Source organism: Lonchura striata, chromosome 1 (assembly GCF_050655825.1).
Source record: "Lonchura striata isolate lonStrDom1 chromosome 1, ASM5065582v1, whole genome shotgun sequence".
NCBI classification, from domain to species: domain Eukaryota; kingdom Metazoa; phylum Chordata; class Aves; order Passeriformes; family Estrildidae; genus Lonchura; species Lonchura striata.
The window spans coordinates 59,858,041-59,930,129 of record NC_140703.1 but is presented as its reverse complement, the minus strand read 5'-3'; the positions used below and the strand labels follow the sequence as shown (position 1 = coordinate 59,930,129).

The 72,089-nt window shown below is 36.0% G+C and overlaps 1 long non-coding RNA gene across 1 annotated transcript; it reads left to right on the top strand.

Annotated features, from left to right (window-relative positions):
- The first annotated feature begins 31,661 nt into the window (after positions 1-31,661).
- On the top strand, positions 31,662-43,815 carry LOC146768688 (uncharacterized). Its single transcript, XR_014954415.1, has 2 exons — positions 31,662-42,779; positions 42,881-43,815. It is a non-coding gene; the product is annotated as an uncharacterized LOC146768688 (long non-coding RNA).
- The last annotated feature ends 28,274 nt before the right edge of the window (positions 43,816-72,089 follow it).

The following is a 72,089-nucleotide window of genomic DNA, read 5'->3' as shown; positions in this document are numbered from 1 at the left end:
AGTTAAACCATGACAATATTTTGCACGTGATTCAGTTTGATGCATAATTTAGGACTTTTAGATCAGATTAATCTCACCTAACAGGCTACAGATGCAGACATTTAAAGGTAAAAGTATATATTTGTGGTAGTCTGTTGTTTTACAGTTTGTTCTTCTGTAGTATGCTTTAATATTCCTTGTTGTAAGTTTGTAGTGGTTCAGTCTCTGTACCCCATTTGGTTTCTCTGATGGTTCAGTCGTGAGGTGTTCACCAGTTTTCCCCCACCAAAATGCCTGTCAATGCACATGTCAATCAGCCTGTACAGCTCCCTTGTTCCTTGTCTCAGGCCTGTCTGTCAAAGCTAGCACACTCCTTTGGTTCTGGAGAGTTCCCTGTCTCCCATCCCTTCCTGGAAGCAGAATTGGGTGTGAGGTTCGCTCCTCCCCGCGTTGGCTTCTCTTGGGGAGCCCTTACCCTGCCCCGCTCCCCTGATGCCTCCTGTCGGTCCCCGGCTGTGTCCTCCCCGTGTTCCCTCTGCCCTTGGAAAGCAGCCCCTTGGGGCTCAGATGTGTCACTCGCTGTGCCCGCTGCGGGATGAGCTCTCCGCAGACTCAGCCGAGTGTCCTTCCCTCGCTGCCGTGGCTCGGTTTCCCCGTGTCTGTCCGTGCTGCGCTCCCCGCCCGCAGCGCTCCCGGCCCGGCCCGGCTGGGCAGAGCCTCGGGGCGGCCGCTGCGTGTGGCCCCGCGGTGAGCGGGACAGCCGGGGAGCCCGCCCGGCACGGACACGGCCGGGCGCATATTCACACTGCACAGAGCAGGAAGATAGGCATCATTTTGTGCCTAAAGTGCCTTTCTTGAGTCATAGAAGGTTTAGGTTGGAAGGCACTTCTAAGATCGAGTCCAGCCATTAACCTAACAATGCCAGGTCCACCATCACAAAACCATGTATTACCTACCACATGTAAATATATGTTGCTTCTTACAGTCAAGGACAGTCTGAAACTTGTTTCAATTGCTAAATATTGACATCTAAAGTCAACTGACTTTTCTTAAGTTTCCCTGCTGGGCTATCAGCTTCCTCTTGTGAAAATCAGGAGTCTTCTGGACATTCTGTGTCTTATGGGCTATATTTGGGTATATTCAATGGTACTGTGTCCTTATGTGTGGGCAACAGAATAAGCAATCAGTTGAAAAAAGAAGTCTGCAGAGGGTAACTACGATCTCCTCTTTTAATTCCCCTTTAAAAATCTTTCTTGCTCTGGATCTATGACAACATGGACATGTAACTTAGATGGGAAAGCTTAAGTGACCTAAATCTTTCACTTAGACAGTAAAACAGAACAAATCAATTGTCTTTGTGCCAGCATTTTTTTCCTCTCACTAGGAATGACTTTTGTTTTAAGAGTCTGAATTACTATAGCAATTCATGAATAACCATTAGTGCCATCTGGCAAGTTTTCAAGATGACTTGTTTTACTACACAATGCTTGCACTGGCTTTGATACAGTGACCTGCATAGTGTTGTTTTTGACCCAGCTTAACTGAGCAGAAACAGAACCAGAAATTGCATTACTCATTTACCTGAGAAAGCATTTTTATAAGGTGAGACAAGTTAATATCATTATGTCATGATCTGAGGCTTGGAACATTTGAAATAATAATAAGAAATCTTTTCTGAGTCTAATTTAAACTCTTATATGGTATTCATTCCTTCATTTTCTTGCAAAGGTAACTTATAAAATTTAAAAAATATTAGATAAGAGACTTTCTGTATAGATCAGGACAATAAATTTCAAATAAGCATTTTTTTTCCATGAAAAATCATATTGTAAAAAGAAGGAACTGAATTCTGATATAATGAACTTAGGTAAAAATTATTATTTATTTATTTAAATAACAAAACCAATTAACTTATTTTAGGATACAGGATATATTAATGAGTATGTGGTACATGCAATATTAAGCTCCCAGGTACATCTATCTGAATATGTTGGGCAAGATCCAGGAGTTTAAGAGAGAAATCATATTTATCACTGCCTTGAGGAAGGTCTCATGCATGGCTGCTTTAGTTCCTCTGAACAGAAGAATGATCTCTGGAGTCTTTAGATCCATCCTCTAGACTCTTTTAGGATGACTGAACTGTGATTCATCATATTTACTACAGCATTAATGTGCCTGTTCCACCTCAGGGATGAGATACAGCAAGTTCTACTGTGTTCAGTGAAAGGTTTTGGTGCAGCTACATGCAAATACTGCAGGAGATTAAACCTTAATGTATACCCTTTGCAGTTGTTATAACAAATCAAAGTTAATTCTTCTCATTTATTTTTAAATAAAATGCATGGACCATGAGTATTCAGTCAATGTTGTAGAAAGCCACCACAGTAAGGATACAGAAACTTTCTGCAGAGTACATTAGTAGCAAAATGACCAGTCTGGATCAAATAAAGCCCTCAGCTATGCTTCACGCTTAATTACACTCAAAGTGATTCAAAGCTATTTGCTAGCTGTGTCTACTCTAATTTCTAAACTGATCTTCACAGGGCTGACAGAATGCTAAAAAAACAGCTCACACTGCTGAGTGGGATGACCAGCAGCAGCACCAGAAACTAAAGGAGTTTTTTTCTGTATTTTGCTTTCACTGACGGCGATTAGCTGGTGTATGGCTTAGCTGTCAAACAGCATAAGTCCTTTTGGTGCACTTGCAGCAGAATGAGCTCGATGTGACTTGGAAGAAACCAGCTGACATAAGGTGGAATTGTCTGTGAAAGGGAAGAGGTTGTTATTGGCTAGTTTTGTTAGATGTCGCAGGAGGAGAAAGAAAAGCGTCAGTCCCTGCATGGATCCGTACGGCTCTCTGGGATGGTGAGCCACTGACAATGACAAGATGCCATCTGTTAAGAGGCTGTTCTGAAAAAAAACTGGAGCTGCTGGAGGATTTCACTGCACTGCAGTAGGCAAGTAGCACATTTGGCATATAAGGGGCCCAAGCATGTCTGCTGGCAAATGTGGCTTATACACACCAGCTTTCTGACTCAATAGATAACAAGAGTGGTGAATCTATGATAATTATTTTAGGAATTCTATCAGTTATTTTATCTAGAAAGAAGTGTGTTAAATTAGTGATCTCCTCTTCTAATATCTTCCAGAAGAAACACATTCTTTTCAGCTGGAAATACTACAAAGATCACTGGCTTCTCTGTTAGAAGTCATTAATTTAATACTTATTGCATGCACGTGAAAAAAAAGATAAAATTGTCACACTGTCCATGTAATAAATATCTTATGTATTCATAGAGTCATAAAATCAAATAATGTTAAGGGGTTGAAATGGACCTTAAAGATAATCTAATCCCAATCTTCACCCCAGTGTATGGGGCCACTTTTCAACTTCCACCTTCCGCTTCCTAAACCAAGAAACCACATTATCCAACACCTTACCCAACCTGGCTTTGAACACTCCCAGGGTTAGGGCAACCATAATTCTTCCTTATAGGTACTATTCTGTCAAATTTTATAATAAACATGGCAAACTTTCAATACTAAATCCCAAGTAAATATATTTTTTACATATGAAACTTGGAAAATGTCAGATAAATGAAATATAGCATTGCCCAAATGAAATTTTGGTTTGCAGATTTATCTGCATATCACTTCTTTATCTCAGAAAAATTCCAGTTATAAAATAAAATAAAATAAAATAAAATAATAAAATAAAATTTAATAAAATCTTAATTCTTCCACTCCTTTTATTATAAACATGTATTAAAGAAATCTGTATTTTCTATAGTAAAAAACCACAAAGAATCCATATGTACAGTAGACTAAAGAGCTTTTTATTAGGGCAGGTTTTAATTTAAAGCATTGTGTAGACAGCAAGAATAATGGTACTATTATAATTTAGACCATGATGCAATGAATTTGACTGTGATCAGATGATCTCTATAAGTGATGTTTTAAAGTCCTCTCAAGTTTGAATTGCACAGTACTAATACATAATAGTATCACAAATAATTTAAAATTATGTCTTAATCCAGACAAGACTAGAATTGTTCTGAGTTGGAATTATCTTCAACAGATCTTTGGATTCCTTCCACTGCTTTCTGTGATGATACCCTTTGTATGTATGAGTTTGCTAGTTTAGAGTTCCCAGCTTCAAGAAATCCTGTGACTACATTATCAAATCTCAGACCTGTCAGCATCAGCAAAGGTTGTTAAGAGTGATTTTAGCAGACTGCAGTAAATCAGGATCTATATTGTATTTCTCTATGTATTCAGTTAAGATCCTCAGTTAGGGCTAAGACTTGCTCCATATTGAACTCCAATGAAACATTATCCATAGATATGGTGTGACAGGAATTCCCAGAGATCAGCTGTGCAAATGATTCATTGTATACAGAGATAATTGGACTGAGTTCTGAACTGAATTCAATCAGTACAGCTCCAGTCTCCTATGGAGCTATACTGTTTTTCAAAAACTTATGTTATGGCCACAGACATCTGTTGACTAAAGGGTTATGGAATTTATCAATTGTACTGTACCCTCATGTCACTTGATGTTTTCTTTCATTTTATGCTTTTCATAAACCTGGAAGGCTCACTCTGCTGGCTAGTGGTCTCTTGCTTTCCTATTGGTTCTGTTGAATTGTCTGGGCACGCTTAGTGGCATCTTGTTCCAGGGGCTGATGAGTTTTATCTTTAAGCACAATTTTCACAAAGCTAAAAAATGTGGCTGATGAGATGCCATTTTGTTGACTTTCTGTAAATGACTTAATTTGTTGCAGGAAAAAAAAAACAGACACATCATTATTTTGCTTGCTTCTTTAGTCCTTTTTTCATAATAGTAATAGTGGTAGTAGTAATAACAGTAATAATAATAATAGCAACAACAACATCATCAACAAAATATACAGACAAAATCCTAATTTTCTATTATCCCTTGAGCATATAATACTCTATATAATTCTCTTCTGGAAACAGGCAGATGGAGACAACTGACAAGGGAAAAAAAAGAGGAGGAGGAGGAAGGAAAGGGAGATGAGAGAATAGAATGTGAAGAGGGAGGGAAAGTGAAAAAGAAGATAATAGGTAAAATTCTATACAAAGAAGAAAACAATAAAGCTACACCATGTTGTATGACAGCTGGGATGGGATCTTCTGTACATGAGCTGAGGATTTTTAGAATGAAACAGAAATGTCAAAAAAGCCTGACAAAGAAATCCATTGATTGTTACTCAGCACACATTTGAAAGCACTTGCCTGATGCATTCCACAGGTTGCAGATCAGTCTTCACAAAGTTTTGGAGAAGAGTAATGCCTTTTGAATATAATTTACCATAGCTTCAGCTCAGTGAAATTCAGGTATTTATGGTACTGATGTCTGTCTTCAAGCCAGGTAGTTCAATTTTGCCCACATAAACATGTCTAACACCGTGTCCGTGTGTCCAGCCTGGCCTTCAGCTGCCATTGCAGCACAGTACATGTTTCCAAGAGATCTCATACAATATGTGACTGTCATCTCCATGTGCATGCCCTGGGTACTGAGTGGCATCTCAGATGGCACCAGGCACTGAAGTAGGGACAGGTGAATAGACCTTTAGGTCATCCTTGAAGAAAAGTGGTGTAAGGAATACATCTAGTGTATAGATAAATATGTAAGTCTAATCTAAGCGAGGTGAGATTTTAACATTGAAAAAGATGCTTTGGTTCCATCATAGTTCAGTCCCACCATTATTTCACCTTTGTGTTTAAAGCCTATGAGGCCTTACAGATAAATTTAGACTAAATAAAGAAAATGAGGAAACAGAAGATAAAGAGGAAAAAGGGACAAATAATATCTTAAAGGCATGTGTTAGAAAGAAACAAAATAAAAGACACTATCAAAGAAAAATACAAAATTTAGCTAAGATAAAATATCTAATAATTAAAAAGGCCCAATATTCAATGCTAAAAATAAGCAAGTTAAGCTCTGATTAAACAAAATATATGAAAATATCACTGTTTCACTGAGACTTTTGCTGAATCTTACACAGTAACACCTTTCCTACTTTGTCTGAGAAGGTTTATATGCTATTGACTGATAGTTTTAAACTGCAAATTGAGGCACAATAGCTAGATCAAAGCTGTACTTTTTATGGTAAAACTACTACTAAGATTGTATTTATCAGTGTATGAAAGGTCTTTCAATTTCTTTAGTGCATCAGTTTTCAAGGATCTCTAAAGAAAACATTTTAATCCCAAAAGTTACTGAACATGAATATTATACCTCAGGCACTGTGTTTTCACCAGCATTTTAGGTGCAACAAGAAGAAAGTGTAGAAGTTTTTAGACTCTGCTAGTGATGTCTCAAGCATGGGAATTGTCTTACTGAGCTCCTACTTAATTGCTTTTACCTTATTATTCATATTTTCATTAAGCTAGCAAGCTGTCTTTTTTGTAGTGTGTTCCATATATTTTCTCTCTGGAACTGGGATTGTATTAAATTACTGTACTTTACCACATCCAGGATGTTTTACAGTTGCATTTTAATCACTTTAAGACATTTCACTTTTGCATATCCTGTTAATGGTACTGACACGTTTTGTATCATATTGCACACATATATTAAGCACCTACTTTTGGGATAAGCTATTTGGAGTCAGGTTTGGCTGCACACACTCCATCAGCGGGACTAATCTTACAACAGAATGATCTTCCAGGGAATAACATGAGGTCTTTATGTTGACACCTTGGATTTCACAGAGTGGGTAAACAATTGATTGGGTTTTGCTCTTTATGGAACAAACTGAGGCATATCACTATAGCAGGATTCTAAAAAGATATTCTTAGCATAGGGATTGGTGAGTCTAGATGCACATATGTTTGGGTTTCTGATGACATCAGAGCTTGTTAGTTTCTCAAGGCATAGTTATATAGATACCATGCTAGTACCTCCAAGTTATTTACAGGGAAACAGATAATGTCCCTATACTAATTCAGAAATTAAATGTTCTTCTTCCTTATTGGCCCTACACTTGGGAACAGAGCAGTTTTACTGGGGGCATTATTTAGTTGAATTTTGCACTGGGGATGGGTCACTCCAGACAGATTTTTTTCAGGTTTCAAGCACTGCTTTTCAATAAGTAACACTGATGAAATGGGTAGTGTAAAATTGTCAGGGGCATATAAGGGCTCTTAATTTTATCACTTGTTTCAGTTGCTCAATGAACATTCACTAAGCATTGACAAAATCTCAGAAGGCAGAGAGGCTGAGGTTGAAAGGAACTTCTGGAAGTCTCCTCATCTGAACTCTCAGCCCAAGCAGGACCACCAAGAAGAGTTGACCAGGACCATGTCTAGGTGGTATCTGAATGTCTCCAAGGATGGAAGCTCCACACCTCCCTGGGAAACTGGTACCAGTTCTTGGCCAACCTCACAACAGAGCTGTCTCCTGATATTCAGAAAGAAACTTCAGTATTTCATTGTGTGCCCATTTCTTCTTGTCCTCTTGTTATTAACACAAAGGAGAATCTGGCTCTCTCTTCTTTAAACCCTCTCTCTCTTCAGGAGATAACCACAAGCCCTCTGTCCACAAGGCATTCTCTACTCTAGTTTAAACTGGACCAGGTGTTTCAGCCATTCCTTGTTGGAGAGATGTTCCAGTCCCTTTATGATTTTTTTTTTAGGATTTTTGTTTGTTTGTTTTTGTTTTATTTTTCTTTTTTGACTGTCTACAGGATGTCCATGTCTCAGGTGTGACCTCACCAAGGCTGAGAAAAAGGATCACCTCCCTCCATCTGCTGGCACCAGTCCTCCTAATGCATCCAAGGATATAATTGGCATTCCTTCTGTCAAAGGCGCATCATTGGCTCATGCAAAATTTGTTGTCCATCAGGACAGCCAGAACCTTTTCTGACAAGCTGCTTTCCAACTGAGTGATCCAACCATGTACTGGTGAGTGAGGTTGTTACTACACAGGTGCAGCACTTTGCACTTCCCCTTATGCAACTCCGCAGGCTTCATGTCAGAATATTTCTTCAGGGTGCCAAGGTCCCTCTGGGTGGCAGTTTGATCCTCTGGCATATTAAACACTCCTATAAGTTTTATTAAACACTCCTATAAGTTTTGTGTCACTGGGAAAGTTTTTGAGGGTCCACTTTGCCATGTGACTCTGATGAACAGGACTGGACCCAGTACTGATCCCCAGGGTATAGACCAAGTAGCTTTCTTCTGGGTAGACTCCATGACAGTAATGACAACACCTTAGGCCCCATTCCTCCAAAGAGACGTTCATCCCTTTGTGCACTCGTCTACAGAGATGCACTGTGTATTTGGCTTTTATTCAGAAAGATTTTGACAACTGATATACTTTCCCCTACTCCCTTTACATTTCTTTTATAAGCCAAAATAGCACCAATAAATATATTCCCATGCTTACACATATTCAACATTATTTTAGGACATGAACTGAAGAAGCTTTTTTCTCTCTCTCTTTCTCTCTCTCTCTCTCTCTATATATATAGACATATAATATTGCTATAAATATAATTTGTAATGCAGTACTACATATGCAACATTTTTTTCAAATATATAGATGCTAAAATTCTCATGAAGATGAATAGAAGCATGGCATTTAAATCACCAATAAAAGATTTTTTATTAGATCCATGTAGCAATTACATCCAGTATAGCAAATACAGCACCAAATTCAGATAATGCAAAAGCATACTAATATAGAAAACTGAATTTGCATGTTTTGTGTTTTGTTTGGTTTTTTTTTTAGATTAAGGGTATAAAAGACCTTATCATATATTCTGTACTGGAGCGTATAATGCGTATTGCTAAAAGAGTTTGAAATAAAAACAAATAAACAAGGAAGAAGTCAATTATTTACAAGACTAGATCAACAAATTAGTAATGCAGGGTCTCTCCTATACGCCATAAATTCATATAGAGCTTCTAGGATTTATTTTAAGACTTACATAGACTTTCTGGTTTCTTTATCTTTCAGAAGGCCTTTTTGAATTGGGAATTATCTCTTGAAAAACAAGATTCTCACACTTTTAAAACCTTGAAATTATGAAGTCCAGAAATTATGTTTACACTACATGGAAACTGGAAATTGATTTCCAAGTGTATCTTAAATATTGCCTCAGTTGCCTCCACTTATTGCAGCCAGTTTATTTGAGCAGTTTCTGGGTTTAGTTTCTAAATACTTCACTTTCTGTTTTTATGTTTTTCTTTTAAATATTCTTAAAAAAATCAGAGCTCAGAAATCAAAGTTATATGTTTTTAAAATATATCCTGCCTTTAGTTTTGGGAACATTCTAAAGTGCCTGCAGTTGTAAAGATCTACATTTGAATCAATCAGTTAAAAACAGTATTAGAGCCACTGGACAATGGCGAGCACTGACAGCTGCTCTACCTGACCTATTTCCTATGAGCACTTTAGGGTGAAATGAAATATCTGAATTTATTCTGAATTAATTTATTACTGCACATTAACTATAGACATACTTTGGGCAGCTGTCTGGGGCTATATATATATATATATATATATATATATATATACATGTAACTGATAAAAAAACTGAGACCAGCGCATTTCAGATACATTAATTATTTTCATGTTTGCTCATAGGAATTCTTTCTTTTTAATAGGGGTGCTAGTTTTCCCCTATGCTGTTTTCTTGGAGACAGTCAGTCTATTCTAGAGTGTGGATGTATAAAACACAGAAATTAATTAATTTTGATTATTATTTTTGAGAGTGAAAATATCTTGTTGACCCTGTGAAAATACATTGAGAAATGTTGCTGGGACATGGCTGATTTTCATTCAGTAAGAAGAGCTGCCTTGGAGATTTTCTGATTTTTCAACTACATAAGTTACTTTAACAATAGATATCACAGACGTGACTTCAGCATGTCTCTGGCTTATATGACTACAGCAGTAGTCCTACTGTTATAAGGCTAAAGGTACATTTGTTCAGCGATTGCCTGTATGGGATGTGTGGAAAGAAGAAACATCAGGTCCTTTAAGGTGTCTGGCCAAGCACTTTTCAATGTAAAAGGAAATAACAATAAAAGGAGGAAGACATAAAGAAGGACATACAGAGATACAAACCTGAATGGCAAATGAAAAGGGAGGAAGTCAGACCTGGTCTGTCAAACTAATTGATGAGGCTCTCTGGGAGTGTGAGAATGCTTCTTACAGCACAGATATCTGATCAGAGATCTTGTCAAATGGGAAAATAAGGAAAAAAGGAAACAGAAAAAAAAATACACAAACCTGACAGGTGAGCATAATGCTGACAAAGATAAAAACCAAATTTAGTCACCCATGGTAACGGATGGGCTATTGAGAAGCTTCAGGCAAACTGGTGTTTTGCAGTTGACAACAATGCAACCCTGAGGGTCCTGGGTATTGGAAGGGGTCACTGGGACTATACCAGGTCGAGGAGAACTGTGCAGGGAAAGCAGATGAGGGAAGAACAAAGAAGAGGTAAACAGAAAAGGGTATACAATGGGCCATTCACATGTAAAAGGGCCACCCCAGTTTGACCAGCCAAGTGAGCAGGGTGTCCCTTGTCCAGGCAAAGGTGTCAGGGAGAAGGGTGTGTGCTAGTATTCAGGGGAACCTGTGAGCATGGGGTGCCTGTACGATGAATGTGTGAGTGCTGTGTGTGTGAAGCAAGTACCCAGCAGTGAGTCAGGGACCCACGAGGCAGGTGAGGAGTGCTAGAATCCTCATAGCAGTGCTGGGCAAGCACAGGGAGTGTGCCCATGCTGGGAGAACTCATGAATGTGTGTGTATTTTGAACCTGGGCAGTGTGGGCTGTGTGTTGCACTGTAACTTTCTGCCTCTGCCAGCCCAAGAGGAAGAGGGAATGTGTCCCTGTGTGCCTGTGTGTGGTGTGAGTCTTGAACATGGGGGCAGCTGGGGCAACACCTTCCCTGTGGCCATACTGTATCTGTGGCCCTCTGTGTGATTGGCTGTGTCTGTGTCCTATGAGTTTCTGCCATACGTGTCCATGACTGTGCACAGGTGTTTGTGACTGTATCTGGGGTATGCACTCAGTACTGCTGCTGGTTGTGGGCATCACAAAGGGAAAAGGGGAAAGTGGCAGCCACATCCACCAGCCAGAGACCCTGGGACTTGAGGAAGTGACTGCTCCTCATATCAGTTGACATTGCCACTATAAAAGTATATATAATTCACTCATATAGAAAGTGTCCTAAGTTAAAAAAAAATCAAAGTAAAAACGGAAGGTGGGAGGCTTTCATAGTGCCTGATTTTTTCCTCCTATTGATAGCCTTATAGAATTACATTGAAAATTACAAACTTATAAAAAGTCAATCTATAGGATTCCTATTCAGGACTACATGTCCCTATTATATTGATTGTATGGACTACAAATGAAGGAATTTATACCTTTGGTCAATTGATAAGCTTGAGCAATTTTTGTATAAATATCTTGGTTCCATCTGTCTTATTATATTAATTATTACAGACCAGTTTAGTTAAGGGAACTTTTCTGAACTCACTTCACTGTTCTTGTAAATTAGTTGTGGAAGGATGAGGTACAAAAGATTTTCAGGATGAATGTGTGAATAATGAAAAACTGAAGTGCCCAATTTATCAGGACTCAATTGACTAAAACAATCTCATCCCTGCTGAAAGTTTTCATGAATCAGCAATGAAGAAAGGTCTTACTTTCATTCAAATTTTAAGGGTAAAAATAGCTTGCAGTAACTCTGATGAAAATGAACAGAAAGTGAATGAAGTTCGTTTGACATATTTTGAAAGTGAAGCTTTGGATGGAGGGGATTCAGTAAAATTCAGGCAAAAGAGATGATGACAGTAATGGTGGATCTGCATGATGAATAAGAATAACGTGCATATCTAATACTCTAATGTAATAACCCTAAAATACTAATGCCCTAAAAATACTAATATACATCAAATTTATACCATAAGAGTAATCAGTCAATTTTCAGATGTTATATGAATGCACATGCTATGAAGAAAAAAAAGCTGCATTGCAATCTTTGTGGACTTGTGTGTATGCAGCAGCTGTGTGACTTAATCAACCTAGGCACCCTAGTTAGCTGAACACTCCTGTTAGCTATTGATAAATCCCATTGTACTTGCCCTATGATTAATTAGAGCTTTAGCCTTCCAGCACACTGCAGATGAGTACATTCATTCTTCTTTTCTTTGAACAAATGCAAACACTGACGAAAAGTAATATCTGACACAAAATCAAAGGCTGCTTCCACTTACTAGTGGACTAGGAAACGAGGAAGAAAAGAATAACATTGCATATTTAGGAAAGAATAGGGTGGCATAAACATTGAGAAACTGTCAGTCCAGGACTCGCCACTGCAGTGACAACCAGCAGCAACTTCCCTGCCAAATCTAACACACATTCTGCGTACAAACAAGCATATGGATGTTTTGTCAGCAGTACAGTGAGTCAGTGTGAGCCATGCAAACTCCTGTTGTGTACTAGCAGGAACAGTTTTCTATGGCTTGAAGGTACTTTAGTGTGTTGTATGAGGATAAAAAGATAGGTCATGTGCTTAAAATTACTCTTCCTTTTGAGTTTCCTTTCTTAGAATATTTTTTTTTCTCAAAAGCCATCTCCTCTGTGTGTTCTGACATTAGATTTTACACTTTCTTTAAGAGGAAGATATTGTTTAATTGTCTGCTAAACAGTAAGCACAACATGTCCCCATTGTTAAGTGACTTATGTGAGATGTTTTTACTGGAGACATTGCTTACTTTGTCTCCTATCTAAACACTTCTCAAGTCCGTAGATTGCTTTGAATACAGAGTTTCCTGGACTAAGATTTTTTCCCTTGAATTGCTAAAGTTTATTTGCCTGACATATGCACATTTTGATCTCCCCTCTTCCATTTTTTACATTTATTGTCTCTAGGGTTTCTAGTGCTGCTTTGTTCACTGACATTTTCTGGTTCTTTTTACATAGTAAATGCAACTAGTTCCTGTAGCCTGGTACAATAGTACAGATTACAGCTACTACTGTACTCTGGTGAGAAAATGGGATAGGGACTGAAGCTGCCATCTGTTGGCTTGTAGCTCTGCCCTCCAGCCACTTCCAGGAAGACTCACATTTTAATTCTGGTTGCCAGTAAATTAAAATTTGAATAATTGCTTCAGGTTATTCCTAACAGCAGAAATATCCTTTGGAAAGGTGCATGTGCCTGAAGCAGCATGGGGAAAAGATGTTTTCTTTAACTTATACTTAATACTTACAGTGAGTGCTACTTCCATGGCTTGCAACTTTAATAAAAAACCCTAGGCATATTTCATCATACTTTATTGTTAATGTCTATGTCATTTAATCCTGTTAGCTCTTTCATTAATGAATAGATATAAATAAGCAACTCTGAGCTATATTTTGAAGTAGTAAATGAAACAGGCAGCATTGAGATCTAGATTTTTAAAATTTAGTTTAGATGAGATGAATTGCTCTCTAGGAGTACTCCCTTCAAGGTCTATAAAAAAGGTGGGGACACCAAATGATATGCTCAAAGGTAGACGCTCTAATCTTTAGGCACCGAAACACTAAGTGTCCAATCTAACATGAGTGGCTGGTGTCTTACAAGATTTAGTAGAAATATAGTCAATAATGCCACAGGATACTACAGAGGTGCACTGCAGACTTGTGTTTAAGATGTTGTCCTCTGGAATTCTCCAGTACCCTTCTGCTTTCTATCCAGTCAGTTCCTAACTTTGCAGTACTATGGAGTTATTTCAGTTCAGCTGTGGGATTTGCATTTGTCTTGCTTGATCTTCATAAATGTTTTCAGTCTCTTCCTCCAGTTTGTTAAAGTTACAGTGAATGGCATCCATCTTTCTATCATATTACATCCTTCCCCGGTTTGATGTCATCTGTGAGGTATTTGAGGTTTCATCATCGAGAGCAATAATGAGGCCTTTCATCAACTCCCAAGAAAAATTCCTTTTAGCTGATTGCCAGGTTGACCACTGACCATTATCCTCTGAGTTTTCAAATTCATACAGTTTTTCACCCACTATATCCCATTAGGCCCAAAACTGGGTCAATGACATCTGAAGGACCTGAGTACTCTAATGCACCTTCTCAGTAAGGAAAGAATAGACTTGCCTAAGGGTTCCCTTACACCTAGAAAACAAACTCCAGTGAATTATTTACAAACTAGGAGGAAGAGGTTGTGGCATTGAAGATATTGAGAACAAGGTAGTTCTAAATCTTATTCTGATCAGCAGCCAAGAATAGTAATGAAAGACTTCTTACAATGCTAAGCAATGCCAGAGTCACTTAGCAGTATGTTAAATAGAAAATGGCTTAAAGCCCAAAAGAAAACATGACTGAAATTAAATGCAAACAATTGAACCTTTATTTTGAAAAGTATTAGTTTGCTGGAACAGAGTGACAAATTCTAATGAATGCCCTTAATGATTTTACAGTGGGACAAATCATCTGTGAAAGTAAGGTGGTTATAAAAGACAGTTACTGTGCAATATGAATGCTAAATGAAATCAGACATCCCTGTAATCAACATCAATAAAAGTACCATAACTAATTTTACTGCTTCAAAGAGCAGCATAATAAAATGTACAAAAAGAAAGAACTCGTGGCCTAAAAATATTGCTCACACATACAAGGATGTGCGCGTACATATTCATATATACATTTTCAATGTTGAGTAAAATGCTTACAAAGGTAAAAAGAAGCTATTTACAAACACAGTCTTATCCTATTCATAGTTAGTTCTTTTGACCTTGCAGGGGAAAATAAAAAACATATATATATATATATATATATATATATATATATATATATATATAGATAGATAGATAGAGATATAGATATGGAATAATTTTAATAATTTTCAGTGAATTTGGGTTGATATCCAGAAGTTAGGAAAATTTAATTCTTCATTCAAAAATAATCCAAAAATAATCTCTTTGGATTGCATAGTCCGATATTCCATGAAAGATTTTACAGATTTATAAGGGATCTACATAGAAGTACTATAGTTAATAATGAAATAAAAAAGGAAATGGAGCAAGAATTGACTTTTTTTTGCTCTGACTTTGAGCAAAGGATTTGAGGAAGTCATCCAGTGGGATTTATAGGACTTAACCATGATACAAATTGGGGAAACAATATATGTTACGTCACTGCTGGCAGTGTGGGGAAGGAAATCTCTTTGTGGAGAGCGGTTTCCTTCTGGTCAAGTAAGCATGGAGCTTTAGCAGAAGGGAGAGCTTGGGTGGCACTGGGAACCACAGGGAAAATTTCAGAAAATTGTTCTTATTTTAACCCATGATCTTTAACCTTTGGGCCTTCAATTCTCCTCTCCATCCCACTGCAGGAAGAAGGGGGAGAGGAAGAGGAGTGAACAAGTGGCAATAAGGTTTGGAGAGTGTCAGTAGGAACTTTAAATTATTGATTCCCATTCCTAGACCACAATAAGTACCTCAGGTAAAGTCAGTATAGAAATTTCTGAATTTTTTGAATATGTCTCAACATTTTGGCACTGTTTTGGGTAAAACACAGTACTTGAGGGCAATTGTGCTTTGATTTTATCCAAAAGATTAAGATGTTCTAGCTTCTGTTAGAGTGCAAAAAATAGTTTGTGATTTTTCAAAAGTACTACTTTTTCTCTTATACAATCCCAAGTCTGAATGAAAAGGTTCCTTTACTTTATTCTTTCCTCACAAAATGGTGAAAAGCAGTTTTTGCATTTTCTCATTACAGTAATAAATGTATTCTTATAAATTTAATATTGAGACAATTTAAAATTCTGGATGTTATCTTGACTCCCCAGATTTTTGAATTCAAAAAGCACAGATTACTTTCTGATTTAACAAGGTAGCATTTTATGAAGTCATTTCATGAAACAGTTAAGTGCTCATTTCTCTAGAAAATTCCAGAATTACTTCACATCACTGTAGTGACAAGACTTGAGAATCACAAAGTTGGCTGATGTTTGTCTTGGTGCGTACATAACCTACACTGGATGCTTCTGCACAAGCATGAGAGCTGATCAGAATTGTTACTGCAAACAGTTTGCTTTGAGGAAAACGAAAGAGTGAGCTTTGAGAAGGAAAAAAGGATAAATAATGTTTTGGCTTGACTTCCGATGGGCTAAAGGTAAAAATTTGCTATAATTTACTACAGATAAGTTAGCACAAGTTAAGCTGTTTGCATCAACTAGGAAAAAGGATAAGTAGCTCCATCTTGAGCTATAGTAGCTATTAGATACATTCCTGAAGAGAAGTGTGATAGCCACATATTTTAATCCACTCTGTCTAGGCCTCAATATAGTTGTAGCATTAAAATGCTGCCTTTAACATTAAAATGAAACCTCTGTTGAGAAAGAGGTGAATTTTTTCATCTTGTTTCTTCAGCTACCTTTTTTTTTCTCTCCATAATCCCTTAATAGCATTTGTTGCTAGTTGAACAAATATAGAAAATACAAGTCAAACAGTGAGTCCTTGGTGTTTTCATATTTTTTGCTCTAGGAAACTTGTAACTTCTGAACCATTTCAGCATCCATCAGATTCACAGAATAGTGCAGAACAGGCTTTCTGAGGGAGGCATCCTGCCGTTGGCAACTCTCCAGGCCTCTTCAATGAAATACTAATTTCAAATAAATTTAATTACCCCTTTCAGAGTTTTGGCTTTTGCTTAATTTGTAGAAATAATTTGGGCATCTAATTAGCTCTCACTTTGTATCACATAAAATAATTGGGACTACTTTGTCAGGCAAAATCTTCCTTTCAAAATGAATTACTCAAATGCAAGTCCTTGCTCTTAGTTCAGGAATTACATCACTTCCAGCTTCATAATATCTTTTTCTAAAGCTGTCTGATGTTGATCAGTATGGATGCCTCCTCCTTTGCTGCTGGATACAGACACCATTGATTTACTAATATCTCAACAATATTGCAATCCAGCTTCAGCTTCCCTAGGTCTTTGCTTTACCACTGCAGCTTCTCAGTACCTCTCAATCTATAATGACCTTTTTCTGGAAGCTGTATGTTCTACAAAGCAGAAAAAGGAAAAAGTGTGAGGAAGCATATATGATAGGTTCCTTTGAAATTTGAATATGATATTAATTGAAGAAGAGTAGATCCAAATGAATGCAGGGTTGTTTCTTCCCATGAAACTCAGCTTCTTCAGTGAAAGATACTTGCAGAAGTACAGGTAAAGAGCATGCAAACTCATTCTAGGAAGATTTAGGAATTCAGAGCTCATGCAGAGGCTGAGAAACTTGAAATGAGCAGTGGCCTTGGGAAGCCCTAGCAGAGGCTGGGCATACAGGACTCAAGCTGTTGCAAAGAGCCTTCCTGGGGACTTGTCAGGGCAATGAAAAACTTGTTATGTCTAGGAAAATCACTGAGATGGCAGACACTTGTACTGCAACAAAGGCTTATTTGAAAAGAATGTGTTTGTGGGGAGAAAATGCTACTTGTTTTTTTATTCAGTTTAGGCATAATTCAGCGGGCATCAGTGTTTGACATTCCATATCTAAGAACTCACAAGACCTCCAGGACACTCAGCCTCCTAGAACAACAGGAGGGGGCCTAGGTAGAATGCCCCAGAACATCTGAAATCAGCCAACAAACCTTGGGTATGCTCAAGTTGCTTAGCTGCCTTTAGGCAACTGAAACAAGACCTGGAGATTTCTCTGCTTAAAATAAGTTAGTGATCTTAGTTTATTGTCCAGTGAGACTCCACTTGCACACTTTCTGGACCTTGAAACCATTTTTTTTCTCCTCTGGGAATCTTATAAGGAGAAACTGTAGGCAGACCTACCTCCAGGCTCTGATCAGCCCTGAGTCTTTCTACAGTAAAAGCCAAAAATGTTTTCTCTATCCTGGCTTCAAGTTTCTTTTGCACAAGGGCATTTTTTTGAGAAAAAGTATTGTTTCCAAAATGCTAGTAGATATTTATTTCTATAATGAGAAACTAAAAGAGTGGGATTCTTGCAAATAAATGGAAGGGATCCAGACATCATTTCTTGCTGGTATTCTTTAGAACTGGTGTTCAAGTACTTTATATTATGCAGTCATTAAGCTAAAACACAGAAATAAAATAGCATCCCAAATGTAGAATTATTAAGAGGAAAGCTTTCCTATTGCCACTTTCTCATTGGATGAGTTTCTTATATCTGTTGTACACCTGATGGTTTATTTATTACTGTAAAGAAATAAAAATTTTTTGTGACTTATTCTTTCAGAACCCACAGCTTCACTGTCAAACTGCCTCCATGTTGAAGGCCTTGCCTTAATGGAATGATTCTTTATAGCAGTAAACAAATGGCAAAATTAACATGGTAGCAATGAAAAATATTAACATACTGGAAGCAGGTACAAACTACATTTCTCATATAACCATGAAGGAGTCATCACTTAGAAATATGAAGATGATGGTTAATATTGCCAGACCTTTTAGTATCATTTGTTGGCAGAAGACAGGCATAAAGAGCAATAAAAATATAGTAGGGCTGTATGTGACTGTCTAGTAACTTATGACCTGGTATCATCCTGTGGAAAAATAAATTTAAGTAAGAATATATGAACACAGCACAGGGAGTACACTAGAATCGAATGTATTTCTGACAGTGGTGACAACCTAATATTGCACTGCGGGTTATAAAATGCCTTTGATTGGCAATTAAGCAATAAAATACTCATGGTAAAAATCTTGATAATCCTAGACCATTATCAGCCATCTTATATATCAGAACCAAATATAGTAGCTCCTAGATATTTTTATCCTAGCCAATGGAAACATAGATACTCTCAGAGTAAGATAATTTAGATTAATGCCAGCATTCATTCAGTTCCTACAGTCCTCTAAAGAGGTTCACGATCTGCTGTGTGAGATACTGAAATACTTTCACGTATTATATTCTATACATCTTCACCCAATCTCACCCCACTGAATACTGTCCTTACTAGAATTTTCACATCTTCTCAATATTGAGAATATTATAGATCATCACAGGGCTTTGTACAGATCAGCTTCCCCTATATATTTTCCAGAGTATACTCCCAGAACTAATAAACTTTCTGATTCTTTTCCTATGTAATATTCTAAAGGAGGCTTTGAAGTTACTACAGATCACCTGGTCCTGTGATACATAAGGCTATCCAGTTTGCAGTCATTCCTAGAGATTATTATTTCATATACTTTGCATGTCACAAAAGGACCATCTCTTCATGTGCAATGTTGTGGGTCTTCCTTACTCCTGAAATACCTACTCTTCTTATCTGACTTTGTTCTGGCAGGTTGTTTTTTTCTTTCCCATATGTATTCTTCCTTCCAAGTTTTACTGTAGTGGTCTTGGAGAATTCCTGTTCCAAAATATATAAGATAACAAACTCCACAAGTGATGAGATGTTGATTTTTTTTAAAACTGAACTCAATATTGTGAATGCACAACAATAAATACCCTGTAATTTTAACTTCACGTGAAATAACAAGTGGAACAGTAAAATGTATAGGTACTCAATGGGAGGATTCAGACCAAAAAAGCTGAGCTTAATACAGAATTAAATTTTTGGAGAGCTTTATGAGCCATGCTAGCTTTTAAAAAAAGCTGGTCTTTCTTTCATCTACAAGGTCTCTTTTGGTTGTGTAATTATATGGATTTGGCGAAATTTTTCTAAGCTATGTAGAAAAAATTTCAATTCTTTTAAAAGAATAAGATTATATTTAAGTTTTCATCTTTCCAGATCTTGATCAAAACATAAAAAGAAATACATTACAAAATAAAGAGCATGGACTCGTTCGGTGTCTGTAATCCTAGTATTTTTATGGCAACCTTCAAAATGTATGCATAGGACAAATATGGAACGCATAGATGACATTCAAAATGTTTCAAAGTAAATGTGTCAGTGTAATGAAGGAAAGATTTCCACTGCCTTTAATGTTTTAATATTAAATGTTCAATGCAAAATCCTCAGTATATGGTCTCTCAAGCTACATAAATGTCAGAATTCACAGGTGTCTCAGAAAAATAAAAAAAAAATCCACATCCTCTCAAGTGTCACTTACTTACAAAATAATATTGACACCTTAGGGATGGTCTTTTGTTTGCATCTGGAGTAAAATGTGTTGATTATGTTAGAAGAAGATGCCACAGAAGCAAAATGTATTATTCTCATTAAAAACCCAATACTTTCCTTTTAAGAATGGTATAAAGGCAACATAACTGATAGGGCACTGCTAAGACATTGCAAAGTGTCATGAATATTTTGGGAACCATTGTCTGCTTTACAAGGTATTATATATTTCCCACTTACTTTCAAGATTTCTTCTTTAATTAAATTGTAAACTCACCAGTATTTCACTGCTAAGAGCTAACCCAATCTAAGTTAAATGTCTTTATAAAGCTGAATTCTCTGTAAAGAATAAAAAGCTACAGCATTTTTTTCCTGTTTGGTTTGATTATGACTTGATAATTAAATTGAGATATTGCACATAGGACACATTATTTATTTCTTGCAGAAAAATTTAATTTCATGCATGAGGAGTTGCTTCTTCCCTTTTTTGTCCACTTCTACGTCTCAATAAAGCAGTATTTTTTTTTGTGGGGAGATTTTTGGATGACAGCTATTACTAAGGTCCCATACAGGTGGTTATTTTTGTAGGTAAAATATGCATCACAGATTATCTGTTGAAGTTAACCTGCGTGTCTGGCAACACTTAATCCAAAACAACCCTCTGTTTATGGAGGAAACAAAACACTGGAACAAAGTTCTCCAGAGTATTAAATGCTGTTTATAGAAGGCTATCTCAGATTTGTGTCCACTTAAGTTGGAAGTTTTCATTTCAGTCCATGATCTTATGCCAAATTGATTGAATTACAATATACAATGAAAAATAACATGCAAGAACCTACACCTATTGCTCCTGTGAGACAGTCAGTAGACTCCAAAAAGGACATGATGCCCATCATCTTCTTATTTGCAATACCTTAGCTGATTGAAACTAACAGTAATTTGAAGTCTGTAAAGATTGGAGGGATAGGATTACAATGAGAAGATTGTTACTTTTGTTTTGTTGGATTTAAGCAAGTATAAAGTAGAGCTTTGCAAGAAACAGGTGGGATGAAAAATGGATTACATTTCTCTTTTACACATGTTTATTTTAGATCTATCTATCTAATCTGTCTATCTCATATGTTTTTTTTCTCTCAAGGAGTAGTATGCATTGGAATTTGCTAAGGAATGACCTAGACTCAGTGTAAAACACAGGAAATGATGAATGGCAATATTGTGTCTGGAGATAATAAACAAAAAATTTATCTCATTTAGTTTTGGCTATGTAGTAGTTCAACAACATAATCAAGCTAGCCCAGGTTTTTAATGAAGAGTAGGGAAACTGTTGCAGTGATTGTTATCTTATCTCAATACCTCAGGATATATGAATTTTTTTCATGAATTACAGAGGGGTACAGGATAGTTTGCTCAGATTCTGTGCACAGTATTTGGGAAATAAAGTTAAATGCAATAAGTCCTTTGAGGCAACTAACAATATTTTTGTGTGAGAGATAAACCAATATTTTGTGTGGAAGCACAGAAAAACTGTAATTTGCTTTGTAAATTTTGTAATTTTTGCATGTGGATCTGCCCTTGTGCACAAACAACTGTAAAGGAGCCCATTTCAACAATTAAATTTAATTAGTACCTTAAGTTCAAACTACTAATTGGAATCAGATGAAATTTATCCCACACAATCTGAATTTCTTTTACAATGAGGAAAGAAAGGATTGACTGAAGGGGAATAGGGTAGATAAAAGAAAGGTCATTGTGGAACAAAAAGCAAAGAGTGAAAATCTCTCTAAGGTCAAAAAAACATGCCCAAAGTACATTGGTGCATACACAAAAAAACAAAAGCTATTCTTCTCCTTCTCCACACATCCCCCTGCCCCCATATTCCCCTGCAACTGAAAAAGAAACAATCAGCTAAACTACAACTGTTTTTCTTGAATAAGACTTGGAAGAGAAACAGAACATTTAGAAACTTTCAAGGAGCAGAGAACTGCTACATTACTTGAACTTCTACACTTGTGAAGCATTATGCATAGTTTCTGCATAGTTCTCCTGGGGGAGCTGAAGAGTTCAAACCCTCTGCACTGTATATTAAATGGAAGAGTTAGTTTGAATCATTTGATGTATCTGTAAGAAATAGAATTCCTTGCTCTGCTTTTACGTTTGATGTGCAATGAAAGTGGCGAGAACACAATCAATTGAAGAGCTATGATATGAGCAAGGAAATTTTGCATTAATTTTTCATTAAAATATGCACAAAGCAGAAAAAAACTTAGGGAAAAATATCAAGGAGATGTGATAATAGACCATGAATGGAATAAATAGAAAACCCAGTTTGAAGGAATTAAATCTTAAGGTATAGGACATAGCAGTGACAGAGGAATGACAGCAAGAGACATTATTCTGACATGTATGTATCCGCACAGCTTAGGAAATATTGTGAAGCAAATCCTTTCTGTAAAAGGCTTTCAAAATGCCCATCATGACAATGACAACTGAAAGACAGAGGACTGTTCAACAAAGAGAGTGATAAAGTACATTGAAGAATGAGGACACAGAGAAAAAAGTAAGCTTGGGAAAGAGTAGGAAAGTAAATGAACAGACATGTATTGCAGTTTTAAGAAAACAGGAATGTAATTAGTCGAATGATCTTTACACTATACAGTTGTTTTTTATCTCACTCAGAAGTTTTGTGATTATAAATTAACATCAGTTTTGTTTCAAAGTATCACCCAAGAACTAAAACTAGCATAAGTGACCTTCAGTGCCTTTGAGTTAGATTATTCAAATTTACATGCTGTGGATTAGGACATAGTGAATATTGTGTTGGATGCAAGTGATTAAACTCTGGTACAGGTTGCCCAGACATCTGGTTTAAGTGCTCATCCTTGGAGATGTTGAAACCCTGACTGAGCAAAGCTTTCAGAAACTGCTCGAGTTGACCCTGCTTGAGCAGGGAAGTTGAACTATACAATTTCCAGAGGTCCAAGAAAACCGTAACCATTCTGTGATCCTCTCAAATTTCCACCACATCAATGTGTGAAAGAAGCAGAGACTGCTAAAATTTTCCTTAGGATCTTCATTCTTTTCCCCTGTGATTTATTATGGAGCTTGGTATTATAATTAAGAACAGGTAGGCAGCAAATCATAGATGTGCTTTGTTCTGTAGATTTTTTTTTCAAAATAAATAAAAAATGTAGCTTGTATTGCAGCTGTCACAAATTATACTACTTTTATGCAAGATGATGGTTGTCTGTTGAAAACATGGTAAGACATTGTTTTCAGTCATTTTTCTCAGTTCATAAATATAAGGATATTGTTCTTATCACATGAATATATAGCTATTGTTTCCTTCTGAGATGATATGTCAGATCATGGTTTTTACTGCTCACAAGGTATTCATTTTTCTTCTCTGTTTTAATAGGTTTTGATTTGGACTTTAATTTTGAAAGAAAACCCACTGACATATATGTGGATATGAAGGAAATATTTCTAATTTATCATTTTGGGCTGCTATTTAATTTCATATTGATTTTATTCATCTGATTCTTAGCTTTATTCTTTTCTCCTTTTCTTTCTTTGAAATAAAATGTTGTATATTGTATATAGCTCATTTATTTTCCTAAATATATGTCCTTTGTTGTTCATGTCATAATTTTTTTTAAGATGTAGGCAAATACAATTCATGGGAGGGTGCTCTCATCAACAAAGATTACTTTATTTCATATGAACTTGAAACTATGTTTGATTAAGCAGCAGATGGTGGCACATTTGTCAAAATGGACCATTTGTTATATTAATAAGGTAAACAGAGGTATCTATTCATTATGTGCAAGGTAATGCCAGCTCACAGACACTGTTCAAATCCTGTCAGTCTGTAGTTTGGAATGAAACCTGCATATGCAGTATGGCTCAAAATATAAAGAGACAAAAATGATGTTAGTTGGACCATTTTGCTTTCGCTAAGCAAACACTGGGGGAATAATTTTTATTCTTTGCCTTTTCCAATAATTATTCTATTTATCTTTGATGTGTTTCTTGCACAGACATGAATGGAAAATCCTCACCTCCTCCAAAGAACTGGAAAATGTAGTAAAAGAGCAGTGTGAATTAGGCCAGTGCAATATTATAGAGCAGAGATGGAGCTGTGCTGAATGTAACAGGCTCTGCTAAGATGCAGTGTTTCCTTGAGCACACTGTTCAATAAGTTTCCTGAAACAGGGCTGACATGGTTCTAGTTAACTTGAAGACATCCAAAGAGTTTGAATCTGTCTTCACCCTCCTGTGTGCACTTGTTTATAAAATGTGGTTTTACCTAGGATAGCAAGGCAGATATTCAGTATAGTTATGCAGATACCAGCTCCCTGCTGTGCTGAAGGGTGTGAGCAGCCAAACAGAGCACGAGGCTTACACAAGAGAGTTAGGAACAGAACTGCAGTTCTGTTTTTGTAACCGTGATGTCCTGAATCTTCTCTCTTACTATTTTTTGTCTTAAATTATGTTACTTTGGATTGCACAGGCTACTCCCACTTGGTAAAGATTGCTGGTAAAATGTGAATTTCAATCTCCTTCTTACACACTAAGTAGTTCTTTGTAGACCTTGACAAAAATGCTCAGGAAAAAAAAAAAAAAAGGTTAGTCTTCACAAAGTAATTTAGTTCTCATCAGATCCTGGCAACTTGTCTTTGGAAAAGTTGTGGGTTGGTCACAACAGAGTACAGACATATACAGATAGGAACTAACATGATTTATGATATTCTTACCTCTACATCTTCTCTAAATGCACATTTTTTAAGGTTTCTATAGAAGCCCACGGAATCATATTAAGAGACACAGTTTATTTGTGGATCAAAATAGATAGGAATGCCATGTTCTTTGTTGCCTAGGACTCCACTGTGTTTGCCAGTACACCTTCCCAGAATATTCTTTGACCATAACTAACTTTTTTCTAGCCTCCGCAATTTTTTAAAACATACATTTTAGTACTGTGCTATATCATAGGTAACAGAGAGTAAAAGAAAGAAAAGTAAGTTCAAGAAATGTCTTAAATTATGAGGGAGCTTAAGATAATTTTTAGGCAATTATTTAATTTTTTCACATGTTAAGGCCCAGAAGAACAAAATACCCACATCCCACTAACCAGTCTTGTAATTTTGAGCCTGTGTAATGCAGATAGATTACATATTTTGTGAAGTTAATGCAAACTTTTGAAAAATATTCTAATGGTTGTATGTTGAATTAATACAAAAATGGTACTTATTTCAAGTAATTAATTAGAGAAAAGAAATTCACCAAGAGAAAATAAAAAACAAACCAAGGGAAAATATCACTGTTCCTAATCAACAAAAACAAATCTGTAATTAAACCAAATGATTCAATCAGCTAAAGAAGTTTCCTGAAGAAACTTTATTCTTCTTCCTTCCTCTATACTGTGAATATTTTTGATTTTTTTTTTTAGTTTTAAAGACAATTAAAATTAAAATCATTGCTGCTCTATGATATGTTCTTAGGGAAGTTTTATTTATGGAACCTAAAATTGATGAAATCCAATCCTCTCAGAATTATGACCTTCAATCAAACTTATTTACTCAGCATCTGCATATTATCAACAAATTTTGATGCAATTTGTGCACAGATGAGATCCATTATTTTCAAATTTTTACATATGCTAGTGAGTATTCTGGTAGCTTTGATAAATATTTAAGCTATTTTTAAAAACCAGTAACAATTCTTCTGCTCCTCTTCCCTCCTTGAGTATCCCTTCCTTGTGTTTAGAATGGGCATAGAATATGTGATTGCAGAAAGAATGAAAATCATAAGGTCATAATAATGACCTTTTATCATAGCAGGTGGAGGACGAGACATATTATTTCAAAGCAAAAAATGGAGCAGAGAAATTAGCAGAAAACTAGGCTCCTTTTCCCCCACTCCAAAGCTGAAAAGTCTGAGAAAACAAGTGACTCTGGGCTGAGAGATGGCCACAGCATCTCCCACACCCTTGATGACCATCTGTATATGAATATGGAAATTATGAAGTTATCCTCCAACTCTCTACTAAATATATATATATATATATATATACACACACACACATCTTTATACTCTTTTCAAAAAGCCAAAATTAATCATTACGTGCAAACTAAATAATGTATTTCCAGGGTCTTACATAACTCAAGGTATGTCTAGGCTGCTTCCTAAACTAGGAAGGGAGCCAGGGAGTAACTGTAAGCACTTGATTCCCAATCATCCATCATGCTTAACTATCACTTCACTTCCTCAAACTGCTCAAATAGTGTGATGATTCTTTTTAGAATAGCTGTGGGGTTTAGTTTTCATAGTCCAGCCAGAGAATTTGCAAATATTTGGCAAATACAAACTTTCACAATTGGATTTTTCTAGAGATCGAGTTGTTACTTTATATCAAAGTTCTCTATAATGTGAAGACCTTATTGTGGGCTCACTGCAAGTGTATGGGAAGTATTTTGCAAAGTCCTTAGAAAGCTTATGATACAAGGGAACAGTTATAGTATAGGTGGCATGAAGGCACCCAACTCTTGCTCAAGTTGAAGGGATACACAACAGCATGATATTCATTCTATTCATTGCAATGGAAATTAAAGTGGACAAGGGATTTCTTCAACTTGCCAGCATAATTCAAACACAGATTTGCATGAAAGTAAAAATGCTGTTTCCTTCTTCCAGCTGTACAGAGCAAAGTAAGTCACCAGATGTGGTGTCACTGATACACACAAATCTTATTTTTAAGGAATGATTTCTTCCTGAAGGACGATCTCAAAGCACAGGAGTGTTTGACTGAAATTGTTTCTATTTTGACCCATGCAGTCAGTCAAGATTAAACATGTATAGTTCCACCCTGCTGTTTTTGTAATTATTTAAATTGTATTATTGTGATTTTTTTCAAAGATGACAATAATTAAATGAGTCATTTCAGACTTTTGCCAATGGCTTCTCTATGTCAAACATTCTTTTGTTTTAGGACTTACAATTTTTAACACTGCTAGAGACATGGTTATTTCAACAAATCAAGATTTTTTTATTATTTTCCATTTACCTTTACTTTTTTACTGTTAGAGACTGTGAAATAGTGCTTATTAACATGCCAATTATTAGTCCACACTAAGAGCTCATTTAACCTATGAAGGTCAAAAAGCTTAGTTTAAAAAATCAATAGTGAATATATGATGATGATAAAAACTATTAAATAACAATGATAAAAGGAATCATATCAGACAAGCACACTTTTTACACTTAAAACCCTAATCTTTTGTAGGTTTTGCTGTTCTGAATGTTTGTAGATCTTCTGCTACAAATATCTGGCTTGGCAAGTTTGCAAAACTTTTCAGTTTTTCCTTATGTAAAGTACTCAAAAGTCCAAAATTTGTACAGTACCAAGAATGGACAGAAGTGAAAGATGATTTATTTAGGTGTAATTCAGCTGCAGAAGTTGGACTCCCTCTAAATAGCTGCATGGACATGATAATTTTTTAGAATATTTAGAGCAAGTTTGTTTAGCCTAGTATTAAAGTGTTTTTCTGAGTCTGTGATTTTGAAAGCAGTGGGATAGTCAGTGAAGTTCAACAAAAAGAAATTGTGTTTTCATTAATTAACAGCATCTGTCAAGAATAAGATGATAGTGCTTTTGATATTTGATATTTCTGCTTGATTTTTGCTTGATTGAATCCTACTTTTCATTGAAAGCATTCTATTGGCTGACTTTAATATTTACCAGAAAAGTGAATTACACTTAGATAATTGGTAATTGAGTAGTTGGTGTAAAATAATACTCTTAAAGAATTCTTCCTCTTTTTTTCACCTGTTTTAAAATTATGAAAAGGACAATCCTGTCAATAGGGGATCAGACCCCATGAATTCTGTTCCTAGGAGACAAACTCTTTTATGAGAGAAGAAAATCTGCCACTGGACATAATTTTAAATGTTTTAAGTGAATTAATTTTATGATGGAAGAAATTAAAAATAAAATAATAAAATCATGGCAAACATGGATATCATAGAAAGATTAGAATTTATTTTTTGTTATTTATGCTTGTGGATGCTGTGAGATTTTCAGAGAAGAGGGAGTTACTGCTTACTAAAATAAGATAGAATAGATAAGAAAAGGAAAGCAGAGATTTTTTTATATTATTGCTTGTATAGCTAAGGTTGTGTTTAACCCAGATAGACGAATACCTTGGGATAAAACCAAGAATGTGTTTTTATTCATGTGCCAATAGATATCAATTATTCAGCATTTAGAAATTCTCAAACGATGTTGTCTGGAGCCCAAATAAAGAAAGCTTTAGAGATGTAAGACTGAATTCAAATGAGTAGCTTGATGTTTAGCTGTAAAACTTCAGAACTGCAAGCACCAGGATCTTGTTTATGCTGTAGGTTAATATATTACACTTTAATTCATACTCAATTCAGATCATGAACTAATCACAAGAGAAAATGACACTCATAATTTTAAGCTAGTCAAGCCTAATATTTTTCCTGTTTTTTCATACCAGCCATTGTGAAAGGATTAGCAATCTTCTTCATAAGAAATTCAGGACTGGAGAGACACCTGCCAAGGCAGGTAAGAAGTGAATTGCCAGCAGTTCTCTGGAAACAAGTACACATCTGGTCCTGTTAGCTCTGGTTCAAAGCAGGATTATTAGCATCTTGGTTTCCTGAGCACTATAATCACTCATACATTATTGAGAAAAGAAGAAAAGATGCAAATATGTAGAGGGGTTTGAATCTCTTCCATGCTACTTAGCAATACCAAAGAGCTGCCTGGAAACATAGAGAGCAATTTAGAATAAAAAAATAAGGAGACATAAATTTTCAAAAAGCTGTCAAGATGCAGAGAAGAAAATACATTTATAAGACCTCAGAAGCAGAGAATCAGAGCATATACCAAGCTTGCAGCAGTGACAAGTTATATTTGGTCAAGTCTGAGGTTTGCTGAAATACTTCTGAAGAAAAGCAATTCCAGATCATAATAATTTGTTGCTGATTTCTGATGTTCTTTAGCTTTCTTCCTTTTTTATCCTCCTTTTATTATTTCTCTCCAGTGTTGAACATAGTTGTAGAAATATCTGGAATTTCATTAAAGTTTAGGAAGGAAATATAAATTCAATGAACTGTTTGAAATCTATATAGTAAAAAGTATTTTATCTTATAATCTTAAAGTTTAAACATGTCAGGGACAGTATGCCATTCACTTTGTCTAGTAAAACACATAAAAAGTATTAATGATTCTACATAAATTGGATGGTGCCATTTTTTCACTGAGTACTCCCTATCACAAAGAAAAAAAAAAGATTGTATTTCTGTCTTAGGGGAAAAAAAAAGATGATGAAAAAGTTTTCACCATGATAATCCTCTATTTTTTTTTTCTTTAGACTGAACTAATAGTGCTGCTAATAGAAAAAGCTCTTCTTTTTAGATATTTAAATGTATGAGCTCATTTTACAGAAGCATCTTAAGTGCTAAGCAAAAACAAAAATAAAAAATAGCCCAAGCACAATCAAGATCAATAGACTGATTCAAGGACAGAAGGATAAGGACAGAAAGAGCACTGTACAGGTCAAGCAGAAACCAAAGTGTTTAACATTTTGTGAATAAGGTTAATATCTTAAAATCATATAAGTCCCTAGTTATCAGAATAGAACAAGATAGAGATGGCATAATCCACATAAGCTCTTCAAACCACACTCAATTGTTCTTTCTGTTGAGGTAGTGATTTTGGTCCATGATTTCTCAGAAAACTTTCCCCGTCATGTTTTACTATTGAACTTATTCACCATAAAATTGTGAGAGGATAATACAGTTAAATTTTAGGATACTTCTCTCTTAATAATCCTAAAATGTAGAGGATTTGTACCTCTAGTAAGAAGTTTGATTTGTCAGATTTGTGATATAATCCAAACAGAACAATAGAATGAAAGAAAAAATAGTCCTTTGGAAGGTACTGTTGCAGCTACCTGGTTAGAGGAAGAATAGGAATTTTGGAAATGTGGCTTAGCTATACTATAACAGAATCTGACTGTTCCTGTTGATAGCACTTAATCACTAGCAGGCAGAGAGGAAAAAAAAAATAAGTAGAAGTCAGATTGTCCTGGAATTCCTATACTAAATTTCTTGTTTGTTACTAACAAAAGGAAACTTTTATTTTCATTATATATATTGGTAGATCTTGTGGCTGAGAGTTGTGAAGAACTTTGCAAACAGAAGCAAGCAAACAAACTGCCAGGGGAAAAAACCCCAAAATACCAACAAGCAACCCCAAAACTGTAGAGTAATAAGTAAATATGTGATTTTAAAGTTTATGGCATTTTTCACTTCTCCTTACTTTAAGTACACATTTCAACCTAAATAACCACAAATGATAAATGACCAGGGGAAAAAAAAAAAAAAAACAACTATATATTTTGAGATAAGTATCTTTTTCCAGAACCATAGGGATCTGAAGAACTCATTTATTCTTCTTCCTAGTGCTATCAAAAGCAGAATAATAAATAGGAAATAATTTATGAACAAAATAATAATATTTATATTGAAAAAGAACCTTAAAATATTAAATGCTTTTAGTAACATAAAATCTTTCTTAATCTCAAATGGCCTGTGAAATCTTTCAAATTTAACTTCTCATTTTGCCCAAAAGTTAAGCATTGTTTTTCTCAGATAAATCAATTGTAATCACTCAGTCTGGACTTTTAAATTTATTTTATTTCTGTTACTTTTCTTTCTATTTCTTTCCCAGGGAGAGTTCTTTGCACAGAGCTTCTAAGATAAAAAAAAAAAAAAAAAAAAAAAAAAAAAAAAAAGGAAAAAAAAATTTAATCCAAAATGAAATGCCATTTCTGAAAAATAGCATTTCAGATTTGAGGACATTCAAAGTAGTGTCTACACTCTCCTGTTTCAGGAAAAGTGCATTAATTGAACTTCCACAATTTATGCAAACTCTTGAGGGTCAGAAGTTCAACTATTTGAAAGAAGCACAATTTTCTTCAGGAGGCTCACAGTAAAATATAAAATGAGGCAATTTACCTGCAGTGTTTGCATAAAAACTTTTTTACAGATTTTCATTTTTTGAAATCCTAAAGGGGTAACTTCTAGCTGGAAAAAGCTGTCCTGTGCACAACTACACAGGAAATGAGGGCTGAGAAAAGAAAAACCTTTTAAGAGAGACTGAAGGAGATACCGAAGGAGACTGAGAACTAAGAGTGTAGGCTCACAAACCCCAAAGTTTGCATTTAGAGAAATGTGTGAATCAAGGAAGCAAAAAAAAACCCCATACCCAAGCAACTTTTAGAACAAAAATTCATATAACTGCACTAAAGTTTTCTTATAAAAGAAGTTCATCAGAGACTGATAAGCAAGGGATGTAGGATGTAGGATGGATGTGCCTCTGGGCACATCGCCGTGGTTCTGCTGAGATCCTGAGGGAGCTATTGCTACTTCATGCTAATATGTGTGGAGAAGCAGACTTAGTACCACATCCTTCTGCTGCTATTTTAGTAGTGTCTCTAATGCTAGTCATTCCAAATATATAGGAGGAGAAGACACTAATGAGAAACTGTAAAAATTAATTAAAAAGTCCATAAAGTTCTATCTGTGCACATAAGAATATGGATTTTTAAATGAAGTACCATGAAGTAACAGAACTAGTGAGAAGTTTTATGTTCTACCTTAAAAATAGAAATCTAAGCCTTTCACTAAAATGAAATTTCCATTTTTATTTCTGATCATGTGATTTTACAGCACTGAACTTGCTAATAGTTAGGGGATTTCTGCCACATTGTGTGACAGAGTAAAATTCTTTTGCCAAATTTGAATGCAGAGAATAAAATAAATTAAGTATTTTTAATGAGGGATATATTTAATACTACCCTGAGATCTTAATCTCAATAATAGTTTCATTGTGTATAGATAGCATATGGGTCAGAATAATAAAAGAAATTAAATTTATCATGTTAATATCACCTTTACATCTCAGATATAGGTATGGTCATATAAATATGTAAAAAAATCTTGGAATTTCTCAGAAGGCATTGAATCAATGCCTTATATTGACTTCTCTGAAGTAGTTGCCTCATCACTCTAAACTTTTGATTGTGTAAACCACCTATATCAAACTGAGACATAAAAATACTAACAAACAGGTTCCCATTTGAGTGTGAAGAGTCTGAAGTTGACCTAAGATGAACTGTTCTTATCATAGCTGAACAAAGCATACTTCTCAAAAATATCCTTCCATGTCATTAATCTCAAAAACTCTTAATGGTTTTCTCTTACTAAGACATGTAAAGTTTGTAGGAACGGGTAACAGAAAAACCAGGCCCACACAGAAGCCTTCTGAAACAAAGGTGATAGAAAATGGGAGAAAACTTCAAGCTAAATCCAGGTTGGGAACAAATATTCTGAGTCTGACTTAATTTTGTTAATTAGCGAGAGTGTAGAGAGAAAAGAGCAGTTGGCACTGTGGGGAAGTGGGGGTAGGTTAACAAGGTGAATGTCAGGGCACCATAAAAAAAAATGTTCCCAGAGAACAATTTTTGTGTAAGAAGGTGTACAACGCAAACCCATATTTCCTCTGTTTTCTGGTTACTTGTGTTCATGAGCAAATACCTTTATATTGACCCTGGAATAAAATCAAGATTTTAAAGCTCAGATTTTATACAGTGTATATCACTGCATTATCACATAATGAGATTCCATACAACAGATGGTTCCATATTTTACAAGGAATATACTGTCTCCACCAAATTACTAGGAGTTACTTCCAAAAGAATTTAACTCCCATTAATAAAACTGATTGACTAGATTTAGTATTTATGTTCTTTTTGGAAGACTCATCAGATTTAAATGTCTGAATCACATATAAGTCTAAGTGTTAATACATTATGATCTGTCCTGAGTGATAAAGTGAAGCAGTTTACAAAGTAAATAACATCTACAGCCACTCTAGTAGCCAACTAATAGTATGGGCACATTTGGGGGACATGACATCTATTCCCAGAATGAGACAAAGAAGCACAAAATTCTCTTGGAGATCACAATCATCTGTTTATTAGAGTCAGGCCAGTGTATAACAATTTGACTTTGTTTATTCTAGAAGTGCCTTTGTACTCTACAAGCATTGCATAGTGTTATTTGACAGTGAAGAGCTTAATATCTTGCCTGACTACAGCTACAGAACTTTCAAATCAAAGTACTTCACTCTTGAAAATGAAAGAAAAGCAATGTGAATGATTCTGTTCTAATGAAGTGCAGGCCTTCTCTTGGGAATAAAAATATGATAATTCATATAACTGAAGCATTCTGTGTAAATTGTCAGCCATTCAAATTAAAGAAGTAACTAATGAATAAGTGCATGCAAGATTGCATAGTGATTAGCAGTACAATATTTAATATCAACTGATGTTATCAATCATTTCCCACTGTAATTACCCAAGGTGTTGAATAGAAAATTGCTTTTAAAGAACATTTCAATAAAAAGAGTAATAATTATTACAGGTAAATTGCAAAGGAGACTGTTGCCACATAGTCATAAGTCGTCAAAAAAGTTTTCCAGCCTTATGAATATTTTACTCTTTTTCTGTACTAAAATAAATAAATGTTTTCTGAAAAATTCATGTGCAAAGTGAGTGAGAATCACATAGAGAAACAGTCCCTAAACTCACCAACTCCCTGATCATTAGTGAAATGATTAATAATGAAAAAAAATTATGTACATGGTTCTCCACAGGCACAGGCCCTATGTGACACAATATTCACTGCCAGAGATAGAAATGCACAAGTTGAAAGACTACAAGAACATTGGCCTTTATTTTTGATGATGCAATTTTAAAGGACATTTATTTACAAAGTGTTATGTTTTTAACTGAAGCAGAGCACATATTTATATATTTACTCATTACTACAATCTATTGTGATACTATTCCTGCCTACATCATGCAAATACTTAGTGCATGCTAACACACTGTTTAAGATGACCAACAAGCTACTTTTCATCATACATGAGTAAAATGAAGAATTACTTTTCTTGAAGTCTGTGAAATTATACTGATGTAAGACTCTTTGTGTGATCTCTCTTAATTTTGGCTTTTGCAGGTGTTCTATTTGATTGAGTTAGTCATTAATTAGAGCTGGGACTGGAATCTGAGTTTCTTTTATCTCAGGTGTATGTACATGACCACCAGATTAATAGATGTTCTGAACTGACAAAGTGGTTGAGAGATACATTTCTCTTTTCTTTTGAATAGAAATTTCATCCTTGAGCTAAGAGATTTTTCACAATATAATTTTACCCAAATAGACAGTTTGGCTTTAAATTCAGATTTGACAACCACTCTACATAAACCATTTTCTATAGATTTTATATTAACATTAGGTAGGGATGAGTGGGCAGGACACCTCTAAATCAGTTTAAACCCACTCTTAATTAATTTACATTTCAAGATATTTTTACAGAGTATGAGAGTTAATTTGACTTCATGTCCTTGGACTGTGCTATTTGTCTCTCACACTAATTTATTTTTTGATTGATGGCATAGAATCATAGAACAGTTGAGATTGTAAGGGACTTCTGGAGATCATCTTGTCCAACACCTTTGTTCAAGCAGGGCCACCTAGAGCCTGTTATCCAGGATGATGTCCAGATGGTTGTACATTTTCCCCCATATTTCTTCATGTATTTTTAATTCTCTATTTCTTTTAAATAAATCCAGGTGTCCTTAAGCTTTTTTTTTTTTTCCTTATTCATTAGTTCCAAGGCTAGACATACTATTGTGATATAAAAGTATTAAAGTGGAAGAAAATTCATGCTTCCCTACATTATGTTTCATTTCTTTTAAAGATCTGGAAATGCACCTGTGGAATAGGAGGAACACTAGTACTGTCTTCAAATACCATGCCTAAGTGAAGAACAGTTATATATTTTACATGATCTCTGAAGAGAACAAGTAGAAGGAGTTTCAGAACAGAAGACTCACAAATTCTCACTCCTAGAGAGAGATATTAAGGCTGCTTTTCTACCATGCTGTTTTTCATTTGGTCCTTAAAATATATGAGATTAATATCTTTTCTTTTACTTGAGAAATGAGTTCTTGGGTAAGATATAGTGAAAGGATTGATTTATGCCTGGCTCATTGTAATTGTAATGACTAATTTTTATTAAAAAAAAATCAAATACAACAACTGGAAGAGAAGATGTTAAGGATGCCTGGAAACCTGATGTCATGCAAAGGAGATAGCTACTTTTAGAGTCTGCAGGAGACACTTTTTTTGCTGAGTGTTTTCTACACTTTCTCTAAGCAGTCTCTGTTACCAAAGAATCTTCTTTTTTCAATATGAGCACACAGACTTTTCATGAATTGTTTAAAAATGAGTTTTTAGAAGGAGTCAGGAAGACAGCTAAGGTAGTCAGGACCAGAGCAGGACATAAAAAGCCCAGAAAGACTAACGGGATTTAAGCTAGTGTTCTTTATTCAGACCCAAGGCAATAGAGCTTTCTCACAAACCTGGGCGGGGAATCCTTTCCTACTGTTAGGCATATCAAGTAAATTTTTCACTACAGCAAGTCGTACCTAGTCACTGAACAGCAGTCTTCATCTTAAAGCAAGGATTGGCAGAAAACAGAAGCCTAATAGGCTCTGCCTATGCTGTTTCATTTTAAAGAAAACCAAACAAGCAAAACAAAACAAAACAAACAGCTAAAGCAAAAGAAAAATCAAAATAACAAAAAATGAATATCCTAATGAGATTAGCTTATGTTTATACTTCCTTGTACTGCTCACTTATAAAGGATATGTGGCTTGGAGAGGGCAAAAAGGAGTAGTCCTAAAGAACTAAGTAAGTAAACATTAGAACAAGGGTGATCAAGATCAGGGATCCAGGGCTCCAGCTTAACCTAAGGTCTTTTTTTAGTAGATGAACAGACATACTCAAAATGGACATGGCTGCAAGAACATAGCCATGATGAACCTGGCCACTGAAGGCCACAGTTTGTCTCATTTGGAAATGTAGCAATTGTACACCATGATTCAGAGTAAGAAATTTGAAACACTTGCTATCTGTGTAATAGCTGTGGCATGTAATTCAGTTGAATAAGCTATTAAACGGATCTATGGCAAAGAAAGATTGATAACTCCACTGCTGGGATGCACTCATCAGTTTTGAAAAATGTCAGCTATGAATTAAGATGCCTACAAGTGGTAGGGGGATGCTATACTACTTTTAAAGCTCCAGACCCCCTATTTCCTCTAAGATTACCACAGAGAGAAAAAAGCACCCTAGTGTTGAGTAATTCCTGTTCTAGATACTCCTGATGACTTTCTTGAAAGCTAAAAAATAAAAGAATTTTACTTGATCAAAATGTGCTCTTCATCAAATTATATTTAAAGACTGTCCTAATTCTGAAACAGATAAATTACTTGACTATGCATGTGGTGTGATTCTTCTGTCAAGTCTTGTACTATTGCAATGAATTGTGTTTCTGAGCATAACAAATGGAAATTGCATTATCCATTTCACTAAAAATAAGGATGCAAAGGAAATGTTCTTGTTCAATACCTGATAAAATGGTCTAAAGCCTTCCTCTTCCCTTGCCACAAGCAGATATTTGATTGTTTCTTAGCTGAAAAAAATACATAACAAATTTCTTCCTACCCTTCTACCTCAGGCCTTCTCTGCTCCCCAGTGTAGTTCAGGGCCCCTTGTTATGCTACAAATCCTTAAATGATTGGAGTTTTAAAATAAAATCTGATTTTATTTTTCTTTTTAACCCAAATAATTTCAGTGAGCTCATTTAGAACAATAATTGCCAACAGTTGTGTCAGTACAACTAAAGGAGCAGCAAACTGGAATATTCAACAGGAAATGACCAGCCAGAAAGAGACAAAATTGGGACTCTAAAATCCAAGAGGGGAAATATATCACTGAAATTCACCCCAGGACGAAACAACACAGTGGTGCTGAATGAAAATTTCTGAAAGATCACATGCAAACACTTTGCTCTGGTACATAAGGGATTGCCTTATGTTCTGCAATATAATGCATACAGATTCAGATATAGTCAGTTTACTGTTTTTAAATTGGAAAACAAAACAAAACAAAACACGTCCTCTAGTAGCAATTCCTGAAAAGAAAGAAAAAAAAAAAATCCTGAGGGTAAACTGTCAGTCTACATTGCAATCTTAATAAAACGGAACAGTTGAAAGGAATCAGGCCTCAAAGTAATAGCCATGTCAGAAACTCGATTATCACAGAATATCACAGAATTATGTTGATTTATATTTGTAGTATAGAGAGAAATACCAGAGAGAATGTACAATAAAATTTTACTAGAATGAAGTCTCTGAATTTGGTCTCTGTACAGTTTGCAACTCAAAAGTCTTGCTCAAGAGGGCCATAAACCTACTTTAACGGAAGTTACTAATTTGCCTACTGTGTGTTGAGTCACCTAATTGTTGTTTAGGTTGATGTAATTGCTATGATAAAAGTAGTAAAATGAACTAAACTAGACTTTCAGAGCTACAGAATGATACCCTGGTTAAATTTAGAAATTATCACTAAATACAATCTGATTGGCTATTAAGACATTCCTCATTGTTAATTCTACATAATAATAAAATGTTTTGCATCATGGAAGAGACAACACAGATAGAACAATGCCAAAAATGAATAGATTTGTTTGAAGTTTGATTACCCAATGCATCCCTTCTTTATAATTTTCTGATTTGTCCAATCATAATTTTGGGGTTTTTTAGGTCATTTCAGAATTGAGCAGCTTCTAAGAAAAAGTCTGATGCTTACTGGAAAGTGATGGGGAGGAGAAATACACAATTTCTGTTAAGCATATGAGTAACTCTAGGAGTAATTTTTGTTATTAAACAGACCTCTCCCTGCCTCAGTTTCCATACTTAAAAAAATATGATTTCTCTGCTTGCACAGCACAGCATGCTCTGAATTTGAAACATTACGCTTTTTACTGACCTGTGTGAGGTTCCTAAAATACCATTTAAATATTGAAGAAAATGTTTAGATGCTGAATAAAACAGCAAAATGGAAGAATATACTAAGAAAATTCTTACTACATGTGGGCAGAAAATAGCTAAAAAAAGAGATGTCCAGGTTCTGCTAAATTATTTTTGGAGGGGGATCTACCAGTTTTGTGTGGAAAAATAAAGAGAGAGAAGAAATATACCAGCAGATATAATGGTATTACAGAATAAATTACTTTAAAAACATTGTTCTGTATCTGAATTTTATCAATTTCCAAAATTACATACAAAAGAGCAAATTAAATTTGAGATGTTACCATCTTCATTCTCAAGCTACAGTACTGTGCTAGTCCATTATGCTGTGTCAGTATCTTTTATATATTATCATTATTAATGACTGTTCTATATTCTCTTGTGTGAAAAAGGGGCTTCCTAAGTTTTGCTTATAAAACATATAAATAAATATATTTTTAAAATAAAATATATATGTTTATAAAATAGAGACTATAATTTAATTTTCTTCACTTCCCTTGTTGTGTAGAAAAAAGTGTTTAAATTAGAATGTGTGTTTGCAGGAATTAATGCATTTACATATATAAAGAATTCAGGGCATTCTTTGTTGCCTCTGCACTTCATCTTCAATATTACAGGATTCTATGAGACAAAAGTATGACTAAAAAGATGCTACAGAGATTCCTCTTTTAATTACCAGGAAAAGTGAAACTTGTTCATCTGGGAATCAGTAAGGTCTTTCAGGAGGGGCTGCTGAATCAACCCTGTATCTACACTGTTCTCTTTTCCTCTGAGATTTGTTCTCTTAACACATCTCACTGAAGTTTTCATTCAACATTACTCACAATCATGTTGAAGTTCTGCATATAATTACATTTACCATTTTATATGTCTGTTGTCAAGTTCTTCCTCACAACACCCGTGCTGTTACTCTAAATGTAATGGAATTCCTCAATAGGCTCAGCCATGATTATGGCTGTCACTGACCCCATATACTAATTTTGGCATAAATGACTCCTTGACCTTCATATTTGGAGAGTGAGATACCTTTCTTCCTGACCATTTGGGTTGGAATCAAACTTGTCTATTTGTAATAACAGCTTTCTTTAGCTAGAAAATAACATATATCCTGAATATGCATACTGAATATGCATACTAAATAATATGTATTTTCTTACTTATGGTGATGAGTTTTCTTTCAAGCATTAATTAAACTCCACACCTACAAATCTCCAGATTACTGCTTATATTTTAGGGGACAGTATATTTTACAGAGATTTTATTGAAATCAGGTTAAAAATATTAAATGTTCTTTTTCACTATTGAGGTGTTCCACACTGAGAAATAGGGAAAAAAGAGGGCAAATGGACAGACAGAAAATAAAAGTCAATCATCCTTTCAAGACCAACCCAAGGAACATCATGGGCTCTAAATTCTACCTCTTGATGTCTACCTCTTGAGTACTGTAAAGAAAACAAACACCAGATACAAACAACCAAGTAGTATACAAAGAAAACAAAAGCATCAAAAGGAAAACTGAATTTATGATCATGTTTATAGGTGCAAAGAGTCCCCTGTATGATTACTGCATGCCCATCTAAGTACAGCGGTAAATAACAGCCATTAGCAAAAAAAACCAGAACACCAGAACATATAAATTAGGTACTTATTGTGCACTTCTGTAGCAAAAAAATGCCTAATATGGATAAATTATAAAGTGAATGCATGTTTGACATCTTGTGGTCCATTTCCTTTGAAATATGCATTTAAATGTTAATATTAGATTCCATAAACAAAGGCCACCCACAACAAAGATGAAAGAACATAAAAAGCCTGAAGTTGACAGTATAAGTACCAAATCTGATGGAGCACAGCAGTTATAGAAACATAAAACATGTTGAAAACATCATAATTATAGCTGGTTAGAGATCAAAGAGATATGTGCAATAAAAGCAAACATAAACTATCAGATAAGACACATAAAAAAGGGTTCAGCTGTAAACTTGAATGATAGCTATGAGTAATATTTAGCTGACATTATTCAATTAAAAATAAAATGGTTTTATGACATTGATTTTTTAAATTATTTTCTTGATCCAGTTTTAAAATTAAGCAATTATACTTTTGAGTATGACACACATTATGGATTTATAAAGGCTTTAGGATATAAGCATATTTGTGCGTATATATATATGTACATGTACACGCATATTATGCACATATTTGTAGGAGTGCATGTTCAAATTTCTTAAGATTGTGTAGGTGGAGACTTTATATGACATGGATAACGGGTAACACCTCAGAGAAAATATTTCATAATCCTCAGCATAACAGTATGTATTACTCAAAGATGGTCCTTGTAGTCATATTATGGAAGTTTGGTACTTGAAATTTCAACAAAACATGGCACCTGCAAGGTGAGAAGTACTTACCACAAACTAAGTTCCATCAATTTTACATTGTTTTTTTGGTTTTTGTTTTTGTTTTGTTTTTTTTTTCTTCAGGAGCTATCTTGCATGACAGAATTTTCCAGAGTGTCCATGGCAACAGGTATCTTCCCCAACACAGTCTACCTCAGAATATTGAATAGTAATTTTCTATTTCTAACTTTAGAAATACTTCTTCAGACAAAATGAACTACACAGGAGAAATGTCTATTCACACCTACAGGTTATAAAAGGTTCTAAAATCACCATCTTATTATAAAAGTCTGGATTCATCCATTTACATCCCAGCTGCACATAAACTAAATTGACCTATTGAGCATAATGACATCCCATTGCTTTTGTGACACAGAACCACCAACATAAATGTGACAGAGATGTAATCCCAGAGATCCACCCCCATGTGATTGTATTTGGAGTATGGATGAGTGCTTGCCTTTTTGGGCAGAAGGAAGGGAATGTAGGACCATAAAGTCTCAGTAGAAAGGCTTTATGTGAAATCTGTCCTTACAAAATCCAGATGTTGACAAGAGAAAAGGACATTTCCTGAAAGCTATGGCTACTGGACCAATTTCAAAAATAGTGAAGTTACCAAAGTTACCAAAAATTTAGGTAACAATTGAAAATGCCTTAGTGAAGATGTTATATGAATGTGGGAAAAAGAATATGGACATACATTGTAAAAATTTTTAATTTCTAGCCTCACAAAAATATTTCTTGTTCAGCTTTCTTAATTCAGATATGGAGAAGTTTAAAAATCAAAATCAGCTGCAACTTATCTTGCATCCTTGAAACTAAAGTTTCCTAATTATTTGCTTGTTCAATTATTTTTACGGTTGTTTAAATTTCAGTCATTCAGATTGTTTTAACGTAACAAAATATAATAATTTTTTAAAAAATCCAACAAATTTCAGTAATCATTGACAACAAACTAATTATAGGATTATGCATTTCTTTGTAAACCCTGTGTAGAAAGTACTAATTTTAGTATTGTCTCCATCCTACAAAGTCTGTTCTGCTATCCTGTAATCGAGATCCCTATGCTTTTCCCTGGTTCCAGGCCTTAAGTTGTGTTTGTAGCCAGCTGATACAGTGGATGTCAGAGTTCCCAGTGAATGACAGGTCACTTGGATGCTTTTGTCCATGATAGCCCAAGTAAAGGGTAAGAGGTAAAAAAAGTTTAAATATTGTCCCTTGTCAGAAAAACCTGCACAATGTAGTGATGTCAAGAAAGAACTGCAGAGAACTGAGGTACAAAGTTCACTAATCATTCCTAACTGAAATACTTTAGCATTTCTCAATGCCAGATTTCTTACTTTTTTTTTTTATGTTGAATATTTCAGAGTTCTATACTGTGACATGTAAACAAGTTAGCATCAGTAGCAAAGCATCATAAATTAGGAAGAGCTTCTTTTATTTATTCTTTTTCTTTCACTTCTTCTACCTTGGGAATTATTTGTTTTATTTACAATGGAAAATTCTGCTTGATCTGTAAATATGACCCCAAACACATGAATAGTTTGAAGTACTAATACTATAATTACAAAAGTTTACTTTTTGCCTTATTACAACTATAAATTGGAATATGCTTTTTTTTCCCCCCCACAAAGGCTACAGTTAGCTAAAAATAAGACATTGCTCCTCTTTCTTTTCCACTTTTTCTCACTCCCTCTTCTATTATGTAAATGGGTTGTGGGGATGTTTATAGTTTATGATGTAAAATGCAGAAGTTTAGTAAGAGTCCTTAAAATATACACTTATGTCAAATTTGAAGAAGACATTATGAGAGCCACAAGCTGCAATGCAAATCCTGCAGGAAAGAGGAGCTGTAACAAAACCAAACTTAATTAACAGCATCTGAGCAGCATTCAGAGTATGCGGCCACCTATCATCCACACAGACACAGACATTTGCTAACCCCAGAACTGTATCATCTGCCAGGTGTATACACTCTCATCAGATTCAAAGAGACAAACAGAGATTAAAGCAACTTCGTGTATTTGATATATTGATATTGATTAGCATGGTGATAAAAGTACCAGGCATGCTCCTTGTCGTGGTTTGACACGGAAAGAGAACTTTTTCCGGAAGAAAGAGGTCAATTTAGATATTGACCAATTGAAGGTGAACACGCCTCTGAGAACACAGAGGAGTTAAGAGCAGAATTCCCAGGGGAACTCGCTCTCTTTGGTTCCGGTCAGCGTGCAGTGCAAACCTCCCCTGCCCAGCCACGAGCTGGGTGGGGGAGGGGAAGCCCCCATGGCCTGAAAGGTAGGCCCCAAGGGTGGTGGAAGGACTGGAACCGGGCTGGCCCCTGCAGATGGAAGGGTGGAAGAAATCTGGGTTGTCTCCATTTCTTCCCCCCACCCAAGAGTTCCTCTCCCGAGAGGGAGAGAGAAAGCCGCGAGGAAGGAGGAGCGGGGGGAGCTGCTGCAAGGTGCCCAGTCGCGTGGGAGTTGCTGGATGTCCGGGCATCGAGCCATCCCTGGGAGTTCGGACTTTTAACCCTTCCTTGAGAAATGAAAGCTTTGTGAATTTTCCTTTCCCCTCCTCGGTTTGAAAGAGAGGAAGAGGGACACCTTGGACCCTGGGGTGTTGGAAGGAGGAATTCTGGATGGGAGGGGGACAAGGAGTGGCTTTTGGCTGGACTTTTCCGTGTTAGCCACAACCTGAACCAATCTTCTCCTCCAAGAGAGACTGTGTTTTGGGAGGATGCCAGTGAGTCAAGAGACCTGCTTCAGCTGGGAAAAAGACAAAATTGGAGTGAACAGAGAAAAGGTTAGGGGGTTTGTGGTGGCACCCCTGTCCTGGAAAGGAAAGAGAAGAGAAGAAGATCTCTGTTCTTGAGCCCTCGGCCCCAGGGGAAAATGGGGGGGACTGTGGTCCCAAACAATGAAAAACTGAACTGTTGTTTTCTCCCCTCTTGGCAGGGCATCCTTGAAAGGAAAAATCCTAAAAGCAGTCTGTCTATCCATGCATTGGTGGTGAGAGCACTGTGCATGGAAAGGAGAAGGGTCACCATGGCAAACTTTTCTCCGGGCGGTGCCATGTGTGACATGGAAACACAGGATGTGGAGCTGTGTTTCTTGGGGGGTCTGTGGCACAGGAGAGACTCTGTTCCCTCGATGGACTGAGTATCGATTGTTTGGAGGGTGGAAACCTGATTGGGGTCCAGATTGTGTCTCACTGTGGTTTGTTGGAGTTGGGTGGTGGGGGGAGGAATATTTTGCAAGGTTTTCATTTGATCTTCTTTAGTTTTCTCTTTTCTTTTGGAGTAGTAGTTTAATAAAGTTTTTTCTGTTATTAAGCTTGGGCCTGCTTTGCTCTATTCTAGATTTCAGTTCACAGTATTCAAGGGAGGGATCACATTTTCATGGGGGCACTGGCATTGTGCCAGTGTCAAACCATGACACTCCTCTAATAACAAACCATTGAAATGCCTGGAATTTGAGATGGAGATGAGGATAATATTAAACTGGGGGGAGTGGTGGATCTCACAGGGGCTTCTGCTGCTGTCCAGAGCCCCTTGACAGGTCCTCAGTCTTCATGGAGCTCAAAAAGAAGTGCAGAGCCCTTTATCTTGGGAAGAAATAATTTCATGCTGCTGGCCACCAAGCTGGAAAATAGCATGTCAAAAAAAAGGTTTGGGAGTCCTAGTGGACATCAAGTTGAACATAAGCCAGACTTTTGCCTGTGATGCAAAGTAGGCTGGTGGGATTCTGGCTTGCCAACCTTCTCCTCAGCGCTGTTGAGGCCACTCTTGGAGTTCTCTGTTCAGCACTAGGTTCACCAGTACAGAAGAGACATGGAAAGGTTGGAGAGTTGGAACTGTTTGGTCTGGAGCAGATAAGATTCAGGGAGAGTCTCAGGGGAGCGTCTAAATAAGGCAGACCCAGGCTTTTCACAGGGTGCTCATTAACAAGGCAAGAAACACTGGACAGAAACTGAAACATAGGAGGTTCAGTCTGAATGTACTGAAAGAGTTTTTTCTTCTGTGAAGAAAAAATGGTGACCAAGCACCTTGACCAAAGTACAAGGTTCCCAGGGAGGTTATGGATCCTCCATCCTTGGGATTATAAAAAATGCCATCTGGATATGAGCCTTGGCAACCAGCTCAGTGGGGCGCTGCTTGAGCAGAGAGGCTGGAGCTGCTGACCAATAGAACTGCCTTCCAACCTCAACCATTTTGTGTCTGAGATCTATTAATTTGGTTTACAAAAGTGTTCTTAGGCTGCAACTACTTTATTAATGAGATAGTATTTAATAAGAGCATTGCTGAGTGATAGGAGGAAGTTTGATGAGGAAGTGTTTAAATTTTGGAGAATATCATATGTGCTCTAAGAAGGATGTGAAATATTGTTTTGTGACTCCATGTCCAAACAGGGATATCCCACAGTGTATGATGGGTCAATATTGGTTATAGCACAGGTTACACTTCTGCAAAATGCTTTCAGTGGTGGGAAGAAGGTAGTCAGTGACTAATAAATATATAATATTAAAGCAAGGAGACAGAAATTCTCAGCAGTGCTTAGCACCACCTGAGACTCAGAGTGGAACAAGTAGAATTATTCTTGCATTTGTCCAAGTATTGTTGAAAACTCTGCTAAGGAGAGCTGCCAGTATCAGGAAAATAGAAAGGATTGAAAAAGTACATTATGTTATTGGGAATTATATATTTCTGTGAAGAATCTTGTTGCCTAATTTGAAAGTTCTAGGAAATGTAAATTCTTAGGGAAACAACAACAAAACCCCAACCAAACAAAATCAAACAAACCCAGAAAGCCCTTAACTCCTCCCTGGTCTTTGAGGTATATTCTTTACTAGACAGTAAAGAATAGATAAAATATATTTACAGGCTTTAAATCAAGGACCACTACAATCACTCCGTTTCACCTGGGGTTTAGTGCAATAATTGGAGAAATATTTTGCTGTTAAGCATATCTTCCTCTAGAACATGTATAGGAAAAGTAGCAGAATAAAAACTTGGTATTTTAGGAAGTTTTTATTTAAAAGCTCCTTCTCAAGTACCATAATTGCTAGATGTATTTTTGACTAGCAAATTGCGCCCACAACTTTGAGGAACAATGTACAATGGGAAACAAAAGAAATTAACTTGATAGTCACCACAGTAAGTGACTGATCTGATTTTGTCTTTTGGCTGTTAAGTGCTTATGACAACTTTGAAATTCTAATGAACATTTTCAGTTGTAAAGACATAAAAGAAAGTCAAAATTAAAACTAAGAGAGGTGAGAACTAGAATCTAATCTACTTAAATTAGAAGAAAGACTTCTTTTGTAATATGTAGTGTATTGTAAACAAATACTTGATAAATTGTAGTCAGGAAGAGAATAAAACCCACTATACTAGTTATTTAATATTAGAGTAAAAATAATATAATAATGATTAAACAATAATAGATTTTTTTTACCTCATTATAAATATTTGATTAGAAAATTCTGTCACAAGCTGTGAAGAGAAATTTTCAAAATTAGAAAATAGGCAGAAATTAGAGAGGCAGAAATCTGAAGTATTTTGGAGTGACTTCCAAAAATAGATTTCGTTATCCTTCCTCATGAATATATTGAAGTTTATGGAGACTGTAACAGCATTCTCATCAAAGATCTGCCCTTAAATGGTGTAAACAACAAGGAAACAGATAAAGCTGTTTATAATTATCTAGAAATGACGACCCTTAAATGAGTTAATAATCCATTGATTAACTAATTAGGCTAGAAATGGTTTGGCGGAATTTGATGTGGTTTTGAGTAGAAATAACAATTTATTTTCCTACTAGCACACATGGAAAATATACTGAAGTTTAAAATGGGTCATAGTTGGCTCAGAATACCTCTTTCCATCATATTTCTTTCCAACCTCTGTTTAGACAGTATCCTGAAATTGTCAAAAAAGTTTAGAATATGCTGTAAATAACAACCGTGAAGTTCTGAAACTGGTGTCACATTTTCCTGTTCTATGTTATGCTTTTCTGATAATAGAAGAGGAGATAGGATCTCATGTATTTCTCCATTGCTGGATGGCATTAATTTATACTATTTTTTTTTTCTAGTAAGTCTGTGTATAGTGGTTCACTAGACAGACAAAGAATTATTTATGGACTGTAAAATATGTGGCTGCTACGGAAGTAAAATTTTTCCTTTAAGGTCCTGATTCTGCAGACCTAGCTATTTATACACTCAGTAAAGGCAAAGGGCAAGAAAATTATTTCACCAAAATTAGAATCCAAATCAAATTAACTTTCTTTCTTTATTTTTTAATATCAGTTTTTCACTAATAACTGAAGTGTATCTCAAAGAATAAGTTGGAAAAATTTATGTGTAAAAAAATTTCATTTTACGAATTTTTTTAATTCACATTATTGTGGAACTGATTTTAATACTGCTTTTAATGAAAAACATATTCGTCTGCCTTACAAGCAGAACTAAAATTCCCAGTCCAAACAGAGAACCAACCTCAGGAAAATAGAGTGGGTAGGGCATTGAACACTTAATAGGCAACATGACACTTTAATTCAAATTTCTGCTCTGCCTAGTGAAAATTTGGGACTTGAATCTTTGCCTTCTACACTGAAGGTGAGTGCCCTAACGTAGTTTTAAAAGCCATTCTGGAGTCTTGCCCCTATCTCATATTGAAAAAGAAGAGAGAAAAAAAGAGTGCAAATAACTGATAATTATTTAGTAGAGTCCAAGAAAAGTGGTGCAGAATGTTCTTTGGATGTATATTAATAATATTTGGATGTATATTAATAATAATTTGACTCCCTGATACATACATCAGCCCTGTCCTCTAAGCAGCCACACAACACATCCTAATTAATTATTCGGATCTTCTTTAGAGAAAACTAAGTAATGACTTCCAAGTGAATCAGACTGCAGCTCTGAGAATCTGCTCTCTACAGGAAGTGTGAATGATATTAAACCAACTCTTTCAGTTCTTCTTGGAAACTACATCAGTAACTCCTTCTGTTCAGTGCCTTTAGAAAATTGACAATACCCAAAGACATGAAACAGGCTGTTGGAAGCATGCTACAAAACATCATTCTGATCATTCTCCATATTATGCTCCTGATCTTTAATTAATGCTAACAATAAAATTATGTCTGTTCAAGGGACAGGGAGCACCATCTGTCACTCATAGAGAGACCAAGTACACTGTGTAGTGGACTGGTCTTCAGTCATGGGTATGCAAATCACTCTGTGTCACCTGAGCAGAAGAACAACAATCACTTCTCAGATGAGTTTAAATGCAGTCTTTGCTTTGTTTGATTCAGAACAAGGGCTCCAAATTAGTTCTCCTTCCTCTCTATCGAAAATACAAACCATAGTACTTACAAAGGGACACTGTCAGCTTCTCACAAAAGCAGGCTCTGTCTTCTGTGCACATGAGTTCTGAGAAAGTCCAGACTTAAGACAAACTTCTCTTCACTATTTCCAACTGGCACCTGGATGCCTCAGAAAGCATTCTCCAGCATAACTCATTAGTATCTAGTACTTCTCATGTCTTATATGACTGTAAAACCCTAGTGTCACAGGGAATTTTTTTTAAGTATTAAAAAATATTTTCCCTGAAAGGGTTAAGTAAAAGTCCCCACTGTAGAGGCTCCTTTTACAGAATTTCTCTTTCATCGCCAGTTATTGGTAGTTAGTCTGAAAAGCCAAAGTATTTAAGTGTGCTTCTTGCTAGCGCTATTTCATTGCCATCATAGGTGGATGGAGACAACATCCTGAAACTGAAGTCCCAGTTGATGCTACAAGATTTTTTTCAGCCACATTAATCACTCCACTGAAGTTTGGCTTGTGATACCTTGCATAAAGCAAAACAAATAAACTCTCATATCAATAACTCATTCAACCACATGGAATTCTACTTACAACATGACTGAACATACTATTGATTTTAAACTAACAGCTATCCAGTTTTTCATTAATCCAACAGTACTGTCTGGTTCTGTTTCTTTTCATTTCAGTTCCCAAACTTTTCATTTTTCTTTATCCTTTCTGGACAGCTTTCCCTGGTAAAGTCAGAAGTGGGTGCTTTGCAATGATTTGTATTTCAGCCAGCGTATGATGTGCACTCATAAATTCCATGAATGATGCAATAGGGTTTTCTTTAAGGACATTAATGGTCACTTATTTGCAGTACAACATATACATTTTTTTCCAATTCAAATTAATACCTAAAAGCAATATTTTGGTAAAAACAAAGGATCATTGGAAGACATAACCCATAATAATGTTTCTTAACAGCAAAATGTTGTAGTTTATGGGACTGAGTCCATCAAAGCACAGGAGCTTCCATGATCTGGCTCACTTAAAGTAGACTGACCAGCACACTGTGAAATATACTGTAAGGAAAAGCCTTATGGTGGTGTAGAAAATGTGTAGATAACTGAAAGATTTCCCTATTTCCAAATTATTTTTAATTTTTTTTGGTACATTTACAGTCAATGTGGAATTCATATAAGGCCAAATGAGTGACCAGACAGTTGTGCTAGAAAGTGGACAAGAAGGGTAGCTTTGTTTTGCAAGAGATTTCAGAGAAAAGAGAGATTCGAAAATAAATGAAGCCATTGAGGAAAAAATCATAGTTTGCAAAGAGAAGCTCTGTAAGTATTTTTTTTTTAGCTTGTATCAAAGAAGATTTATACAGTAAATATAATTGTATTTGAGGAGCTTAGCATCTGTTATTCTTTCATATTGATTAAAATACTTTAAATATCAAGACTCATGTGACCAAGACAGGACTAGGGTGTAATGAACTGTTGCTTTCTTGCTATTAGCTGAATGCTTTGCAGTATTTAAAAGATAAGAAAGAAACAGATATTATTCATGAGAAAATGGCAAATGAAAGAAGGCAAATGGATTTTTTCAGAAATATAAAATATACAGTCCTTTAAGGCTTGATTTAAAAAAAAAAGTCTATAAAGATTTAATATTAAAATAGTAATATATTTAAGATATAGGAATCATTTTTACAATCTTTTAGTTGTCATTTTTAGCATAACAGCAAGGGTATTTCCTTTCAGTTGCTTCTATATTTAACTTTTTCTCATTTACATTTCCTCAGTTTAAATTAAAAATCTGGTTTCTACAGTAAATCTATTCAAATCCTGTGATATTTTTGGACTTTATTCTTTTTTAGTAATGGATACTTATATCCTTACTGGGATGATTTAGGAAAGCAGTAAAATATCTGAGATTAAACTAGAGCTGCCAAGTTGATCTGCAACAGAGGTTAAATAGAGTGATGACTGTAAATCCTAGAATGGGTATCTCATATTGCAACAGCTGTCCTTCCATGAAGAAGTATTATCCCTTAGTTTTTTTCAAGCAGCATCTGTGTGAGTGTATCTCATTGTGAAATCCCTTGGACTACTCTAGCTCTAGTAGGTATTGGCAAGTGGGTGGCCAGTTACACCTGCCATTTGCACTGCTGTGGGAAACGAGGTCTTGTCCCTTCCCGTGCCTGGGGGCCAGGGTTGAACACTGACTTCAGAAGCAGCCAGCAGCCACAGGCTGGGGTTGTTAAGGCAATGCAGCCTTAGACACATTGCATAAACAATCTTTTCTGGACTGGTACCCATTTCTGGAATGGCCCCTGACTGGTGAAAAAGAATTGTGGCTGTCCTATAATATACCAGGTGTTTCTCACAGCTATCCATTGCAAAACCCCTGTTTTTATGGTTTTAATCATTCTTTCAGAAGATTAAGGGAGCATTCAGCAGAGGAAGATGGGATATTATTTAAATTTGGCAAAAAAAAAATCCAAAAAACAAATAAGCAGACTTCTAGAATTTATTTAAGACTACATTTCTCTACCACACAGGGGAGAGCAGCCTATGACATGGTGTATGAAAGAGAAAGAAAGGGAGACTGACATACTAATCCCTCTTGTAAGCAAAATAGTAGAAAAGTGTCTAGACAAGTGCAGGCAATGATCAAGTCTTTGACCAGGAACAAAAGGGAATAAACTGCATTGTGAAAGGAATAAAACAGATCAAAAAGAGGAGCAAATGGTCATGGCTGAGTCACTGTCTGTTTACTAGTTTACTCCTGGGTTTTTGCAGCTCTGAGTCAGAAACCCTAGAGAAATGTAGGAAAAAAAGGTTTTACACAGCCTTTCCATCTTCTGTTGACACGCTTCTATAACTACTGAATGTAGTAATGACAATCAAATACTGAAAATTTTAACTTTGCTAAATGAAACACAGAAACAAAGAAAAATAGTTTTGCCAAATTTCACTATAAACAGATTCCCAAGAAGGCAGACTCTACAAACTGAATTTGAGATCTTTTATTTTAAAAATCACTTTGTAGCTCTTGGTAGTAGATGCGGTTAAGATACATCTGATTAAATGAGTTGAAGACTGGGAACAAGACAGCTTGCAAGTATAACAAATGTCTAGTTAGGTTTTAGAAAGCACTGATCAAAAAGCCAAGTTTAATTATGCACCTCATTATTTCTCTTCTTTCTTTAACTGTTGTATCTTTCAGCATGTTCGAAATAAAATTGCTGAAATAAACTGTTTTACCAAAGGGCGCTTTGAGTGCACAAATATGGTTCCAGATGCCCAAGGTTACTTGAGATATGCATGATCTTGGCAGAGACAACATAGGACTGCAGGAAATCTGTGTCTTTCTAGAGATGCAGCTGGATGTCTGAAAGGATGACAGAAGGTTCCTAGCCTATTTCTAGCTGCGTACTTTAAGCAACGGATTCCAACGTCAGGTCAGGCTGACTGTCGTTATAAAGTATATAAAGTATAAAATTTGGGCACCCAAAGTTTATCTACAGTGACATTTGTGAAATGGAAATTCCTATATTTATGAAGATTTAGGTGATAAGTGGTTTTAAATTGAAGAGGTTTATATGGTTAAAGTAGGACAGAATTTGACAGTAGCATTTTCAACCCATCAGTTTTCTCTTTCAACCGTCTAGAGCAAGTCTGAAGTTGTTTGTTGGAGTGTTTTTGCAAATAGAAGAGATGGGAAAAACAGTGACCAAAAGAAAAGCTGGTAAGAACGCCCCTTGTAGTGTGCCTTAATTTGCATGACTCATTGTTCCATCCAACACCTTCAGCGCTGTCATGGTTCAACTGTGTTAGGCAGCTAAGAACCACAGAACTACTTGCTCACTTCACTCTCCTCCTGAAAAACCAACCAAAAAAACCCCAAAAACAACAAAGAAAAAAAAGCCACTTCTCCCCCAATTCTCTCCCCCCAAAAATACAAAACCCCCAATAACTCACAAACAAAAACCAGAAAAAAAAAACAGAAAAAAACCCCAAAATACACACACACACACACCCCAAAAAAAAAAAAAAAAACCCCACAAAAAAACCAACCAACTAAGCAAACAAAAAAAACCCCCCACAAATAACCAAAGCCAAGAAAAACAAAACAAGTGAAGAAAATGCACTTGTTCCCCATCAACCAACTGATGCCCAGCCAATATCCAAGCATCAGTACCCAATATCCAAACATCAGTAGCCCTCACAAACCTCTCCTCACATCACAATTTTTATTCCTGTGCAGGATGCCATATGGTAGGAATGATGTCATATGGTATTCTTTTGGTCATTTGGGGTCACCTGTCCTGGCTGCACTCCTTCCCAGCTGTTTGTGCAACCCCATCCACCACACTGGAGGGGTGGGGTGAGAGTTAGAAAAGGCCTTGGTCCTATGTCAGCACTGCTCAGCAGTAAGAAAAACATCTGCGTCATCAATGATTTTCAGCATGGATCCAAAAAATAGACCTGTAGCAGCTACTACAAAAAAGAATCAATCCCAGAATTGTATCTTTCTCAGCCTAAACCAAGTGTTTATGATGTGTACTGCAATTCTGCATTCAATTACTATTGCTAATATAATTTCTGCAGCTTCTGAAATTAGGAATTAAATGGTTTCCATGAAAAATAAGAGTTATTTTCTATCTCCTGGTTTTTACTACTTCCATTTTTGACCTTACTTTCTCCCTGTTCTTTCTAGAATTTTCATAATTCTTTAAAGGTTTTTTCTTTTTCTTTTTTTTTTTTCCTTACATATATCAATATTATTCACATTCATTGTTAGCTTACTTTGCTCTCCATTTCCTTGGATGGATTATATTAGAGTAAATTTTAATTGTTGGTTCTTCCATTATTTCAATCTCCCTCAGTGCTATAAAATATCAGCCAAAGTTTCACTGAGTATTTCATAGTCCCTCGTCGTCAGACTTTCTGACATCAAATCTAGTGCACTTCTTTCTCTGCTAAGAAGTCTCATAAGTACACCAAATCTGAAGATTTTTTATTTGCTGCATAGTGCATGTTCTTAATATCAACTGTGTTTATACCTGTCTCAAGTCATTGCATTATATACAGAACTGCCTTTAACCATGCAGGCTATTTAGCAGAAAAACAAAACCAAAAGAATTAAATAAAAACAAGCACTCTTTCCCCATCACTTCCCTCCCAACAATTTATAGTTCCTTGGAAAAAAAAAATCCGCTTAAATTTTTGCTTAGTTTCCTTCAAAATCTATATCAAGGTAATTACTTTCCCTTTGATAAAGATTAAAGCCAAGCTCCTAGAGACCATGCTGAGTGTACTGCCATATCTTCTCTAACTGCCCAAGAGATCTGTAGCTACATCAGTGAATTACCTGACTGCCTTTATTATCCAAATTTCTATCAAAACTTTCTCTACTGTCATTCCAAGCATTTATGCCATTTTTCTCAGCAGATTCTATTTCATTTCTCAGTAATGTTGCTATTCTTGCCTCCTGTTTTTTTCTTATCTGTGCCTTATATCCTGACACTTTAAATCATCATCCTCTGTATTGATTCGGTAAAGTGCACTGTTCCACTCATTTAGTATTGTACGTATAAGTGAAAATCAACAAAAGTGTTTATGGGAAGTGAGGAAGACTGACAAATATGTCATTCTCAATTCTCAAGTTTTACCCTGATTAATGGGTGAGTGCTCAACAATATGAATAATGATCACCACTGGTTTCACAACTGTCCGTAGGTGCCTGGCTGAAGAGGATTTTGGTGCCTGAGTCCCTGGTGAAATCAATGAAAATTTGAATAGTTATCCCTAAATAGCTTGGTATTCCTGTCTGCTGTAATAACTACCAATAGGACAGATACAACTGTGTCTATGATATTTAAATATGTGTGAACAAAACTCAGCATTTCATAAATTTGCAATGAGTTATGAAATGAGAAGGATTGTTAAGAACCTGATCCTTCAAAAATCCTATGGTTGTTTTGGTCTTTAATAATAGACTAAGTAGATAGAATTGCTTATTTTGAACACAGTTTTTCATCTTGTGTTTTAGACTCTCATGCAAACAGTCTCTTTCTAGGCAGACCTCTCATAGTGACTGTACCATGGTGATGAAGTGTCATCATCACAAGACCCCAGAATCCTGTAACTTACAGTATTTATGAGGAAATTAAGAGCTGCAGTGGATGGAAACATTACCATGATATTGACCTGAAAGAAAATGTTCTATATACATTCCCTAAAAGAAAAATAGGGGGAAAAAATAAAGATGACAATCTGACCCATGAAAAATGTCAATATCAAGGAAAACACACATTCCACATTCACTAGATTTTGATGGAAATTTATCAACAAGTTATATTAAAAATCTCAATATATTAAAATGTTCTTAAAAGGAGAGAGTAAAACTTCCAACCAGACAGGTTTATTTTTGAAAGTATAAAACCAGTATGTATATAAAACAAGAGAAATGCTTAGTATATTAAATTTAAAAATGGATTGTTTTCAAAAAAAGCTTGGTTTTCTCATCTAACTTCACATCTCTTTCAATCTGTCAAATTAGTGTGCAAGTATTGCCATCCTCAATTTTTCACTGAGTATTGGTAACATACTGCCAGTTGTCTTTTTTCCTCAGGATAAGGATTGTAGTAATTGTATTTTCAGTTTGTTTTTTTTTTTTTTAAATTATTATTTTGAAGTATCTCTTATTTGGTTTTGTTCAATATAGAGGTGCATATCATTTAATACATTGAATATCTGCAATAGATTTGACCTGGGGGAGTAAACAAGCAACCATAAGATGCATGCTACTGAAGCAACAACATAAATATATTACTGACTATTAAATGTAAATTTTCTCTTAGGAAAAAAAAAAGTGGAAAAGTTCAGCTTTTTACATGAACATCAGTATACTACCCTTTTCTGAAGCAAACACTTTCTCAGCAAAAAAAATATTTAATAATTTCTAATACACTTTTAGCAACAAAAAAAAAGTATTTTAGGTTGACTATTCCATTTATTTATGCTATGCACTGTCCCTAATACTTGAGAAAAGTGAGTTAAAAAGATATGCAAAAGAACAATAGGGTGCCCAAGAGATGGTGGATGCCCCATCCCTGCAAACATTCAAGGCTAGGTTAAACAGGGTTCTGAGCAATACAATGTAGCTGAAGACATCTCTGTTCATTGCAGTATGATTGGACCAGATGGCATTTAAAGGTCCCTTTCAGCACACACCATTCATTTTGTGATCCTTTAAATATTCTACAGCTAGACAAAGCAGCTACAACTACTGCAAGGCAATAGGAGACCCAAAGGATTACTTCCCTATGGTGTTCTGTTGCTGAAAATCTCATGTTTATGCAGTAAGAACAGATTCAACTTCAACAAAGATCTGAGTGGCTATTTAGTTGGTAGGTGAATCCTCTTTCAGAAGCAGCTTCCTGTTTGTAACAATGTTAGGGTTTAAGTGTGGACTGAGCTTCTCTTTACTCCCTCAGAATCTACCCACAGCTGTTTCAACCTGTAGAAAAATAAGTAAAACCTGAGTTGCACTGCTCACTTCTTCCAGAAGCTTGCAACAATGGAGCATCTTTGTGCATTGGCTTCTCGCCTCCATAAAAGGGTGGCCCACTTTTTAAGTAGTCCTTAGTCTCACACTCTCTTCTGAAATATGATAGATACTTCTTTATAATAAAATATTTTATGTTAGTCCAATAATTCTATAGTAGTCTCTAAAAGCTTAATTTCATTTTCTTTAATTAATTTTTTGTTTGAGATTTGCAACTGAAATATAAAAGCTGTATCAGCTTAAAAAATTAAGCAGCAGCTGATCCTCCATCAATGTATGTGCAGTCCTGACCCAGCCTATTGCAAGAAAACATGATTTATTGTAAATTTCAAAGGAAAAAATTGTATGTAATCTGCATTATTTGGCAACCTATCTAGGCCAGGAATAACTGGCTGGGCTGTACCTCACTTTGTTATGTCTGCATTATTTAATCATGTGTGTTTGAGCCTTCTGGAAATGCCAAATACCCATTTAAAGCTCATGTTTGTGATCATGAAAAAAGGTACCAAATACATATCAAATTTTCTAAAAAGATGATGCCAACAAAACATACAATTAAATCTTCTGTATTTCTTTCTGTTCTTAATTCCACATTTCTCCACTTTTTTCCTGTGACAGTGCTGTTTTCTTCATTGACCTAAAAGTTATATAAGATTCAGAACGAGAAGAGTTAACTCATTTCCTTAATATATTCCCTTCTCTTTTTTTATCACCTCTCCTTACGGTCACTGGTCTTTATGTCAGCTCGTTTCTTTTATGCTATGCCTTTAATACACTTACCCTGCCACTTACATGACTGCTCATCTTCCTCTGTCACTTCTTCTAAGTCTAAAAACAGTCATGTGTGCCATCAGTGAAGCTCACATATTCATTTATCATTTGGAAGCAGGCTGTTATTTTTTTTCTAAAATCTGATCCCTTAGCACTACAGCCAACCAGTTCTTGAAGTAATCATTTCCCACATTCTCCCCTCTAAAGAGGATTAATCCTATCTTTAATACTTCTTTTCCCTTCCTCTGATAAATTGTAGGGGGAAAGGCTGTTTGTGGTCAGCACTCCTCAGGCTGGCAACTCTGCAATCTGGTTCAATTTCTTTTTCCTTCTTTTAAATGCACAGGTGTTGTATTATGGTTAGGCTCTACAAGCAATCAATCCCTTTTCAGCCAAATTGGTAGGGGGAGATATTTTTTGCCGGGACTTTTGACTGGTACTGGAGAAGTACACATTTATTTGCAGATTTTTCTGACTGACATGTGAGCAGCTCATCATTTCTCTGTACCGCAGTTCCAAGACAATAAGATAGAAGAAAAATATTTTCTTCTTCTCATCTTTTCTCAGAATGTTCATAGAAAATAAACCACTTTATCTCTAATAACTATTAGTTAGAACTGAAAAGAAAGTATTAAATATTAATTATAATTATCTGCTCATTTCTCAGGGACAATAGCAGCTGTGGTATTTTATGCTTAGTTTTCTTGAAGCAATTTTAGAGTAATGAGTGGTATTCTTCCTTGGTTTTTGACACAGAAGAGTTATATGAAGATACTTCTTTCACAAAATAATCCTTACCCTTTTCCACAAAAAGATAAAAAAAGTTTAAATAACCTTTTAAATGAAATATTGCAATAGTCCAGCACTTTAAGGATGAAAGTGCAGTTTTCTAAAAGGTCAGTTCAGTGCCTGAAAATGTTTTCAGTTTAGACAACACATTATGAACTCTGCACTATCTGGTAGAAATTTTCAGCCTCACTAACAATAGGAAGTAAATTCCAGTCACTCACAGTAAGATGGCAATGTGGTGACATTTGATGCTTGAATATGTGTGCTTTGAGTTACTGCAAGAACCGGCTTGCTGAGGGGAGAAAACCTTTCCCTAGCTAACTGCATGAATTTTAGATATAGGTGAAAAATAAAACCAGAACACGTTATAAAATTATTTCAAGTCATCAGCCTGTGTTACAGTTTCCCCTCCCTCATTTAGCAAACATGAATTGAAATTAATCAAATTAATAAATCCCAATGAAACCAATAATCTCACATTTTCTGTACAATTTTATTTGACAGATCTTTTTATCTTTTTCTTCCAGTGAGCCACTACCATTATGTTTTATTTTCCAGATGTATGTCCTTGCTCTTTTAAAACTACAGCAGTTCCACTGTGCAGTAAAGCTATAAATTTACAGAACATTCTTCTAAAGTGCCTCCTTGTTTCATAATTCCACTTCCATATCTTTAGTTGTTCTAAAATATATTGAACTGTCAGTGTGAGGGTCAGGAGATTAGAACACTTTGTAGCTTCTCTGCCAACGCCTTTGTTTAACTTGGAAAATAAGCTACACTACCAAGGGAGTGATGAAATAAAGGATACATAGACTCACAAAGGCATAAAAATTTTATACACTGTATACCTCAGACATTTCTAAAGAGACAGAGAGCTATAGACACCTGTATTTACTTTGGGCACCCACAAGCAAACTGTCTTAATTAAAACTTGTAAAGAATACAAAACAGGACACAAAGGTTTCAAGTTAAAAAATAAATAAATAAAGTTACTCCCAGCTCTGAGTTACTGTCTCAAAGAATCACCGGTCTTTTGACCTTGATATATTATGCACATTGTCTGACGCTGATTTACTGTAAGTTAGTTTAAATTTCATTTAATAATTTGCTTTTACCTGGAAATCAGCAAACCTCATGGGGCTTTCCTGGAATTTTTTGAGCGCTTTCTGGTTTCTCATAATATTGAAGGCAAACATTACATGTTTTCTTATCATTTCCTAGGAAACAGACAGAATGAATATAAAATGTCTTGCAGAACTCCTAAAAGGACAAAAGACCATAGGATAATATTTATTAATATCTAACTTCAGTTTACATTTTAAAATATGCTTATACTGAAAGATAAAACTCACCCTTTCAAATTAGAACAATTTTATGAACATTGATAATGAATTAGAAAGCCATAACAAGGTGAAGATGAATGCCTTTGTATTTGTGGGAGTCCCAATATTAAAATATTGTCAGAGACAGAGGCCATTTATGATGGACCGTTGTCAAGCTAAAGAGATGAAGATGTTCTAAGAGGCAATGAGAAAGGGAAATTGTGAACATTTTAGCTTACGTTCAAGTATATGTGACTTTGTGATGACAATCCAAGACTTGTTGTTTATGAAGTTTCACAAAAGCTCTAAAGCCCCTGCCCAATTCCTGGAACATATTTTGGTTCAGTTTGTCTAAAAATTATGAAGCTCACAGTCCAAGTACAACCAGAAAAATTACAATACCACTCAGTTTTAACTTAAGGACTATATCCAGGCAAGCAGAGAGTGAATAAGTTTTCTCAAAGTGTAGAAAGTAGCAAAACTAAAAGCACCCCAAAGGAAGGGAAATTCTCACATGGAATTCATGTAGAGAGGAAAAAAAAAAAAAAGAGAAGACTCAAAAGAGACTTCTGATGCCTTAGCAGAAGAAAGGATCTAAAGCTATTGCTCTTAACTTTTGACCTGGCACGACAGTCCTTGGAGACCTCAACCTCCTGGATGAAAGGGAAAGAGAAAGAAAAAATGGGTCTTAGTCTCACCTGGACAAATAAGACTACCTCATTCTTCAATTCTGTGACCTTGGCTATGTGATTTTCCTTTTTAGGTAAAATAAGCAGCAGCAATATGTGCATATAAAGAAGATGCCAAAGTTCAGGCAATAGTGAAATAATTTGGGATTTTTATATATTTAGGCTTCTAAATAATGCACATTTCTGGCTACACAGAATTTTTTAAAGCATCATTATTCTCAAATCACACTTATAAGGCCAAAGTCTTCATCCACTAAAGCACTTCATTTTGGACATATAAATAGTCTTAGAAATCTGTGTCACTGAAAATTATTTCAGAGACTGCAGCTCAGCTTTCATGTGGGTATTTGTTTACATGTAATCTGGATTTTTCTTTTTAAGTAATTGTGTAATTCAGGGAGAACATACTATTTATCTAAATATCTAATCTTACTTACATAATGTAGTGCATTAATCCATTAATATGAGCTTATTTTATTCTACTCAAACTAAAGAGATGTTAAAGATACCTGATTGGAATTTTGATTCTGTTGTAGTTTGTTTACTTCAGTAGATTGCAATCAGTTTCCATGTGTTTGTACAAAAATTTGTGTTCTATATTTCTTTAATTTCCTTAAATTAACTTTTGTTCTTTGTTTGGAATTCAAAGTGTTTCTTAATAAAAAAAAAAGAAAATAAATATTTTTTATTTTCCATATATGAAGTTTATGTTTCATTCACTAAGCTATTTTGTCAAGTCATAACATATATTGGATTTTAAAGATGCCAATAAGAGGCTATATCTTTATCTCTCCAAATAAGGAGGAAAAGGGGGAAGAAGACACGTCCTGTTGCCTAATAATATCTCACCCTAGAACAAAATTCAGTATGAGATTAATGCTTGAGAGCTGTTAGTTATGCTGCTGATTCCAAGGCATGTCCTGCTGAAACTAGAATTATAATGTAAAAAAAAAAAAAAAGGCAGAAGGTTTTGGTTTGGTCTCTTAAAATAACTCTTTCCAAAGGCTAAAAGTTGTGATATGCATCAATTCCATCTAAGATGTTGATGACAGAATCACATAATGTTTAAGATTAGAAGAGAGCACTGCAAGTAAGTCTAGTTCAACCTCCCTGCTGAAGCACAGCTCAGTACATCACCCAGGATTGTGCTTTGGATTTCTCCAGGGAAGGAGATATTGCCAGAATCTCTGGGAAGTCTGCACAAGTGCTTCATCATCCTCACAGGAAAGTTCTTTTTCATGTTCAAGTGTAACTACCTGGTCTTCTTTGTTCATGGGTGTACTGGTTTTTGCTGGGGTAGATTTAATTTTCTTCAGTGGCTAGTATGGGGCTGTGTATTGGATTTGTTTTGAGCACAGGGTTGGATAATACAGACATGTTTTTGTAACTGCTGAACAGGGCTAAGACAGAGCCAAGCCTTTTTCTCTCTTCATACTGCCACACTGCCAAGGAAGTGGAGGTATATGGGAGGTTTGGAGTAGACACAGCTGGGACAGGTGACACAAACTGGCCAGAGAGGTATTGCAGACTGTGTGACCTCATGCTCACTGTATAAAATGGGAGGAAGAAAGAGGAGGGGAAGGGACGTTTGGAGTGATGGCATTTGTTCTTCCAAATAACCATTACAAGTGATGGGGCCCTGGGCATGGCTGAACACCTGCCTGCCCATTCCTCATTTTGCTTTGCTTGTGTGTGCAGCTTTTGCTTTCCCTATTAAACTGTCTTTATCTCAACCCATGAGTTTTCTGGCTTTTACCCTTCCAGTACTCTGATCCTGCTGGTGGGGAGTAAGTAATTAGCTGTGTGGTGCTTGGTTGCTGGCTGGGGCAAAACAACAACAATTGGGTTTCTTAAACCCAAGAGAAAAGTTTCTTATAACATTGAAAGCTTAGATACAGTTGGAAGGACCCACAAACATCGAGTCCAACTCACAGCCCTGCACAGCACCATCCCCAAGAGTCACACCATGTGCCTGAGAGAATTGTCCAAATATATCTTGAGCTCTGTCAGGCTGGTGCTATGACCACTTCCCTGACAATCCTGTTCCAGTGCCCAACCACCCTCTGGGTTAAGAACCTTTTCCTGATATCCAACCTAAACATCCCCTGACACAACTTCAGACCATTCCCTGGGGTCCTGTCACAGAGAACAGATCAGTGTCTGCCTCTCCTCTTTCCCTCACAAGGAAGCAGTAGATTGCTCTGAGGTCTCTGAGGTCTCAGTCTCCTCTTGTCCAGGCTGAACAGACCAAGTGACCTCAGCTGCTCTCATATGGCTTCCCCTCAAGGCCCTTCACCATCATTGCTGCTGTTCTTTGGACACTCTTGTACAGTTTAATGTCTTGTTTATAGTGTGGCACTCAAAACTTCCCCCAGGACTGGAGGTGAGGCCTCTCCAGCTCAGAGCAGAGTGGGACAATCCCCTCCCTTACCCACTGGCCATGCTGTGCCTGATGTCCCCCAGGACAGGGTTGGCCCTCCTGGTTGCCAGGACACTGCTGACTCATGTTCAGCTTGCCATCAAACAGGACCAGCAGGTCCCTTTCCATAGCACTGCTCTCCAGCATCTGTTTCCCAGTCTCTACAAACATCCAAGGATGCTCCATAATTATCTGTCATTGAAGAAATTTGAAATCATATCTTCAATACAGTGTATGACTACAAATGAAATAATTTCCAATTTTAATATCAATTTTGAAATTGTTCCAAAAAGCATCAGATGGTGGATGAAATGAGTGAAATTTTGGTCTGAGCATAAGATTACATCTGTACTAAGTTGGCACAGTATAGTTGATAGCCAATGGTAAGATTCTCTAACACATAATATAGCTGCAAACATACTGGTTACTGAGAATGGTGTTCAAGCTAATTCCCTGGCTGTAATTGGACATTGTTTGAGTTGGATTGAGCTCACGGAGGACAGAGCTGTGCTAAGGAATAACAACAAGGGCAACTGCAGTGCTAGTGCTTGGGTCCCTGCTCTGGCCTGGGTGATTTTACTTCAAACCCGCACAGTGTAAAAGTAATGAGAGTGTTCAATATAAGGAAAGGAAAATATACAAGTTTTTGAAAATACAGCTAAACAACTCTGTGTTTGGCAATGCCTGCACTAAACTGAACCTCTTCAGCTGACCTTTATTTATATCTTGGAGGCTTTTTCCTGTGTTTTAAACAAAGAGATAATTTATCCAGGAGGCAAGATGGCATTTCAGTTTCTTTAGAAAATAATAGATAACTAGAAAAAGAGAGAAAACATCATCTGTTTTTGCTCTATTTTTTTAAGCAGGATGTTTTAGAAACCTTATCTTAGTAAAACAAATAACCTTCTCCTTCAGCTGCGAACAATAGCAACAAAAAGACTTCTACCAAAGTCTTAAAATCTGCAGAATAAAAAACTCATTTATAGTCATAGGAAAAAAATTGTAAAGCTTTAGAAGATGCGATGACTAAAGCTCCAGCCCTTAGTGAATTATGATAAAAAAAGCTAATGTCTCAGTGTCCAGCTTTAATTGTTGTTCATTAGCCTGAAAATGCCACATAAATGTGAAAGATCCAGTTACCGGATTAGCTATGTGTGCTTGATAAAAGACATCAATCATTACTAGTTTCAAAATGTTTCCATAAGAAATCTCAAAAAGGAAACACATCTTGGTTATTGTGCTGCAGATGGCACCCAGTAAAGACTCTACTGCTGTTGAGCTGGCTGCAGAACTGTCAGCCCTGCCTTTCCAGAAGTCTGTTTGTTTGCTTTGTGGCAGATAAGGATGGGAGAAATTGTTGTTAACAGACAAAAAGAAAAAACAGGGCACAAGTTTTGCTTATGCTGTTCAATTCCTTTTCCATTTTTTTCCCTTTGTTTTTAACTTCAGTTTTTTTGGGTGCCTTTACCAGCTTCCCATACTCACTCTCCTCCAGTCTTGTTTGCCTGTACAAAATGAATAGCAAGTCATGCCGTAAGAAATACTTCTTCACTAATTCCCTTGAAGGTCAAAAACCTAAAGACAATGTTGTCACTGAACTCTTGTACAGAAGAATATCTTAGCCATCAACTTGGAAGCCATTCAGAAGCAGTCATTCCATCGTTTATCACATTGCATAAAATGCAAGGAGTGAGTGAAAATTTAAAGTAATTGCTATAAAATTAGTTTTTTTCACTTTGATTACAAGTTCAACTGCAACCAAATTTCCAAATTTAGTTTCAAAGACTATTTTTATGGCTTCTCTAAAGGCAAGAAATACTGAATATATCCTGTATCAGCTTATACGATAAAAGTATTCAGGAAGGATTATTCATGAAGTCCTTCTTTTGAATGTTGTAGACTCAAAACAACTTAGAAGTAGTTTTAAAAGAGCAAGGACATACATTTTTTTAATTTATTTGATGGACTCCTTGAGGCAGTAATTAAATTCACCCTGTTTTTTCCCAGAATCTCTTTTGTGAAATCAAAGTGAAATATCTGTCCTAGTAATAGGCACTATTGAAAGTCCTATTTGGCTTAGGCCACACCCTTTGGAGTGGCTTGAGTTGTCTTATTTTCGACACTGAGATTTTAATACTAGCACAATCTCTAGTAGATACCTACTATATTTTATATTTAAATGTATTTGACATGCAATTCTTTTTTATTTGTTTCCTTGTGGTTTTCAGTGGGGTTCAAGGGGGGTTTTGTTTGGCTGCGCTTTCGGAGTTTTTTTGGCAGAAAAAACCTGCTTGGGTCAACTTACAACATTCGTGCCTAAATGACATTGATGTACAGAGAGATGTGCACACATGTCGCAGCATTACAATTGTTGTATCTTTCATTGGAATGCCATCAATCACTGACAGTTCTGCTTTTAAAGGTACATGGTCTGGAGGAACATAACAGGGTTTTTTCATCCATTTTGACAGCTGTGTAACAGACAGCAAGATGTTACCTTTCAAAATCTGATTCTCCTCTTATTTATACCAATGAGTTCTGATTAACTCTACTTGCTTTTATGTAATGCAATAAATAACAAATTGTGCCGTAATAAGGAATACTGAAGTTAAGAGCACAGTGCATGTGACAACATTTACTTCATAGTTGAAGGAAAAGAACAATTATATGCTAGAACTTGTTTTTAATTTTCATTATTCAAATCAAAAATTTTTGAAGCATTTAGGTTCAGCTTCATAACAGAAAAAAGGAAGGCAGGGAGGCAGGGAGGCAGGAAGGAAGGAAAACTCTCATAACCAGGAATAAAACTTCCTTTATTCTCATCCCATTGACACTTAGACCTCCACTGACTTTACCAGGTAATTCTGGTTTATACCAGAACAAGAGAAGAACTGAATTAAATATGCCTCTAACTGTAAGTAATATTTGCATGTGTGTGTGCACTTGTTGTATATGTATGTATGTATGATTACAGAATCTTCAGTCAATTTTTGTTCACTATTAATAGCAATCCTTATATGTGGGCAGATATATATTTCCAGAGTTTTTTAACATAACAATGAGATACCTGTGGTGTGATTCTTTATCTACACGTAGAGCCTCAAATATAACTTTGGAAAACCTCATAGCCATACATTTTCTTTTCCAGCCATTTCCTTCCTCTCTGTCCACATTTGTATACTACTGTTTCCTTTGCCCTAGATACAAACAAAATGGTTCTCCAGTCTTCTCTTTGCCATAACACAGAAAAAATCCTGAATTTCACTTGCTGAGCTTATGCAGGGCATTGAGTGCCCAGACATCAACAAACTGGATATTAGGTGCTGCTGGAATAAAATCTTTAAGGTTTAAAGTTTTCTCATAAAATTTCTTGTCCATTACAATCCCTTAAATTTGTGTAAAACTATAATTTTGTATTTTTATTCCTGAAATAGATTATTGATTCTTTTACATTACTTTTTTTCCATTTTTTAGAATATTGCTCTGATTATAAATTTGATGCAGTTTTATAATGTTGAAAATTTCCCATTGTCTGATTCACACCATTGGGTGTCAGTATGACTCACAAATACAAATATTTTAAATTTTAAATAAATATGGCTACATTTTAAAATGTAGACTTGCTACCCAAACAAATTTTTAAACTTCCCCTATCCTGTGAGAATCAACCAGATTCAACCAGAACTGACAGTACTCAGGCCTTCTGAAAATATCACTAATTTATTTTGGAACCTAAATAGGGAGGTGAGTGTTGGAGTGCTGCTCTAAAGCCAGACTGCCTCTAACTTTGTATTTTACCAGTAGCCTTGGCCTCCTCTCATAATGCCAGGGGCGTAAAGAAAAGACTTTACAGGCAAAGGATTTCATGTTCATATGCAAGTGCATTTCTGAGAACTGGGACAAGAGCATCCTGTGGTCCTCTAGTAGTTTTGGAGCAGGCTGTAGATCAGGACAATCTGAAGATCCCGGAGAGTAATTCAACTCACTCTTATATTAGGTAGACTTTTAAAGGCTGGACCTTTGATTTGCTCTCCAGGCTTCATTGGCTGTATTGATTAAATCTCTGTTAAGTACATAGGAAATGTATATATTTATCTTTCTTTTAGACACCTACATTCAGGGAAATTAAATCTGGATCTAAATTCCATTCCACCAAACTATTCGTACTAAGCTTATATCAATAAAAGTATTGAATATTATGATAAGGAAACCTGCTGTTAAATCACTACTACAATCAGAACTGACTTGGGTTTTTATAATGTGTAGACACAAATGACTTCTATCCCTGCATGAACCTCAAAACACATGGATAATCCGCTCCAGCAAAGAGAAGTCAACTTGTCCTTAGCTGTCTTATTGCTTATTTTTCAGAAGGCACTCAAATCACACACAAGGGGATGGACTTTTAAAAGTTGGTTTCTTTTGAAATGAACTTCAAACTTCAGAAACACCATAGCTCCAGATGTTTAATTCCCATGCATGCTGATTGGGAGAGCAAAGGCAAAAGCATGTTTTAAAGAACTTATTTTTTACTTAATACAAAAGGACACCTGTGTCCTCCTATCTCCTAAAAATATCACCTTTTAACTCCCTCTGCTCATCTTCACTTCCACGTTGAAATGTGCCATTGTTCTGTTTTTCCTGACCACCATCCCTCTCTGCATGAGAGCAAAGAACAGAACCTCAGAAATCTCTGGGTAGCAGAGCTGCCAGAGGAACTAAAAGCAGATTTTAAAGACTGGCTTGCCTGGGGAGTCTATATGTCACATAAGACTTCCAGCAGGTCTGCTGAAATGCACCTTTGTGGGAGGAAAGGAGCTGCTTGGGGAGCAATCAAGATCCCAGCGAAAGCTCTTTCTGTTCAGACCACCTACTTAGTTAGTCCTCAGGAAACACGGATGGGATTGTTTCAATTTTTATGCACATTTACCTAGGGCATTGGGTGGGCACTTCTTTAAACAGAAAAATGAATAGCAAAATCACAAATTATTAAGAAACAAATAAAATGGTAATTTTTTTTTGTGGGACTTCATCCCACCCGCACTTGGACATGCAGATGAATTTTTTAGTTTAACAGCAGCTGGCCTGGCAAGGGAAGTCATCAAAACTTTCTAAAGGTAGATGATAGAAACAAGATACACAAAGCTCCCTTCCCATTGTGGGCTGGAAATGCCAGCAGCTCCCACACAAAGCATTTTTACAGTTCAGGCCTGGGACAGCCACTTTGATTGACTGTCTGTTGTTCTTTTAAAAAATTCCAGGATTGTATTTCTAGAGTAGAAAATGCAGTAATTTTATCAATACAGAAAATTGAGAAACAACCTCCTTCCTTTCATTTTTTTCTGTTATTCAAGTTTTGGGTTTTTTGTTTGTTTGGGGATTTTTGTGTGTTGGGGTTTTTTTAATTTGTTTAGTAGATTGGGGTGGGGTGGGTTTGTTTGGTTTGGTTTGATTTGGTTTTGACTTTGGTTTTGTTGCTTTTTAGTTGCAGTATCTCCAGGCAGGAAGTGTAGTAAACATTGGATTTTAATTTTAATTTTGACAAATTATACAAGCTATGGTCAAAAATATATTTTCTGTTGCAGTTGTTAGAGAAAGGGAAAGGACAATTTTTAAAATTAAATACTATATGTTAAATTTCATTTCAAGAACTGATTTATCTAACTGGATTTTTTCTGTGTTTATGTCAGAGGACAAATAATTTAAATGAAACCATTTTTTTTTTTATTTCTAGTTTCAGTTATTCAACTTCTGTACAAGACAGAAGCTGACATTTGGAGGAATCTATGTCTTTATCTTTACTCCCAGAGTTTTGTTTTTGTTTTTTTTTTCTTTTTACCTGCACCTTAACAGTAAAGGAGATCTTTATTAAAAAAAAAAAAAAAAAAAAAGGCAGCCCACTAACCAAACACCCCACAGGAAAATACCTTTCAAAAAACATCAGCAAACAAGCATGAAGGTAAATCAAAGAGGATATATTTCCATGTGGTTTTGACAGCACTTGTCATAAGAAGCTCTATGGGAATGTTGTCTCTGATTCTCTAGATGCTTCTATGTGTCTTTGAAATGGGGTGGTGGGATGGGAAATTCTCTGCAGCTAGTCTGGCCCTTTGATAAAACTGCTGATCTGTGGCATCTTTGCTAAAAGCTTGTTGCTGTTTCTAGTGCTGCATGTCACACTCCAGAGAAAGAAGCAACTGTGAATTCCACTGCTACATACCTGCTATGTGACTGCAGCTATATTTGCTTTTGTCCACCTTCAACATTTCAAAGACATTGCCCGTTTAAGGCAAAAAAAAAAAAAAAAAAAAAAAAAAAAAAAAGGCGGCATTTATAAACACTGAGATCTCTACTTTTTTTTTTTTGGTTTTTTGTTTGTTTGTTTCCTTTCTTTCTATCTTTATTATTTTCTGCCCTGTGACATGAAAAAAAAAAAAATCATTCTCTCTTTGGTATCATGTACATACAGCATGTTCCCAAAGATGACAGAGAAAACAAAAGGAAGTCAGAATCCCCTTTGAGACATGACTGATTTTTATAACATTCCTGGAATTCAAATCAATTATTAGGTCAGTATATGAAATCAGCTCTAAATGGTTTTGTGATAATTCATATTTGCAGAGCAGTTGCAGTCCTGTCAGTAAATCTGGACTTTCCTCCTACTGAGTTTGTTTTTGGCTCAGCAAGACAGATATGTATTTGTTTTGCGAAATAGCATACCTTTTGGCTCTAACCAACAAATCAAACATTTTCTGTTCCTCTGGACTTGTTTTGGTGGTTTTTGTTTTGAAACAATTAAGAACTTAAGTACAGGAAGGTGTTGTTGCTGAAGGATTTTGTGTTTCGCTTTCTTTCCTGCCCATGCCAAATACACTCCTTGTGGTAATAATCAAGGGAAACAAGACCAAAGAGAATAAGAGAAAAGGAAGGAAACCGTAGAACTAGACAATTCTATTATTGCAGATACTCTTCAATAATCACTCATAGCTCAGATGATTAGCACAAAGAAGAAAGGAAGGTAAAAAGTTGTTAATTTGTTAAAAATTGGAATGGGGAAAGCTGATCTGTTAATCTCCCAGTACACTGAAATTTCCCTTGAATTCAAAAAAATATGCTCCTATGATGAACTGATAGAAACAGAAGAAAGAATTAATGACAAAATTCTCTGAAACTACATCAGCGATTTACAACTGGAGTAGCACTAGTTGCTGTTAACTGGGGAAAAACAGGCATTCAGCTGGTGATAGATGGTTTGTGGAAACAATTTGGTCTTTAAGGAAGAGAGCTCCTCAGGCTCTAGTGAAAGCAGAGACTTAGTCATTGATGGAAGGAAGGGGTGCTAATAAGGACAAAGAGTGACTCAGGTCAGTTAGACTTTGGTGGTTAGCTGTATATTCATTTTGACAGTTTTCTGTCATGAACAACAACAAATCACATAAGCGGAGCTCAGGATGCCAGCAATACCACAGGAAGGTGAAACAACTTAGTGAGTCACAGATTTACTGGGATGGCTAATGCATCTGAGATTTGCTGCCCTGTGGCCTTTTAGCTCTGAATCATGGCCTACATGTGATGCAGGCTACATGAAATGGTGACAGCCATATGCCTGAGCAGCTAGCCTGGTTCAGACTGTGGACATATTTGGCTGAGACAGTAATATGAAAAACAAAAACTGGTGTAGTCAACCTATTTAAAATAAACATTGGCCTAAATATTGTTGGACTAAAACACAGTTTAGGGGAGCAGCATCAAGCCTATTTGGAAGATGTGTAACATAAGTTTAGTTATAGAGAAAAAATAATCTGATACGGGTTATGCTGAGTAACCTGAGATATGGTTCACCATAGTTACAGTGAAATACCTTCAACAAAATTGAAAGTCATCTCTTTTAAGGAAGATATTAATATGGGATAGCACCATTTGAGTGGTTACCATATCTGCCATATCTATGTTATATCAATATAATATTAAGTTCAGCCACAGCAGAGTACAATAAACATCTGTTTCCAATTCTTGACATATGTAAGTCCTTAGAAAAATATCTTGTGTCTGTTTTTCCATTGCTCAGAATTAAGATGTGGACCTTTTTTGGAATAACAGTGGCTAAAGTCATAAACCTTGTTAACTTTTGCTTATTGTTATCTCCTGACTGTAAAGCTGCATAAAATGCGCATTTGCTCAGGTTTACACAATACTTCATGGAGGCAGTGCAATTCAGAGACTGCACCATGTCCTAACTATTTATTCATTTTGCACAGGTGAGACAAAACATGCTGTGGAGGTTGAAATGCCACAACCTTCTTATTGCGTTTATTCATCTGGAAACTTAACTGAACTAAATAACTAGGATGCAACCACACAGGGCCTTAACATTTAACACCGAATACATTGAACCGAGTCCACACCAGCTGGCCACCAGCAAAGAGAGCAAAACAGGAGTTAAGCAAAAATCAGAATTATTCCCATATAATTATGAAAAAGCTGGAAGTCTGTATTTTTCAAACTGGACAGACAAATTTTCCTTATGTGTGATAATTCTATACATTGTTTTACCTACCATTCTGCTGATGAGTTTGGTAGCTTAGATTACATACTAAAAGGAGTTACATTAAAATAAATGAGCCTATTCATTTTCAGAGAGGTTTGAGAGAGAAAGGCTTAAACATTCACAGCAGGTGGAACTACCTATTTCATTTAAAATATTGCCAGGGAAAAGAAGAATCTAATGTCAGGAATGGGTTATTAGGAATATTACATCTGGTATCAACTTTGGACCTTCAAAGAAGCCAGAAAGACCCCAGTATCTACATTTAATTTACATTCAGACCTGACCTGTAACCTATTCCCTTTTGTTCCCTGTGCCATCCTTCCATACATCCTGCCCCTGATGTCAAATATCTTTTCTAGGGTAAATGTCAGAGGAAGAAGGGACATTTTTTTTTTTTATTGCCTACTTCTTTCTAAATCTGAAATGTCAGTTGTTTTACTTTCTGGTTACAATAAAAAAAAAATCCTCATGCCAATTAAACACATATTACTAAGAATCGTGGGGTTGAAATTACACTATAAAGGGCTGGGATCTGTGTGTTTATGGGAACATTCACAGATCTATTTTGCCATCACAGAGGAAGCACACTAACCTTTGAGAATTGTTTTCATGTTTGAAGGCTCCTTGAATGGAATACAGACAGGATGCACTGTTACCCTGTAGCCCTACTACTGTAAGAACCAGACCATAAGATTTGCAGTGAGTTTGCAAAACCTCAGGACTGAGGCTCGTTAAGCCTGCTTTGCATGAACTGGTCTTGATCCTCCTGCAGCATATATTCCCTCAGTTTATCTGTAACATATTCTAGTGCAACACTGTGGTGTAGAAAAATGCAGGCCTGGTACTACAGCAGAGTCCCTGAAATGTGGGAATGCAGAATGCAGAGTAGAGGACACAGGAGCGGGATGATAAGGCACTGAGTGCAGGCTGGCACTGGAGATCCAAAATTAATAAACAATGCAATCAGTCTGTTACAGAAAAGCAGACCTGAAGCCATGAAAGACTGAGTTTAGAGGTGGCAAAGATAGTAAATCCAACTGTGCAGCAATAAGGGAAAAGTGTTCAAGCATATTGCCAAACAGAAAAACGACACCAAGTGGACCCTAGAATGAAGAGAAAGACACAATCTAAATATTACATTATTTCTGGAAAAGGAGTCCAGTAATAAAATATCCCCCCACCCCACACCAGAATGAAACCATCAGCTTTAGGGTTTCCAAGAGCGGGGGGAAGTGACAGCGCCACCAAGAAAAGGGCTAAAAAATAAGAAGTGCACATATAGAAATTTCAACTATATTTCTATTATTTCCTTTTCCATAAAAATTAGAGCCTGATTAATAATGATTCTATTGTTAAGATTTCCGTTATTTTAACAAGAAATTATTGTCTTTATAGGTGCATGTTTGCTCAAAGTAAGGTTTTCTAGATGGCAGCACTTTTACAGTTTCACCAAGAGCATGTAAAAGTAGACATGTGCAAATGTAATATTTACAACGAATGTCTGTCAGTGTCCTGCCTGTGGAGAGAAAAATGAGCCATCTTCCAAAAGGATAGTGCAGCTAATGCAACAACAGTGTTCTCTTTTCTAGTGTGATTCAATTCCAGTTGACAAGGATCATCTCAAAAGTAAGAGGTTATTTCAATTTCAACAACCCATTCATCACCTGGCCTGCCAGCATCAAAGCCAAGAAGCACACCAATTAGTGTGATATACTTCTATTAATTTCAGCATTAACTGCAAAAATTACTACTCTGGATACTCTGGAAGTTCTGTGACTTGAGCATGTAATAAAACTGAGCATTGAATTAAACTAAATGAGTCTTAATGATGCATATGAAAAAGTGCATAACTTTGGATATAAACATCTGGCTGATGACCAGTGAGGGACTGGCCAGTGTTCATTTGTAACACTGCTCACTGTCAGATGAGGTCCAAACAACCCATTTCATCATGAACCAATGCCACTGACAGACATTCTTCTGCAGCTCTGTTCAGAGCAGTTTGTCCTGGATGGAATTTGACCTTTGCAGCCTGCATCACTGCTGCAGAGTTCATGGTGCTGCTGGTGACCTCGATGAATAATGTGGTGTTATCCTCAACTTGCTATTCAGGCAAAAATTTACACATTGTTTACTCATTACTTCTCAGAGGGAACCTTAAATAATTTTTTCATTTGTTGCAGT